Genomic DNA, 72,089 nt, shown 5'->3' with positions numbered 1-72,089 from the left:
TACTTTCTAAATAAGAATCCTTCCAAATAAATATTTTGAATATAATTCTTTCAATTAAAAAGTCACCATGTGACACCTCATTTCATAATTATAAAAAATACGGGTCTCGGCCCATTTTCATATTTCTACGGCCCTTCGTACCCATAATTAAATCATCATATTTTCCCGGCATCTAGTGCCCACTTTTCATATTACAGTTGCACGGACAGTTCATGTGCCAATATTATTATCATTTAATCACAGCACCTCGTGCCCACATTTCATATCACAACTGTACAGACAATTCACGTGCCAATAATATCAATGTATGTAAGATCCACATGATCAATTTATTCCCAATAAAGTAAGTTTAAAATTTTTAAATCAAGTAGGAAATCAACAAAGAAATGAATTTATTTTAGAAATCATTTGGGTGCAGACAATAACATTTCAATTAAAATGAAACACCTGATAGTTGCTGATTTGGATGTAAAACTTATAAGAATTAAAGCATACAATAATTTCTTTTATTCAAAACAACTTAGCCTTAAAAATTAATAAAAACTAGAAACACAAATCCTCAGAGTCTCGTACAAGAGCCAAAGCCAACACATTATAACAAGAAATACAAACACATAATAAAATCAAATAATACATCACGGAAGAACACAAGAATTTACATATCACAGAAAAACAAAATAACCAAAGGCAAGTGCAACCATAGAAAAATATCAACAAAGGGCACTCCCGAGGTACTACCTCGTAGTCCCAAAATTAAATAAGCAACAACAACAATGTCCCAGGCCATCACAAATCAATCTCCGGCATAGCCCACCTTGTCTCACCACGTGTGCAATAGTAAAGTGAATGCCCGCCTTGTCTCGCCACACGCGCACAATAATGTTCTCACCTTGTCTTGCCACATGCGCAAGCCCATATATATATATATATATATATAGCCCGCCTTGTCACGCCGCATGTGCATAAATCAATAGTAATAATAGCACGGCAGAAACCTCGTGCAAACACCCGAACATAACTCCCACGATATAACGTGCCAAAATCACATCTCATAAACTGCACCTCAAGTGCTCTGATATTACAACATATCACAGATTTCACATCAAATGCTCAATTATTACAACTTATCACATATTGCACATCAAGTGCTCAAATATTACAAATTATCGCAGATTGCACATCAAGTGCTCAAATATCACAACTTGCCACAAAAATCAACAATACCTTATTTTTCCACAATAAGGAGCCCATGGCTCGACCATAATGTGCACAAAATCTTAACAAAATATCCGAAAGTCAACAACTCAACAAAATAATATTTCACATAAAAATCAAGGTGGCAACCACAATAAATCATCATGTAAAAATAATTTCAACAAACAAGGATCTAGGCATGACAAATAAATGATTTAATAAGTGTCAATAATTTCCAATTTAATACATAAGGGCGTCTAAGGATTTTTAATCAATAAAATTTGCACATATAAACCAAGTACATACTCGTCACCTCACGTACATGGTTTTCAATTACACATAAAACTCAATGTCTAAGGGAAATTTCCCCCACTCGAGGTTAAGCAAGACACTTACCTTAGGCTGATATTCCAAAATAGCTTTTCTCACGTGAATTGACCTCTGGATGACTCCAATTTTTCTTGAGCCTTCCTTACATTACTACGATGTTCCGAAAATCCTAGCAACTTAAATCTAGTTAGAAACATAACAAAAGTGAACCATAAATAGGAAGATTTTCATGGTTTCAGCTCATTTGAGCATTTTATAAATCACTAGGTATGCAAATTTGGCTAAAAGGTTCTTCTACAAAATTTTCTTCACTCCTCAACCCAATCTTTACTTATTTTAGCCCAACATTCTTCCCACAAATCTTATTGATACATACATATATAAATAATACTCTCATACCCAAGAATCATACTCCTAATCAACCATCTTCTACCTAAATTCGAAATTCAAAAACTAGGGTATGGAATCTTACCTCTTAGATGAAGAACTTGTGAGATTTCCTTGTTGGATTTCAAAGTTTAGACAAGATCTTGATGAACAAAACACTTCATCTACTTCCTCTATCTAGAACACTCTCACTTCTCTCTAAAAAACCTCAGATAATTGCCCCAAAATAAACCCCAAAGCATATTTATCAAAATGGGGTCGGGTTATGAAAATAGGAAAATTAACCCTCTGAACTCAGTTATGCGGTCGCACAATGGACCGTACAATGGGTATGTGGGTCGCACAATGGACCGCAAAATCGATGCCGAAAATTGGGCCGCACTGGACAGTTCTGCGACCCATTTTACGGTTGCACAATGTGTTTTGCGATCGCATAATGATTCTACGGTCGCACATCCAATCGCAGAATCGCATTTTTCCAGCCTTTGGTAATTTGGTCATAACTTCTTGTAGGAATGTCCAAATGACGAACGGTTTGAAGCGTTGGAAACTAGACACATACACCTTTTCTTTTTATAGGTAACACATCTTATAACTATTCATATCAAGATAGGTATGCTCATTTGAAGTTAGGTCTTGTGCGAACTCACGTGAAACTTTAGTCTATTATGAAATTTCCAACTTCTACATTCGATGTCGAAACCTATCGAATCAAGTCTGATTAACCACAAATTTTGCACACAAGTTATAAGTAACATAAAGGACCTATTCAAATTTCCAAAATCGTATTCCGACCTCGTTATAAAAAAATTCAACCTTCGATCGAACTTTTCAAAAATCGTCTATTTTCCAACTTTCGCCAAAATGCGTCGAATTGTCCTACGGACTTCCAAATCCAAATCCGAACACACGCCTAAGTCCAAAATCACCATACAAATCTATTGACATCATCAAAATTCTATTCTGATGCCATTTGCTCAAAAGTCAACTCTCTAGTCAACTCTTTCCATTTAAGCTTCAAAAATGAGAATTTCTCTTTCAATTAAATTCTAAATCTTCCGAAAATCAAACTCGACCACACCCGCGGGTCATAATACATATTACGAAGTTGCTCGGGACCTTAAGTCACTGAACGGGGCGTTAATTCTTAAAATGACAAGTCGGGTCGTTATATTCTCCACCTCTTAAACAAATGTTCGTCCTCGAATGTGCTAAGAATTATTCTGAGGTTACCAAAGTGATGATTTTACTTTTACACATATACTCACAGTTGATCCCCCGTTACCGCATTTGAGATAAGCCCGACAACACCATATCATTTGAGATAATTTCTTTTATCCATATTTGTAAACTTTAAGATTAATTACTTACACTCCAATATTTTCAAAAGGCCTGATTTTTCACAACAACGCACGGTATTAGTCTCAACTGGCTATAGCAACTCGTGCCTACGCACACATCAACTTTCTTGATAGTGTTGAAGTACTTCAAAAAAAATCTGGGGTGTTATATTCTTCCCCGCTTAGGATCATTCGCCCTCAAACACATAACATAATATATCTCTTCTTTCGCACATATCATCAATCTCCCAAATTTTTCAGAAATTTCGGCAGAGTCTCCCCTGTAATTGGGCCTAACCACCTGCCAGAGTAACACCAAAACAACTCCTAACAACACATCTACAATGTATATATCAATAACACTAATCTCAGCATTACAAGCACTGCATTATCACAATGATATTAGGACATGAAGCACATCATATGTATGCTCATCACCACATCTCTGGTCTTAAAAGTTGTTCATAATTAATTCCAGCATCATCAATTAATCTCATATTAACCACCACCTCGTTTCAAATTTTCACAACATTGACAACAGAATGTGAGGCATTAAGACCTCATGATTACTTACTCAGATTAATGAGTCACATTTAACGCCAATTGGGCACTCATCTCATAGGTTAAAACTCAATGTTTATAGCACGAAAATGGCTGAATGTGAACAAAAAATATACAAGAATTATCAAATAAGCCTAACATGCATGACTCCCTATTAATATTATTGTACAAATTAAATTTCACAAAGGGAGAATTTTAAACTCATAAATATTTTACCACAAGGACCTCGTCCTTATATAACTTCCACCGTAGCTCGCAGCCCGGTTTATATATTTCACATCATATAACATGTGAGGATCTCGTCCTCAACTCCGAATCACAAGTATTTTTCACATTGTGCCAACTGAAATTTTTAATTTCCTTTCTTTCTTCTTTTCAACATATTTCATAACAGTTTTCACAACACATAATGAACCCTCATACCAGTAGGGCATATAATTCATAAAAATTGGAATCAATCATTCCGAAACACATTAAACCCACTATGATGAATAATAAAAATTACTTTTGGACTTATAGCCTTCAATGGTGTACAAAAATAAAAATGACAGACACGAGCTCACATCCTCAATTCTCCCACAGGGATAACATATAAGTGGGTCACAAAATTACGAAGCTTACCCATAAGTGGAGCATAATAGGAGGGTTCACCTCAATATTCGGATCCGAATCAAACTAAGGGAAAATATTCTTTTATAACCAATCGGGGTCATACCTGTAACGACACCATCTAGTGTATTGGCCTCAGCCAAAACATATCGATTATATCAACGGGTCGGGCCTCCACCTCTTAGGCACCCACTACCCGCCTGTCCTCCACCACTAGCTGACTGTGCACGTGGAGTATTAACTGGAATAAAGCTTGTAGCTGGAGTGCTCTGATGAAATCCACTCATCCAAAGTCTGGGACAATCTCTCATAATGTGCCTAGTGTCACCACACTCGTAACAACCCCTCTGCGGGTTCGACTGCTCACACTGAGTATGTGCCGAATAACTGGAATAACCATCACAGGAATCCCGTGCTGGTGGTGCATTGTAAGAACTTACTGTAGCACCCCGAATATTCTAAAATTGTTTTTGTGACCCCGATGGTACTAACATGTAGAATTATTAAGGACGCGGAAATACCGCAAGCCCCAGCATCATCCCATACAAATCTCACCTCTTAATCATATACAAGTTTCGGAGAACCTTTCAATACCACATAAATACATCTCAGGTCCCAACTGATATAGCACATGACCCCGCAATTTGATCGTTGATAGTGGACTCCCCTCACTTGGCGCGAATCCACAGGACATATTCCGATGATCCACAATACTAACCTTCATCACTCGTAGGACACCGGTCATAAGACGCCTCAAGCCATTTATTTGGCGCATGTCATCCTCGTGACAGTTAAACTCGCTTCCTCCAATGCCTTGGCTGCATATGTACCCTTCGCTAAATAAAAATCCCATACAAACTACATAGTCTTTAATACCACCAACTATTTTAGATCTACATCTACCTTGTGACCCTACCACAATTATGATGATTAGGCAATTAATTAAACCTTCTTAATATCATACTTATCAATCAGATGTCAGAACCTGTTGCACCCTAATGTGCACAACTGAATGATCTCTCAATACTTCTGCATCCTCGATCTGGATGACACATTGTAATAATGGTTGAGCAACCTTGGCTCCCTTATAACCCCTCAGTAGTATCACGAACCGTTGGCGCATAGTTGATACCGAGTGCACAATTTCATATATGAGCAGATGCAAAAGAACATAAGACATATGCTTCAAGCTGAATAAATGCCGCATAATGAGGAATGAAAGAAGTGAAAAATTTTCCTACTAGCTCTGTAGCCTCTCGAAGATAAGTACAGACGTCTCTGTACCAATCCGCAAGACTACTAAACTCATTCATGACTCGTAGAACCTATGAACCTAGAGCACTGATACCACTTGTGACGACCCAAAATCCCACCACATGCGTCGTGATGGCACTTAGTCTCTAAGACTAAGTAAGCCGATTTAAAAATTACATTTTGAAGCCATTGTTTTTTTATTAAATAAGTAATCAAATTAACAGCGGAATAAATAAAAATATACAACCTCCCAAGACTGGTAGTACTGAGTCACGAACTCTAACTGAATACGTGGAATGATCACGAGGACCGAATATACAATACCCTTTGATTAGAAATTAACAGTACAATGAAATGAAAAGACTCCAGGGACTGCGAAGGCCAAGCAGCTCTACCTTGAATCCTTACGATCGCGCTTTAACTCTGCTCAAGTCTGATATCTCCAATACCTGGATCTGCACAAAAATGTGCAGAAGTGTAGTATGAGTACACCACGGTCGGTACCCAGTAAGTATCAAGACTAACCTCAGTGGAGTAGAGACGAGGTACAGTCAAGACACTCACTAGTCTAATAGCATGTGCAATATAATATACAAAATAATAGGAAACGGATAAAAATAAGGGCAACATAAAATAACCAGTGATATGCACAGCAAGACAACAAGAACACCATTAATAAATACAATTAATCCCAATTAAATCAAGTCCTTCAAATAAATATCATTCACATATAATTCTTCCAAATACCTCTCTTTCAAATATAATTTTCTCAAATAATTATCTATCAAATATAATTCTTTCATATAATACTTTCTAAATAAGAATCCTTCCAAATAAATATTTTGAATATAATTCTTTCAATTAAAAAGTCACCATGCAACAACAACAATGCCCCCGGGCCATCACAAATGAATCCCCGGCATAGCCCACCTTGTCTCGCCACGTGTGCAATAGTAAAGTGAATGCCCGCCTTGTCTCGCCATACGCGCACAATAATGTTCCCACCTTGTCTCGCCACATGTGCAAACCCATATATATATATATTGCCACATGCGCAAGCCCATATATATATATATATATATATAGCCCGCCTTGTCACGCCGCATGTGCATAAATCAATAGTAATAATAGCACGGCAGAAACCTCGTGCAAACACCCGAACATAACTCCCACGATATAACGTGCCAAAATCACATCTCATAAACTGCACCTCAAGTGCTCTGATATTACAACATATCACAGATTGCACATCAAATGCTCAATTATTACAACTTATCACATATTGCACATCAAGTGCTCAAATATTACAAATTATCGCAGATTGCACATCAAGTGCTCAAATATTATAAATTATCATAGATTCCACATCAAGTGCTCAAATATCACAACTTGCCACAAAAATTAACAATACCTTTATTTTCCACAATAAGGAGCTCATGGCTCGACCATAATGTGCACAAAAATCTTAACAAAATATCCGGAAGTGAACAACTCAACAAAAAAATATTTCACATAAAAATCAAGGTGGAAATCACACAAAATCATCATGTAAAAATAATTTCAACAAACAAGGATCTAGGCATGACAAATAAAGGATTTAACAAGTGTCAATAATTTCTAATTTAATACATAAGGGCGTCAAAGGATTTTTAATCAATAAAATTTGCACATATAAACCAAGTACGTACTCGTCACCTCACGTACATGATTTTTAATTACACATAAGACATAATGCCTAAGGAACAATTCCCCCACTCGAGGTTAAGCAAGATACTCACCTTAGGTCGATATTCCAAAATAGTTTTTCTCACGTGAATTGACCTCCGGACGACTCCAATCTTTCTTGATCCTTCCTTACATTACTACGAGGTTCCGAAAATCCTAGCAACTTAAATCTATTTAGAAACATAACAAAAGTGAACCATAATTAGAAAGATTTTCATGATTTCAGCTCATTTGAGCATTTTATAAATCACTAGGTGTGCAAATTTGGCTACAAGGTTCTTCTACAAGATATTTTTCACTCCTCAACCCAATCTTTACTTATTTTAGCCCAACATTCTTCCCACAAATATTATTAGTACATACATATATAAATAATACTCTCATACCCAAGAATCATACTCCTAATCAACCATCTTCTACCTAAATTCAAAATTGAAAACTAGGGTATGGAACCTTACCTCTTAGATGAAGAACTTGTGAGATTTTCTTGTTGGATTTCAAAGTTTAGACAAGATCTTGATGAACAAAACACTTCATCTACTTCCTCTCTCTAGAACACTCTCACTTCTCTCTAAAAAAAATCTCAGATAATTGCCCCAAAATAAACCCCAAAGTCTATTTATCAAAATGGGGTTGGGTTATGAAAATAGGAAAATTAACCCTCCGAACCCAGTTATGCGGTCGCATAATAGACCGCACAATGGGTATGCGGGTCACACAATAGACCGCAAAATCGATGCTGAAAACGGGGCTGCGCTGGATAGGTCTGCGACCCATTTTGCGGTCGCACAATGTGTTTTGCGATCGCAAAATGCGACCCACAGAATCACATTTTTCCAGCCTTTGGTAATGTTGTCGTAACTTCTTGTAGGAATGTCCAAATGACGAACGGTTTGAAGCGTTGGAAACTAGACACATACACCATTTATTATGATAGGTAACAAATCTTATAACACTTCATATCAAGATAGGTATTCTCATTTGAAGTTAGGTCTTGTGCGAACTCACTTGAAACTTTAGTCTATTATGAAATTTCCAACTTCTATATTCGATGCCGAAACCTATCGAATCAAGTCCCATTGACCTCAAATTTTGTACACAAGTCATAAGTGACATAACGGACCTATTAAAATTTCCAGAATCAGATTCCGACCTCGGTATAAAAAAATTCAACCTTTGATCGAACTTTCCAAAAATCGTCTATTTTCCAACTTTGGCCAAAATACGTCGAATTGTCCTACGAACTTCCAAATACGAATCCGAACATGCGCCTAAGTTTGAAATCACCATACGAATCTATTGATATCATCAAAATTCTATTCTGATGTCGTTTGCTCAAAAGTCAACTCTCTGGTCAACTCTTTCCATTTAAGCTTCAAAAATGAGAATTTCTCTTTCAATTAAATTCTAAATCTTTCGAAAAGCAAACTCGACTACACCCGTAGGTCATAATACATATTACAAAGTTGCTCGGGACCTTTAGTCTCTGAACAGGGTGTTAATTCTTAAATGACAAGTCGGGTTGTTACAGTTTGACATTTGAGTAAATGACCTAGGAATCGGTATTTGAAGGTTCCAATAGGTTTGTATGATGATTTCGTACTTGGGTATTTGTTCGGGTTGAGTATCAGGTGGCCCGGGAGCATGTTTGGCACTTATTATGAAAGTTGGCATTTTGAAGGTTTTACAATTTCCTAAGTTTGGTTTGAGGTGAACTTTGGTGTTATCGATGTCCGTTTGGGATTCAAAGCCATAGAATAGGTTCGTGTCAAAATATGTGACTTGTACTTAAAGTTTGGCATCATTCCGGAGCGTTTTGATATGATTCAGACGCGTTCGTCGAAGTTTGGAAGCTTGAAAGTTGAAAGAAAGATTTTTATTGTCGATTCATGATTTTGATATTATTTGTGGTATTTCAAGCCTTTGGATAAGTTTGTATAAGGTATTGGGACTATTTGGTGTGATTGGACGGGGTCCCGATGGCCCAGGGTGCGAATCGGATTGAAAACGGATTGAGTTTGGGCTTGGGAGAAGTGTTGAGGGATGGGATATGGTGCAATCGCACCTGCGTGGAAAGGGCCGCAGGTGCGAGCCCACAGGCGCGGCATTGTAGTCGCAGAAGAGACATCTGGACTGAGCTAGGATGGCCACAGATGCTAGGATATTTTTCATCTTCGAGCCCGCAGATACGGAGAATGCTCCACAGAAGCGGAAAGTGAGCTAGGCAGCTGGGGTCGCAGAAGCGGAAGGTCTCCGCATGTGCGAGAGCGTAGGAGCGTGAGGTGGACCGCAGAAGCGGTCGCGCTGGAGCGGGATTTGGTCTGGAGAAGCGGATTCTCCTGGCTTGGAGAGAACCACACGTGCAATGGATTTTCCACATGAGTAGAGCCGCAGGTGCAACTAGTGGTCCGCTGGTGCGAAAGTCGCTGGTAGTGGTGCTTTTAAATCGAGACTTAGCTCTCATTTCTCTCATATTCTCTTGGGTTGGCCGAAGTTGAGGAGCTATTTTGAAGGGGGTTTCACCGAGCAAGACGAGGTAAGTGATTCCCTCCTATTACAAGTTAAATACTTGAATTATATACAGATTTTTACGTGGAAATTTATGGATATTCATGGAAATTATGGTATTTTAAGAGAAAACCTAGAAATTGGTATTTTTGAATTTTTACCACGAAATTGGACATGGAATTTGGAATAAATCATATATTTGAGTTCGTAATGCTATGGGTAAAGTTTATCTTCAAAACATTATGGAATTTGGGCACGTGGGCCCGAGGGTTGACTTTATTGACTTTTATAGCGAAGTTGGAAATTATTATAAATTGATTAATTATAAGCATTGAAGTATATTTTGATTGAATTGCACATTGTTTGACTAGTTTCAGATCGTTTGGCTTCAATTGAAGTGTTAGAGAGGCGTTGGAGCCGGTTATGGAACTTCGGAGCAAGGTAAGTCTCATGTCTAACCTTGTGAGGGGGAAACTACCCCCTAGGTGATGTAATTGTTATATGATACTAGTTGTGGTTGCTACGTACGCACAAGGTGACGAGAGTCTGTACGTAGCTAAAGCATATTTATGTCCGGGTAGACTTAGGACCTTATCATGTAATATTTGAATTATTTGAACTCATTATGTTGGCTTAATTAATTAAAATTATAATTGAAATTGATTTAGAAATAAATATATGTATACTAGGTCGAGCCTCATCACCTTGAGTTGTTGGCTAGTTATTTGAGAAACGGTAAAAATTATATTCACTTTGTGCTCGTATACTATATTGTAAGCACGTGTCTCGTAATTCGGTAACTTCCTTTCTTTCTTGTGCAACGGGCCGAATGCCTCGGCAGTATAATAGATGCATCTATGGTTCGTGTCGCTCGACCCTCGGCAGTGTACACATTATTCTAGATCTGGTCGAATGACCTTGGCATAATCGTGCGTTATATAGCTGGTAGTCCGAACATTTACGAGATTATCTTTCCACTGATGCCCGGTATTTTATGTGGTACTTCTGATCTGTTTGTTACTGGTACCTGATACATATGAGTTGTTGAGGTAGAATACAAGACTAAGAAATTCATACTTTGAAAGAAATATTTGGAAGGTTATGTAACTTACAAATTTACCCCATTATTGTTGTGTGCTTCACATCTACTTATGATTTATTATATTGCTTTGTTGGACCTCTAGTATGTGTCGATGTCGACCCCTCGTTACTACTTCTCCACGGTTAGGCTAGATACTTACTGGGTACGCGTTGATTTACGTTCTCATGCTACACTTCTATACTAAATGTGCAGGATCTGGCAGGTTCAATTGGTGGTCATTTTGGCGTGCAGGCACAACTGCTAAGGAGACTTTATGGTGAGATGCATTCCAAGCTACGTATAGCAGCCCATAGAGTCTCTGTCATACCATTTACTTTATCCTGTCTTATTTACATTCCGGACAGAGGTTGTATTATTTTTCTACTCTTTAGTAAAAGCTCATGCACTTGTGACACCGGGTTTTGGGGGTGTTCTAGAATTTGTTATTGGATTGTTTTACACTGACTCACTTTCACTTATTATTGTAACGAAACTGTACGTAACTACGGTTTATTTTAATGCACTAACCTTGTTATCCAAGAAAGATTTATGATTTTAATAATGATAAATTGAATGATTAAGTGTTCGCTTGCCTAACGGCGATGTTGGACGCCATCATGGCCTATAGTGGATTTTGGGTCGTGACAATTTGGTATTAGAGCTCTTGGTTCACTTGGGTCTCACGAGTTATGAGCAAGTCTAAAAGAGTCATGTGGATCGGTACGGAGTCTTCGAGAGGCTATATTGTTGGTAAAAGCACTTCCCTTCTTGATTCCTCATCGTGCGATTTAATTCCTTTGAGGCTTATGCCTTTATTTCCTTCCTACTCAATCTTATGCAACATGGAGCACTTGTTATCAATAGGTCATCAAGGAGTTGTAGTGGTACTGTAGATGTGGTGCATGATGTTTCTCCCTACGTATTCGAGCGAGCTATTGTCGTCATTATGTGGATGGGCGTTCTGTCATTTCAGCCATATATTAGTATTGCATATGGCTTTGCACGGATTGTTATGATGTTCATGAGTGGTTATCGCGCAATGTAGATGTAAATGGTAGGGTGCTTATTTATGGATTGCGGTAGTGAATGACTCGAAAGGAGGATTTCTCAGTTCATGCTTTAGAGGTTCGGCTTTTAGAATCCAGTGGAGGAAAGGCATCAGACTATGGACGTTCATGCTTTAGGTAATGGAGTAACAAGACTTAATATTTTCGAGCGAGGTGGAATTCGCATTTGTGAGGTGGTGTCGTCATCCTTGTTTGAACACATTAAGGTACGTCGGTGTTATGGTCTTCCTCGATTTGCCTTTGGGGCAGGGTGTTTTGAAATGGTGCTTGAGAAGCAGTTGTTAGAGACAGCGGAGTGTAGCAGTTTAGGAATCGAATTGGTGTTTCTAATGTTGATGGATTGAGAAAGATAATCTTCTAGGAGGTTTAGAGTTGGTAGCAATTTATTAGTTTAGGTGCTACAGGTATGGATTTGATTTGAGGCAACATTTGGGCACCGAAGGATGAGAAAGGACATGTCGGGAGGTGTCTCGCGGTGGTATAATTACTAGCAGGTCAAGTATGAAAAAGCAGAGGTCGAGAAGTTGCTTAAAGGAGATAGTTTAACCGAAATGAGAGTGGCAGATTAGCATATGGATTATGTGGTAGGATAGCCACATGCCTTGAAAAGAAATAGAGCAATTTGGGAATCGTTGTGGAAAGTGACTAGGTCTACGGATTTTATTTGGGATGGAGGCTACGACATTGCGAAAGATTGAATATGGCAAAGAGGAGTTTTCTTGAAGAGGGGTGTGAAAACTTGATTATCATTTTTGGATGCAATGTGACTTCGAGTTTGGAAAATATTGTCGTACTTTCAGTCGATGTCAATGGGGAATGAACCGACTTGTACAGTTAGTGGGAGAGTATGGGCTCAGGAGGGTTTATCGATTTCGTGGTGGTTGTACCCAATGCAGCTTCGTTGGAAGATGTCGGAATGGAATTTCATAGGTGGGTTATCTCATGTGGACAGGTTAGCAGTTGTGTGATTTTGATAAATTTTCGACTAAAAGCTCTACTTACTACCAAACAGGAGATCGAGTGTGCGATTATGGATGATAATTCATAATGTTTTATAAAAAGCTTAATAGAAGATTTCGAGCAATTTGGCGGGCTAAAGGTACGAGATCATGGTAATGGAGAAGGAGGAATCTTTGTGGCCCTAGATTTGTGTGATTGTGGCTCAAAGCTAAGTGGGGGAACCCACTACCTACGAGGGGATCGCGTGGTTTTCTGCTAGTGCGATCTCCAGTTATCGGTGCATTGGTGGATTATTTATGACTGAGAAAAGAAAACATCAGGGGTAATTTGAGCAAAGAACTTGATGAATGTATGCTATATTTCGCCTTATCGATTCATGTGCATGTTATGGGAAGACTCAGAGTTTGTGCTTTTTATGGATATGATGTACAGGGAAAATAATTTATCTAGTTGCTTCTTTGAGAGCATGTTCATGTGCTAGAAAAGCATTGGAGTTTAGTTATATTCGGGACCAGGTCAGAGTAGGTGACTCTCAATAATGGTTCTAATAGATTCAAGAATTTAAGGTGTAGCATCTAAGGATTTTGGGGTTCGTTATGGGACTGAAGACCGGGATTTTGTAGCACAATGTGAGGAATACTTGGGGAAATTTCTATGTTATCATCGGATCTGCGGGGAAATATTGGAGAAATGGGAGAAACTACTTCGGATTCGTAGAAGATCTTTCAGAACGGGTGTACCAGTTATAGATATTATTATGCATATAATGAGGGTATGAGATGGTTAATGGGTATTGAGATGATGTGGTCTCGTGATTCGGGTCACTCGGGATGACTGCTTATTGAGTTTGTTATGTTTTTGAATGGAGCTATTATTATTTCTAAGGCAAGTGAAGAGTAAATAGGAAGGAGTTGGATCAGTTAGTAATGGTTTGAATCAGAGCGATTGTGGCAATGATCAGTATTTTGGTATGTTAAGCTATACAGGTGATTCATGGATCTACGTGTGGGCTTGACAGCCACCGTAATTTGATTGATTTGGAGGAATTTGATTATAATGTCTTGTTATGTGTAGATGAAACTCGGAAGAGTTATGGTGGTTTAGACCACGACTTGAGGTTTGTATTTTCTACGGTCGTGGGAATTCAGTTGCGTGTTGCAACGGTTCTTCTGAAACGAGTTAAGCGAAAGGTTTCTAGCCAATGAAGTGTTTATTCTACTGATGGTTCAGGGGTTATGATGAATTCTTGTACTCTCGTGTAGCAGCGTGATAGGTGCAGTGAGCGGCATGGAAATTAAAAGTTGATGATCAAGGTTGCGGCCCAGTATGGAAAAGAAAGTCACGAGCTCGGATGAGCCGGGAGGAATTTAGATGTTCAGAGTTAGCTGACATTATCCTAGTGTCACCTGGGAATGGTGTTCTGTGGAACGAGCATTGTGTATTGATTTGCGGGTTCGTGAATTACTTTACAGAATTAGTACAGTTGGTGGTATGGAGGTGCAGATTTTTCTACCTAGTGCGGAAGGTCATGAGAGCGTACCTCACGTGGGAATTTTATAAGCGTGGCATGTTAGTCACTTTATGATTATAATTAGAACCAAGTATGAGATTCTGGTACTAGCGCTAATATGAGAGTTTATGCCTGAGAGGCATTTTGTTCCTTGGGTTGTGGACCATGTGAGTTTGTTCCAGATTTGACGGTTGTTCTTATGTGGCATGGATAGGGTTATTGTGGATCTTTGAAAGGTTAATAGCCCAGTATGGTATGACCAGAATCGGATTGAGGTCCGTTGATAGGTCTAATGTGAATGTGTGCTCTACATCAGGTCGGATGTGTTCATGCAGTATGGCGTTGCTTATGGAGGAGTCTTCGAGCATTGGATGTTATTCTCGTCGTCATCTATTCCATGTAATACTCTATTGTGCTCTTTGGGTTGTGAAACGGCTTGATTATTCGCACATGTGTTGTGACCACGTGTGGCTTATGGGGTTATACGAGCAAGATGGCTCTCGAGATGCAGGTCATTTATTGCACCTTGGTCGTGCTTGGGTTTTGTAGCGTATAGCGCTATTTGTCTCCCCGGGGTTGTATTATGCACTTGGCATGCTTGTGGTCGCTATTCGGGCATTTCGTAGGTATAAGCATTATGTCTTGATGGGTATTTCCTTATTTGTTGTCATGTGTGGATCGGATGGCTCGTCGCCACGTGTATGTTGTTTGGATAAGGTTGCACACTTCAACAGTGCCATGCTTGGATCGGGTTGTGTGCCGCAACGGTATCATGTGTGGATCGTGTTGTACGCTGCAACAGTGAGATGATGAGTACGGTTCCATATACTTATTTCTATGTATTTTGTTTCTCATTTTCTGAAGGGTTCATAGCATCTATTCGATCATTTTGTTCGTTACGCGGGCTGGGTAGTTCTTTTCCAGAGTTTGTTCTTCCTTACGTATCATATTCGAGTTGTAACTTGTTGGTGAATGGATGGCGTCATGAGATATTTTAATTAATGTCTGAAGTGGCATATTGCCCAAGCAGCTTGTACTGGCGATACGATATTATTGGACCTGAGATCGGTGCGATCGAATTTAAGTAGGGTGTATTAAAGACAAAATATCATTATTCAGTTCTGAATAAGGTAATAGTTCTTGTCAGGAGGAGAGACTCCATGAATTATTGATTCGGCAGGTGGTAATGAGTTTCTACGTATTTCTTTCGTCATGGCGGTATTGCGAGAGTTGGAACATGGCCTATATGTGTTATGAGGTATATTGCGGGCATCAGATTCGTGAAATTGCTGCTATTGTGGTCAGAGGATGTTATTATGGCTAGACGACTTATGCGGTGCATGGTGTGATTTTAGCATAGGTACATGATCATGTTTTGGTACAGTGTGTAGGGATTTATACAGTGTCAGTATGTTAGAATCAGGCAATTTCGGATGTTAGAATGTGGTTCCAAGGCTTGTGGACTAAGGTACCAGGAAGGATTTTCAGTCGGGCTCGAGCAAGTATGTTCATATGGGTTGTGGTGGCACGGTGTAGGTGCACGAGGTGTTAAACAGTGATTTTGGACAACTCCGGAACCGTTCTTGGCACATTTGAGGACGAACATATATTTAAGTAGGGGAAAATGTAATGACCCAACCGGTCATTTTGATCTCTAGCGCGTCAATCAACGGTTTAAGGCCTTGAGTAGCTTCACTTCAGGTATTATGACTTGTACATGTGGTCGGAATTGAATTTCGGGAAGTTTGGAAAGAAATTTTCAATTTCGGAAGCTTTAAGTTGGAGGAATTGACTAAGGTTTGACCTTTGAGTAAATGACCTTGAAATCAGGATTTGAAGGTTCCAATAAGTTCGTATGATGATTACGGACATCGGCGTACGTTCGGGTTGAATATCGGGTGGCCCGGGAGCATTTCGACGCTTATTGTGGAAGTTGGTATTTTGAATGTTTTAGAATTTTCTAAGTTTGGTTTGAGGTGGACTTTGGTGTTATCGATATCTGTTTGGGATTCCGAGCCTTGGAATAGGTTCGTGTTGTGATTTGTGACTTGTACGTAATGTTTGGCGTAATTCCGGAGCGTTTTGATATGATTCGGACGTGTTCGTCCAAGTTTGGAAGTTTGAAAGTTGAAAGAAATATTTTTATCGTCAATTAATGATTTTGATGTTATTGTGGCGTTTCGATCCTTTGGATAAGTTTGTATAAGGTATTGGGACTTGTTGGTGTGATTATACGGGGTCTCGAGGGCCCCGAGTGTGAATCGGATTGAAAACGGATCAAGTTTAGGCTTGGGAGAAGTGTTGAGGGCTGGGATCTGGTGCAATCGCACCTACGTGGAAAGGGCCGCATATGCGGCGTTGTGGTCGCAGAAGCGACATTTGGACTGATCTAGGATGGCCGCATATGCAAGGATATTTTTGCATCTATGAGCGCGTAGATGCAGATAATGCTCCGCAGAAGCGGAAAGCGAGCTAGGCAGTTGGTGTCGTAGAAGCGGAAGGTCTCCGCATGTGCGAGAGCGCAGGAGCGTGAGGTGGACCGCAGAAGCGGTCGCGCTGGAGCGGGAGTTGGTCTGGAGAAGCGGATTCTCCTGGCTTGGAGAGAGCCACACGTGCGATGGATTTTCCGCATGAGCAGAGCCGCAGGTGCAGCTATTGGTCCGCTGGTGCGAAAGTCGCTGGCAGTGGTGCTTTTAAATCGAGACTTAGCTCTCATTTCTCTCATATTCTCTTGGGTTGGCCGAAGTTGAGGAGCTATTTTGAGGGGGGTTTCACCGAGCAAGACGAGGTAAGTGATTCCCTCCTATTACAAGTTAAATACTTGAATTATATACAGATTTTTACGTGGAAATTTATGGATATTCATGGAAATTATGGTATTTTAAGAGAAAACCTAGACATTGGTATTTTTGGATTTTTACCACGAAATTGGACATGGAATTTGGAATAAATCATATATTTGAGTTCGTAATGCTATGGGTAAAGTTTATCTTCAAACAATTATGGAATTCGGACACGTGGGCCCAAGGGTTGACTTTATTGACTTTTAGAGCGGAGTTGAGAATTATTATAAAATGATTAATTATAAGCATTGAAGTATATTTTGATTGAATTACACATTGTTTGACTAGTTTCGGATCGTTTGGCTTCAATTGAAGAGTTAGAGAGGTGTTCGAGCCGGTTATGGAACTTCGGAGCAAGGTAAGTCTCCTGTCTAACCTTGTGAGGGGGAAACTACCCCCTAGGTGATGTAATTGTTATATGATACTACTTGTGGTTGCTACGTATGCACAGGGTGACGAGAGTCCGTATGTAGCTAAAGTATGTTTATGTCTGGTAGACTTAGGACTTTATCATGTAATATTTGAATTATTTGAACTATTTCTGCTGGCTTAATTAATTGAACTTATAATTGAAGTTGATTTAGAAATAAATATATGTATACTAGGCGAGGCCTTATCACCTTGAGTTGTTGGCTAGTTATTTGAGAAACTGTAAAGATTATAATCACTTTGTGCTCTTGTACTATATTGTAAGCATGTGTCTCGTAATTCGGTAACTTTCTTCCTTTCTTGTGGAGCGGGGCGAACGCCTCGACAGTATAATAGATGCATCTATGGTCCATGTCGCTCGACCCTCGGCAGTGTACACATTATTCTTGATCGGACCGAATGACCTAACCCAACCCACTAGGTAAGACAATAGATAATAAACCAATTCCAATGAAATTTAATGAGACAAATAAATAAAAGAAAATATATGAATCTTATACATTTTCCAAGGACTAATAGTACAAATCATGAGTTTCTAAGATTTAGATTTCACAAAGCTAGTGTAAAATAAATATATCATCTGTCCGAATTATACATAAACCGATTTTTCATAAGTCTAGAGCTACCATGAACAAGAGGCAGCCATTATCGGAATGCATGTACATCTTCAATGCTAGCTCCCGTCATACACAACAGCGTCAGCATCCAAGTTTGCATGCAAGGTGCAGAAGTGAAGTATGAGTACAACCGACCCCATGTACTCAATAAGTAACAAACCTAACCTTAGGTTGAAAGTAGTGATGAGTTGGGACAAGGGTCAGAGTCCAACTCTAATAACCAGCAATAATGCATAACAATATAGTAAAAAATGATACACGAAGTAACTCAGAGATATGATGCTCGGCTTATTCACTGTTACGGAAAAATAGGCATGTTTTTCATGTATAACAGTAAATCCCAAATCTTTCACCGAATACACCAAAAGTATGAGTAAGTTTGGAAACTGTAATTTTTCTGAAAGCTTTCAACAAGTAAATGTTACATTTTCAAATGGCATGAGAAAAATACATCTCTATGCCTACATGTCAATATGTATAAGAAGTCATGAATGACGTGATACCGTACAACATGAGGAAAATGCATATCTATGATTGTATGTCAAAGGTGCATGTCGAATACGATGCAACTCAGTGATAAAACTACATGCATACTCTCAGAGTATAAATTCACTCAGTCTTCTCAGTCACTCGGTCCTCACAGTCACTCAATCCTCCCAATCACTCGGCACTCGCACTCAGCAGGTACGTGTGCTCACTGGGGTGGTGTACAGACTTCGGAGGGGCTCCTTCAGCCCAAGCTCTATAATAAGCCAATCATGGCATAAATCAAAATAACATGCTATGGGGTGCAGCCCGCTCCCAAATAAATATCACTCACAAACAGGCATGAGGCCTCAATCAATCATCAATCTCTCGAGTCTCTCGGGATCACAATGTCATGAAAGATCAGCCCAAAAATATTGATGTGATGTATCAATAAATGGTAATAGAGACTGAGATATGATATATAGATGAATGCATACGACTGAGTATGTAATTTCAACAAAAAGAGGTAACTCAACAGTAGAAATGACCCCAGTGGTCCCAACAGGATAAGCATATAGCCTTGACATGGGTTCTAACATGGATCACAGCTCAATTATTCTTGCACGTAGAGATTTCATGGATACAAATAAGATTAGGTGACTACACAGTACCACAGAAATAACCGAGTCACAATTCACACGGTTCACGCCCACACACCCATCACCTAACATGTGCGTCACCTCAACACAAAACATATATCATGTATATTCGGGGTTCATACCCTCAGCACTAAGTTTAGAAGTGTTACTTACCTCGAACAAGCCAAATCCCACATCGAGCAAGCCAAACGATGCTCCAAAAATGACATCACGTGCGTACCGACCTCCGAACGGCTCGAAACTAGCCAAAATAACCTCAAATACGTCAAATAAAGCCTAAGGAAACAATTTCAATTGATAAAGGTCAAATCTTTACTCAAAAGCCCAAAATCAACCAAAACGTCCAACTCGGGCCCGTGCCTCGGAACTTGACGAAACTTATAAAATCTGACAACTCATTCAATTATGAATCCAAACATACTAGTTTTACTCAAATTCGACTCTAATCGATATTCAAAACTCAAAAATTCACTTTATAAAATTTTACACAAAACCCCCCAACTTTCACTTTTGAAATCATCAACCAATTGCCAAAAATGAAGATAGATTTATGAAATAAAATCAAAACCAAATGTGGAATACTTAACCCAATCCTTGTGATGAAAAATCACTTCAAAAATCGTCTAAATTCGAGCTTCCCATCTCAAAATATGACCAAATAAACAAACCCTTGATTTATATGCTTCCGCCCAGCTGTTCTGCCTTGTTTCTCTTTCCAAACGATCCCTAAACTCACTTTTGATGCCTCCAATGGATGCCTTGTGAAATTCCAGTCAAGTTAGGCTTTTGAATCACTCCATTTGACCTTATAATGAAGGATATATGTTGGTTTCAATATTTGCAAATAGTGCAGATTTTTAAATACGAATTCAATGGCAATTACGTAATTAATCTGCAAAAATCTAGCAACCCAATTCTTAGTAAAATGATCATAAATTCTTCATACGATGTCGAAACTTGATGATTGCAGTTGCTATACTTCCAAAATTACGATACGGATCTAATGCTTCAATCAAAACAAAAATTGAAGCTCATTTGCTTAATGTGGTACCATTTATGCTTGAATAAACGACGTCGAAACATAAAAAAACGAGTGCAACACAACCCAAACATATCTGAAACTCACCCGAGTACCTGAGGACCCCGTACGAACATACCAACAAGTCCCATAATATAACATGGACTTACTCGAGGCCTCAAATCACATATAACAACATCGAAATGACGAATCGCACCTCAATTCGAACTTAATTGAACTTTGGACTTTCAACTTCCAAAACTCTCACTGAAACATATCAAATCAACCCCGAATGAACCCAAATTTTGCATACAAATCCCAAATTGAATAACGAATCTATTTCAATTCCCGAAACCACAATTCGAATCTGATATCATCAAAGTCAACTCTCGCTCAAACTTATGAACTTTCCAAACCTTCAAATTTCCAACTTTCGCCAATTTGCGCTGAAACCTTCTAGAAACATCCAAATAGAAATCCGGGCATATGCCCGAGTCCAAAATTACCATACGGACCTAACTGAACCATCAAAACTCCAATCCAAGGTCAAATATTATGAAAGTCAAAAACTTGGTCAACTCTTCTAACTTAAAACTTCAATCATGAAGTTTATTCTTCCAAACAATTCCGAATAACCTGAAAATCAAAACCGACAATTCATACAAGTCATAATACATCATACGTAGCAAGTCATGCCCGAGAGCTGACGATCAAAGTGAAAAGCTCAAAACGACTGATCGGGTCATTACATCCTCCCCCACTTAAACATATGTTCGTCCTCGAACGTGCTAGGAATTGCTCCGAAGCTGTCCAAAATCACTGTTTAACACCTTGTGCACCTACCCGTGGTGATTCTATGTCACCCTATTCCATATAGGCCCGACAACACAACATAACTGAAGATCATTACTTCAACCTCAGCCCGTAAACCACAAAATCCAATTTCCAACACCTGGAATTTCCTACAAGACCCGAATCTCGCTTCCACACACTATATAAGTCCGAACAAGTTGTATCAAGCCATAACCATAACCGAAGATGTAATACCATGACATACCATACGACTCACATACTCGTAGCAAAATTTTCGATCACATTAGCTGCTCAAAATAACCCAATGCCGGTAATAAACCTCATATCAAACAAAACCTCATTTTAGAATCTTCGTACACTGTCGATGATAAAAGAAACATGCAGAAACTCATAACCACTCATCAGATCAACAAGCCATGGAGATCCCTCTCCTTCGACAAGAACTATAGCCAATTTATAAGTCAATCAGAGACATTGTCCTTTCAAATATACCGCAATCAAATCTGATAGCACCCATTCTAGGTCCGACGATGTTATCTTATGAAATACAAGCTACTCTACTGACACGCCATACCAATACTTCACAGAGCCACAAACTGTGCAATCCCTGCACCAATACGCAACAATTCAAATGTACTCAAACATGAAAAATAACTCAAATGAGAGAACGGTCTCGCAAGTTCAATAAATACCACCACAACCACAATGCCATGAGTCCATCATACACAGTAGAACCACGACACACGAATCTACCAAAAAGGATCATATCTCCACATAACTCCGTTGCAATGAGTGACCCCATCCAAACACTATCCATATGGAATACCTCAAGCCACCATGCCCAAAATTAACAACCACGCACAATATAACCTCAAGTACCCAAGGTGCATGACCATAACCACAAAGGAACCAATAACACAATACCACAGTCCGGAAAGAACATAACCAAATGCAAAATCAATCATTCAACACCCTAATATCCATCTCGCCCAAATTTCGCTATAAGGCCCAAATAGGACCACACCATGTGTGCCTATAACCAACGGATCCCAACCCCTTGTAGAATAGAAGGGTAACTCATAAAATATCTTAGAACACGAATAAGCTCAACTCTAACAGAATGGCACATCCCTCAACAACAGTAGTACGAAGTCAACCAATCTGACCCGGTGTAGAATACACATACTCATTGGACCTGCAAGTGGACCCCAAATCCATTCTGGTCACCCACAAATAGATACATAACCCTCCGAAAGTCTACAACGACTAAACCATAACACATACTATCATCTGGCTAGCTTTTTCCACATCTTCACATTCCACAACTACGAAACGATCTGTTTCTGAGAACTTCTGGTCTCCAAGTCCATAGAACACATGAATCACCATATCTGATCCCAACTCCACCGCCTGAATGTCTAACACATCTCTCATACACGATCATCCCACGAGGAATACTTCTATAATTCTTTTGTGCCATATAGCAAAATCTGAATATCAGCAGGTCATCAACCATGCGAAAACCGTAATACCAATGAAGCATCCTCAAATCTGAACACAGTACCTTTTGAAATGCGCACCCTTCTCAGGAATTACTAAATAGTTATAGCATTCATCTAAACTTTGGAAACTATTCATATTGTCTAAGAATTTATGATCTTCCCTTTGAAACGAACCAATGACCTTGCACATGCAAATCTCAATCCCACATAACACGCCATATCTATCATACCATCATAGGAAAAGTACGAGAATCTCATAATCAACTCTGAGTCGCAAGAAAACTACATACTTAATTGGCCAGGAACCTTTCATTTGATCTCATCTAGGAGAAAATCACAATACGCAACATGTTCCTCACGCCGATAGGAAATATACAACTCTAACCGTGGTAGAAATCCTCGAGAGCAATTTGAAATCCATTTGCATACAATCAAGCCATCATAACTGAATCTCTCTAACTTAATCAAGCCACATGAGTCACCAAATCGAAGAGTACTGCTACAAAACACCTGTAGAGACTCACCTCATCATGAGAACCAAAAGAATCAAGCATACCATTAATCTATTGATCCAATCTACTACCAGGCTGCCCTATTTCTCCGAGTTCCTTCTGAATTACCCTCAAGTTGACACTCCTCCTCGCCATAATACCATGATACTCAACCAAGACTCACCCCAAAAGATCCTAGAATAAAACCACACTGCCCTAAGACCCATACGCCACTGTATTCCCTCTTAAACATCGCAAAAGTACCATAACCGAGACAACCACTCTAAAGAGACCTTCTGTGAATCTAAAGTCATTTTCCTTCACCCTCCTGATGTCGAAATGTAGAATCCATAATGATATATAAATGCCATAAGTCTCGACACCATCCAATGAAAAATCTCAGATCCTAGCCATTTACAAATCCGAAAAAATTCACAATTGCTACATAAAAATCTTGAATCCATTAGAACTTTCTTGAGAGTCAACCACTCTGCTCATATATCAATTGCACCGCCCCAAACAGGCTGAACGACTTGTGCCCCATTAGCACAACAACACCTATAGAAGTAACCCTGTCTTAATGCAACCGAGCAAATTTCTACTCCATGTGCACTACATCCTTCACGAATGACACCTCAATCATTCCATGATTTCCATATACCCATAAAGTGTAACATAACCCATATCCAAAAATTCCTTTACTTGAGCCATCCTCGATCTTAATCTCTGCAAGTCATAACCGATTCACAAGTATGTGTCAAGCCAAAACCAGTATAACACACAACCACGCTATCAAATCGCCGATAGTAGACTCCCCCACTTGTCTCAAAGCCATAGGACAAAACACTGGATAACTTATAATACCCATGCTCTATTACTACCATTATCCCGCACCAAAATTCAACTCAATCCCTCATAAGCTCATGTAACACAAACCCTCGAGTACCTAAAATCATCTGCAAACCTCGCATTCATTCTCGTGACGGTCAGGTCAGCTATTACCACTGATCCAAACTCAAATCACACAAGTATAACCCACTTGGTAGAAAAGAAAGCCTTCACACAATATCATAAAAATCACACATCCGTAGATTACCTCGCAGGTTATAACTCACATGTTTAGCCCCAAACTGACATCTCTCTATAACCTTTCAGATCCACGACTAGTATGCAATCACTTAATCTTCCTGAGTCTGACCTCGCCAACAAGGCATGAGAACCTAATTCGTTCCACAGTTAAACAACATGAAAGATCCTCCAATACACTTATAACTTGAGACTATACGTCACATCAAGACAGAAATCAAGCACCCAATAGTCCTTTTCATATTTCAAGCAAACTCTTCTTGTCATATTCAATCCATCTGAAAACATCCTGCAATCACATTATACTCATCATATAGCTATCTAACCACTCATCGAGCCACAAATTCCACTCATAGGGACACTACCGGACATATAAGTTCTAAATCACGTGCTCATACAACCGAAATCCTCGTGCTTAAGCTACAGCCAAAACCCGACCTCAAGTCCTCCAAACTGGCCCATCATCAGCATACATGAATCACATCTCGCACCTCATCCATGGAAATCACAAGACATCGATGCACAGGTGATACTGAGTGCTCACATGCACATACGAATGTGTGTAAGTAATACAAAGAGTTATGTTTCAAGCTGAATTAATTTTGCATGATAAGGAAAGAAAGATGGAAAATTATCCTAGATGCCCTGTAGCCTCTCGTAAATAGGTATGGACGTCATCATACCGATCCACAAGACACTACTAGACACTTGCTCATGACTCGTAGAACCTATGAACCTAGAGCTTTGATACCCACTTTTCACGACCCAAAATACAACTAGTCGTAATGGCACCTAACCCAACCCGCTACGTTAGCCAATTGACAATAAACCAATTCCAATGAAATTTAATAAGACAAATAAATAAAAGAAAATATCTCAATCTTATACATTTCCCAAGGACTGGTAGTACAAATCATGAGCTTCTAAGATTTAGAGTTTATAAAGCTAGTGTAAAATAAATACAGCATCTGTCTGAATTATACATAAATAGATTTTTCATAAGTCTAGAGCTACCATGAACAAGAGGCAGCTATTACCGGAATGCAGGTACGTCTTCAATGTTAGCTCCCATTATACACAGCAAGATCAGCATCCAAGTCTGCACGCAAGGTGCAGAAGTGTAGTATGAGTACAACCGACCCCATGTACTCAATAGGTAACAAACCTAACCTTAGGTTGAAAGTAGTGACGAGCCGGGACAAGGGTCAGAGTCCAACTCTAATAACCAACAACAGTGCATAACAATATAGTAAAAAATGGTACATGAAGTAACTCAGAGATATGATGCTCGGCTCATTCACTGTTACGAAAAAATAGGCATGCTTTTCAAGTATAACTGTAAATCTCAAATCTTTCATCGAAAACACCAAAAGTATGAGTAAGTTTCAAAACTGTAATTTTTTCCAAAGCTTTCAGCAGGTAAATGTTTCATTTTCAAATGGCATAAGGAAAATACATCTTTATGCCTACATGTCAATATGTATGAGAAGTCATGAATGACGTGAATATCGTACAACATGAGAAAAATGCATATTTATGCTTGTATGTCAAGTGTGCATGTCAAATGTGATGCAACTCAGTGATTAAACCACATGCATACTCTCAGAGTATCAATTCACTCAGTCCTCCTAGACACTCAGTCATCACAGCCACTTAGTCCTCACAGTCACTCAATCCTTCCAACCACTCGGCACTCGCACTTAGTAGGTACCTGCGTTCACTTGGGGTATGTACAGACTCCGGAGGGGCTCCTTTAGCCCAAGCGGTATAATAAGACAATCATGGCATAAATAAAAATAACATATTGCGGCGTGCAGCACGCTCCCATAAATATCACTCACAAACGGGCCCTCGACATCCCTCAGTCATTAATCTCTCTAGTCTCTCAGGCTCACAATGTCATGAACGATCAACCCAAAAATAATGATGTGATGTATCATAAAGGGTAACAGAGACTGACATATGATATGTAGATGAATGTGTATGACTAAGTATGTAATTTTAATAAATAAATAAAAAGGTAACTCAACAGCAGAAATGACCCCAATGGGTCCCGATAGGATAAACATATAGCCTTGACATGATTTCTAACATGGATCACAGCTCAATTACTCTAGCACGTAGATATTCCATGGATATAAATAATATTAGGTGACTACATAATACCACAGAAATAACCGAGTCACAATTCACTCGGTGCATGCCCACACGCCCGTCACCTAACATGTGCGTCAGCTCAACATCAAACACATATCATGTATATTCGGGGTTCATACCCTCAGCACCAAGTTTAGAAGTGTTACTTACCTCGAACAAGCCAAATCCAACACTGATCAAGCCAAACGATGTTCCAAAAATGCCATCCTGAGCGTACCGACCTCTGAACGGCTCAAAACTAACCAAAAGCAACTCAAATACGTCAAATAAAGTATAAGGAAACAATTCTAATTGATAAAGGTCGAATCTTTACTCAAAAGCCCATTTGACCTTATAATGAAGGAGATATGTTGGTTTCAATATTACAAATAGTGCAGATTTTTAAATACGAATTTCGTGGCAATTTCGTAATTAATCTGCAAACATCTAGCAACCCTATTCTTAGTAAAATGACCATAAATTTCTCATACGATGTCGAAACATGATGATTCTAGTTGCTATAGTTCCAAAATTACGATACGGATCTAATGCTTCAATCAAAACAAAAATTGGAGCTCATTTGCTTAATGTGGTTCCATTTATGCTTGAAGAAACGACGTCGAAATATAATAAACGAGCGCAACAAAACCCAAACATATACGAAACTCACTCGTGCCCCTCGGGACCCTGTCCGAACATTCCGACAAGTCCCATAATATAACATGGACTTACTCGAGGCCTCAAATCACACATAACAATATTGAAATAATAAATCGCACCTCAATTCGAACTTAACTGAACTTTGGACTTTCAACTTCCAAAACTCGCGCCGAAACATATTAAATCAACCCCGAATGAACCCAAATTTTGTATACAAGTCCCAAATGACATAACAAAGTTATTCCAATTCTCAGAATCACAACTCGAATCCGATATAATCAAAGTCAACTCTCGGTCAAACTTATGAACTTTCCAACCCTTCAAATTTCCAACATTCGCCAATTTGCGCCGAAACCTTCTAGAAACATCAAAATGCAAATTTGGGCATATGCCCGAGTCCAAAATCACCATCTGAACCATCAAAACTCTAATCCAAGGTTAAATATTTAAAAAGTCAAACTTGGTAAACTCTTCTAACTTAAAGCTTCAATCATGAAATTCATTCTACCAAATTGATTCCGAATAACCTGAAAACCAAAACTGAAGATTCACACAAGTTATAATACATCACACGGAGCTAATTATGCCCTCAAACTATCAAGCAAAGTGCAAATGCTCAAAATGACCGATCGAGTCGTTACAATAGTCCAAACATTTACGAGATTATCTTTCCACTGATGCCCGACATTTTATATGGTACTTCTGATCTGTTTGTTATTGGTAATTGATGCATCTGACCTGTTGAGGTAGAATACAAGACTGCGAAATTCATACTTTAAAAGAAATATTTGGAAGGTTGGGTAACTTACAAATTTACCCCATTATTGATGTGTGCTTCATATCTGCTTATGATTTATCATATTGCTTTGTTGGCCCTCTAGTAAGTGTCGATGTCGACCCTACGTCACTACTTCTCCGGAGTTAGTCTAGATACTTACTGGGTACGCATTGATTTACATACTCATGCTACACTTCTGCACTAAATGTGCAGGATCTGACAGGTTCAATTAGTGGTCATTTTGGCGCGCAGGCGCAGCTGCTGAGGAGACTTTATGTTGAGCTGCATTCCAGGCTATGTATCGCAACCCACAAAGTCTCTATCATACCTTTTACTTTATCCTACTTTATTTACATTCCGTACAGAGGTTGTATTATTTTTGTAGTCCTTAGTAAAAGCTCATACACTTGTGACGTCGGGTTTTAGGGATGTTCTAGAATTTGTTATGGATTGTTTTACACTGATTCACTTTTACTTATTATTTTAATGAAATTGTACGTAACTACAATTTATTTTAATGCACTAACCTAGTTATCCAAGAAAGATTTATTATTTTAAAAATCATAAAATGAATAATTAAGTATTTGCTTGCCTAACGGCGATGTCTGGCTCCATCACGACCTATAGTGGATTTTGGGTCGTGACATTCCATTATTGGTTATGAATTTTAGAATTGTAGTTTTCATACTTTTATGAGTAGCTAATTCTGTTATCTAGGGTTTTGATTGAACCTTTTGTAGGATAAATTCTTGATATGTTTTGATATAATTGAGTCTTTGAATTTTTATGTTTGTTCAACTACATGCTTATTTTAGTTAATTGAAGAGATCTCAATTAACGGTGCCTATTTATTATGTATTACTCGAAAAAGAGCACATATTTAGCTGGTTGTTGAACAACGTCACTCCTAACGTATATGAGAGATCAATACGACAGGTTTAAAAGCACGATTAGAGATAATAAAGTTTTGACATGATCATAGTGAATGGTGAAAAAGTGTGAGCTAGCGTAATTCGAGAGAATTTGACTAGTACATTATTGTAGTTGCTCGAGAGAGAATTACGATAAGTCGAGTGCTCACGACAGTAGAGAATAATTAGGCAAATTTATAGAAGACATAGCGGGAATGATTCCAACAATTGGGGAAATCATAACTCTAGACCTCCTTAATCTTGTCTCCAACCCTTATTATCTCTAGTTGTTAATCTAATTTTTTTTTATTTATTAGTTAATTAGTTAGACATAAGAATCTTGATATTTATAGCTTAAAAATTGTTCGAGCTTGTCTTCTTAGTGATAGTGAACAGTTGTAGTTAAACCTTAATTCTCTGTGGGACTCGACTCCAGACTCTTAGACCCGATTATATCTATAGCGACCGCTTATCCTTTTTAAGACTAGAGTTGGACGTGATCAAATTTTGGCGTCACTGTCGGGGGACTAACGGTGTAGGTGTAGTTGTTTATGTTACCAGGTTTCAAGTTTGGTTTTTTATTTTATTTTTATTTTTTAATTTATTTTATTCTACTTTTTTATTTGAGATACATGACAACTTGGAATTCTGGGAGTTTAGGTGTTGGTCATTGTACTTTTGATCCTTATACATATTGCGAAGGAAACCACCCGTGGCAAAATTATCAAAATATTTATGAGAGCGAGTTATGTGCACTAACTCAATCTTATTTGTGGAATGTGTGTGATGTGTATGGTGATCAAGATGGACACTTTCATGGTTGTGCCTATAATTCTTATCCTCTACAAAACCCTTACTATGATGGTTCTGCTTTTTCTTGTGAAGTTAATAGGAACAAAGAACCCGGGGATGATAACCTGAAAGAGATCAATGATATGTTAAAGTGTCTTGTGGAACAAAATGATGAAAGACAGATGCAAATAGAAAGGCAAGAGGCAACTTTCATCTCATAACTTGTGTGGTTGCGGGAGGTTACATGAGTTTTTGTAGTGAATCGTGCTCATTACGTATATTCTTATATGTAGGAGAAAGTTGTTGAAGCTTTTAATGCTCAAAAAGTTAATATTATGGATAGTAGCCAGGATCAATGTACATTAGAGACAAAAATTAAGGTGCCAATAGAGGGGTCCAGAGTAGAACATCAATACTCTAACCAGCTAGAATTTGATGATGTCAATGATGAAGAAATGATACTAGAGTCGGACAAGGACATTGAGGATACAAATTTAATTGACTCTAGTATAATTTGTGTCGGGGAGGCTGAAAAACTTAAAGTTTAGGTATTTGAGCATGTCGGACCTCATTCCAAAAACTTCTCTACAGTATGTTCGGATAGTGAAATGAGAATTGATCCTTATGATCATAAAAAGAAGTCAAAGGAAGAGGTAGATGAGCCTTATATTTTGAAATATGCAAGATCGTCTAGGCAAGGTGACCTCGGTCGAGAACCAAAAAGTGCATGAGAATTTACTTAAATTTCAACTCTCAAGAAATTGTGCCGCCCCAGGAGCATAATCATAAGCTTGAATCAAAACTTGCGGTTTAATTCATAAGTTCGAGGTGGAGGCAGAATGTGGTTCACGTCGTGTCGCGACGTTAAATCAGGCGCTTGTTGGGAGGCAACCCAACTTTACTTGTTTTCATTGATTTTTAGTTTTTTTTCAATTATTTTAATTGTGTTAATTTTTTAGTATAGTTTATGATTTTCTAGGAGCATGAGAAGCAAAGCCGTTGGAAGGAAGCAAAGAAAGCAAGATGGTTGGAACTAAGTGTGGGGTGCTCGCATAAAGGACTAATGTCCACAGAGAAGTTTGAGTACCCCATGAGTTGCTAATGCTTCGGCCTTTGGCCTACCGGGGAGTTTCTTTTACCCTCTTATTATTTATAGTGTGCATTAGGGATAATGCACAATTTTAAGTGTGGGGTAGGAGAAGATTGTTTGGGTGATTTCTTGTGATATGTTATGTATGTTAAAACAATATACAAAAATAATTAGGTAGAAATAATCCCTCTTGTTTTTTCTTATGGCCACAGTTCTTTTCCAAGGGATGACACTTTTAACCGGGTAGTAGTTTATTTAGGTAGAATTTTCAAAAAAATTGAACTTTTTTTGACAATTTCTTAGACCGTTTTCTTGTGGGAGTAAGGTCTAAAGAAAAAAATACAAAAAGATTTTCCTTTTATTTTTAGAAACGTTAACGGAATGAGAAGAACTTGAGTATCTATGCTTTTTGACATATTTTATGCTGGGACTTAGAGTTGTAATATTTGAGCTGATTATCTTCCTTGTGTTCTATGTGGCCACATGCCTTGAGAATATATGTGACTTTCTTTTGACGCTTAAGTTCATTTGTTGACTCCTGTAATTACTTTCCATGTGTTGAATTAATACGATGATTGTGCTTAGTTGTTTAACTTGAGTGTCAGGTTTGAGCCGTCTGGAGTGAATCATATGCATTGTATGATGTGAGGTCTTGATTACATTTTGTGATATCATGTATTAGTCTAGAACTTATCCCGTGTGTTAATCGAAGCGAAATAAGTAAGCTTTGTGAGTCTAAGAGATGATGTAGGCATTTCTTTGATTGTCCATTGAGCTAGTATGCCACTATAAAATTATCTTTAGATAGCCCATTTGAGCCTATAAATCTTTTCTTTGGTACCCACATTACAAGTCGATTCCTTTTTTGTTCTTAATTATATCTTTTTGAATCTTTACCTCCAAGAGAACTTAAGTCGCTAGAAGAGTAAGGTAAGAATTGAAGTAGCTTTTAAGTGGAACCACAGGAAGGCCAAATGGTGCACGTGTATTTTGAAAGATCATTAATCGGGCAACCCAAGTTTGGAGAGTGTTGAAAAAAAAAGAGAAAAATATCGAAGAAAATACAAAAAGAAAAAAATAGAAAACAATTATTCCTCTTAATTCGGGCTAGTGAATGCATAGTTATGCCTAAAGAAGAATGGCCAAATTATATATGATTTCGTGGCATTGCGTGCGTTGGTCATGAAAAGTGTGAATTTGAAAGTTAAGCGTAGTGTATTAAAATGCTTAGGAGGGTCAATCACTATATCCAAATATATCCTACTCATCTCATAGCCTACATTACAACCTGGAAAGATCTAATTGATCCTGAACTTCGCAAGCTTACATTAGTAGAGATATACACTATGGGCAAACCTATGGTACGACCTCGGGATGCACATGATTCTTTTTCCTGAGAGCGAGTGAATTCTTTCGATTTGTAAGTCCTTAAATTATACTTGAATGCTTATTTGAGTGTGTGGACTAATTTCTCCCTTTGATCGTGGTGAGCGCACATGATTTACAAAGGATTGGTAAAGTCCGGGCATATTGAGTTGACACAAGAAGTGAGTCATAGTAGGACATATATTGGAGTCACCTTTTGAGGTTATGATGTTAGAAGAAGTCGCACAAATATTTAAATAGACTTGGTATGAGTCTAATTTTGAAGAAAGATGTCAATAGTTCTTATATTGAGTTCTAAGTGTTGGTGTAAACCATTGTCATTGGTGTGATGCTCGAGTAATTTTTATTGGAAAGTGTTTCTTGCCATTGTACTTAATTTTGAAGGTTGCTAGAGGACAAGCAAGAGTTCAAGTGTCGGGTGTTGATAAACGGCTAAAAATGCATATTTTTCGGTGTATTTTCATCTCATAACTTGTGTGGTTGCATGAGGTTACATGAGTTTTTGTAGTGAATTATGCTCATTATGTGCATTCTTATGTGTAAGAGCAAGTTGGACGAAAGGTGAGCAAAAAAAGTTAATTCGGCACCAAAATACAAAAGAAGAACTTTGCTCGTCCACTCTCGTGTTCACACGAGAGAGTGAACGAGCTAGCTGAGGAAAACTTGAAAAAACAAACAGCAAAAGGCATGGAAGTGCACAAGAGATTTAGGAGTAAAAGAAAAAGAGAAGTACTTCGCTCGTTCACTCTCGCGTGCATACAAAAGAGTGAACGAGCTAACCTGAAAGTCTGTTCCAAAGTTGGCTTGTATTATTTCTCCCCATCCTAACTGTATCCCATATAAATAGTCTTTAAACTCGCTTTTGAAGGGGGAAAATTCAACCTAAGTAGGCAAAAACACGCAAGGAGCAAGACGGAGAATTCTTCTACGAGTTTTTCACTTTCTTTGTCCTACTTCCATTATTGGTTATGAATTTTAGAATTGTAGTTCTACATACTTTATGAGTAGCTAATTATGTTATCTAGGGTTTTGATTGAACCTTTTGTAGGATGAATTCTTGATACGTTTTGATATAACTGAGTCTTTAAATTTTTCTATTTGTTAAACTACGTGCTTATTTTAGTTATTTGAAGAGCTCTCAATTAACAGTGCCTATTTATTATGTATTGCTCGAATAAGAGTACATATTTAGGTGGTTGTTGAATTTCGTCACTCCTAACGTATATGAGAGATCAATACGACGGGTTTTAAAGCGGGATTAGAGATAACAAAGCTTTGTGATCCAAGTGAACAGTGAAAAAGTGCGAGCTAGCGTAATTCGAGAGAATATGACTAGTATATTATTATAGTTGTTCGAGAGAGAATTACGATAAGTCGAGTACTCACGATCAGTAGAGAATAATTAGGCAAATTTATAGAAGACGTAGCGGGAAGGATTCCGACAATTGGAAAAATCATACTCTAGACCTGCTTAATCTTGTCTTTAACCCTTAGTATTTCTATTTGTTAATTTAGTTTTTTTAATTTATTAGTTAATTAGTTAGACATAAGAATTTTGATATTTATAGGTTAGAAATTGTTCGAGTTTGTCTTCTTAGTGATAGTGAGCAGTTGTAGCTAAACCTTATTTCTCTGTGAGATTTGATTCCGGACTCTTAGACCGGATTATATTTGTAGCGACCGCTTATCTTTTTTAGTACTAGAGTTGGGCGTGATCAACGTAGAATAGAGTAGTGGGTAAATTGAACTAAGTAATTGTTCTGGATTTTCTAAAACAACAAGTATTCTGGAACAACTACTTATAGTAAAAACGAAAGTAGAAAACATAGGATCAGAGGAAATACTAATTAATACTTATTTTATATATATTATCTTTTATATGTCTTTTACACAGTGAAGGGCTGTCTGGTCAAGAATAAGGAATTACAATATTGGAATCAATTGTGACATTAGTTTATAGTTTATACCACTCTATGTGAAAACAATCCAGAGATTACTAATCTGGTGATTAAAGATAAAATGATATATTTTCTCTTCTGCAAAACTTTTGTTCTCAAGTCTTCTATGAAAATCAAGGTTAAAATTTAAAATAAAAATTTATTCAGGTTTATGTAGAATTTGTTTTAAATATGTTAAATTATCCCTCATATTACCCATTTTTAGTCAAGTAAACAGATGTTTAATATTAATTAGAAATATTCAGTGTTATAGCTTTAGAACAGAATATCGTTCGCCTTTACTTTGACTTAAATATTTACAAATAAAAATACATCTACTAAATAATCCCCTCATTAATTAATTTCTATATTATAATTTCATATTATAATCCAAGTATAGCTGTTCATAAGCACTTTAAAGCACCAGAAAATCTGATAATCACCCGAAATATGGCGCCCGTCAAAATTTTGTGGCTAATTGCATAAATATTTTGGCAACCATCAGAATTTTGTGACGATTAGCATAACTTGCAAATTTATAACAAACCATTATATTTTTTATAATGATCACTTTAACTTGCAAATTTATGGCAACTGTCAAAATTTTGTGACAATCACCATAAATGAAAATCTTCGACTGCAAGAATATTTTCCCCAAAATCTTTCTAAATGGGGTCAAAATTTAAACCGTGGCACTAAATGATCCTATTTGTGCAACTCTACCTTTTTACACTTTTGACCCGTAATCTAACCCAAGGCCCACAACCCGAATTAGACCTATACCCCTTTCGAAATTCATAAAACTGTTTCAATACTCCGAAGCGAGAGACAGTGACGATTCTCTTTTCAATTCACAGCTCAAAATCTCTCTTTTTACCTTCGTTTTCGATCTTCTCTGTCATTCTAATCAGCCATGGGTTCTGGTAATTTACTCTCATTTACCTCAATAATTTTTTTGTTAATTTTCTGTTTAAACAAAAATACTTTATTTAATCCGATTTTGTGAATATAAATGTGTGTGTGTATGTGTGTTTTTGAAGATGCGGATATGGAGGATTATGGATTCGAGTACTCGGATGAGGAGCCCGAAGAGCAGGATGTTGATATTGAGAACCAATACTACAACTCCAAAGGTTTTTTTTTTTTCAAGTTTAAATTTTTTGTAGAGAACATGTGTTATAATTTTGAAATTTCAATGTCATAGATATGCTGATAATTCTTTTTTGCTTTATGTACATGGGCTATGCAAAATTGTGGTTTTATGTTATTTTCTTTTATATCCTTGGTGTTTGGGCCAAGTTTGCATGCACCTCGACTAATTCAGTGGGTACCTGCTACCTCCCACTCTATCCACCGAGGCTTGGACAAATGGAAAGAAACCTTCTACTGTTTTTGCCCCGGGATTTAGACTTCATGATCTCAAACAATGTGGTACTGTGCTATTATCTTATTAGTTGTCTTAGGAGAGGAAAATGGGGTGTGGACTCTCAAAGAGGCATTTGATTTGGCCAATGTATTAATTCAGAATTCTAATTTGATTGTTAGGTTTTACCATTGAACGCATTATACTTAAGAAATTATGGTTCAAAATCAACAACTAACAACAACAAACCCAGTGTAATCCCACAAGTGGGGTTTGGGGAGGATAGTGTGTACGCAGGCTTTACCCCTACCTTGTGAGGGTAGAGAGGTTGTTTCCGATAGACCATCGGCTTAAGAAACACAAACAGGAAGCAACCAACAATAACAATACAAGAAAAAGCAAAGACGCTATGTGTAATAACAAAGATCTAGGAACACGAAAATGTAAGAATAGTACTAATATTACTGGTACGATTAGGAGAAACTCTTAACTACCTATCAACCTACAATCCTAATTCTCGACCTTCATACCTTTCTACCGAGGATCATGTCCTTGGTAAGCTGAAACAATGCCATGTCCTGCCTAATCACCTCTCCCCAATACTTCTTTGGCCTACCTCTACCCTTCCTCAGACCCGCCATGGTCAACCTCTCACACCTCCTAACTGGGGTATCGATGTCTCTCCTCATCACGTGCTCGAACCATCGCAGCCTCGATTCCCGTAATTTGTCTTCCACATGGGCCACTCCTACCTTATCCCTAATAACTTCATTCCTAATCTTATCTTTCCTGGTATGCTCACACATCTATCTCAACATCCTCATTTCTGTTACTCTCATCTTTTGGACATTTCTTGACTGGCCAACACTCAGCACCATACAACATGGTCGGTCTAACTATCGCTGTGTAGAACTTGCCCTTAAATCTTGGTGGCACATTCTTATCACACAAAACACCAGATGCGAGCCTCCATTTCATCCACCCCGCTCCGATACGATGTGTAACATCCTCGTCAATCTCCCCGTTGCCTTGGATAGCAGACCCAAGATAGTTGAAACTATCTCTCTTGGGAATGACTTGTGTAACAAGCTTCACGTCCACTTTTGCTTCGTGCATCCCCTCACCGAACTTGCACTTCCAAGTATTCTGTTTTCGTCTACTCAACTTGAAACCTTTGGACTCCAGGGTCTGTCTCCAAACTTCCAGCCTAGCGTTAACCCCGCAGCGTGTCTCGTCAATCAGCATTATATCATCTGCAAATAACATACACCATAGCACCTCCCTTTGGATGTGTCGCGTCAACACATCCATTGACATAACAAATAAAAATGGTTCAAAATGTAATATTTAAAAAAAAATTAGGGATCTTTACACAAATAGCAAAGATTCAGTATTTACTTTTCCTAGCTGGTATGAATATATATAGTTATCCATATGTTATACATTTATTATATATATTATACATGTACGGGCTATTTTTAGGTTAAGCGGTTGGGTGGATGACTATTTAGGTTAACTAGTATAGCACCTGTGCTATGCGCGGAGAATATAAATCTTGTTGTGTGATCTAATTTGTTTGACCATATTATATCATATTGCTTGAATTAAATTTTAATTTTCTTTTTCTTATCCAATGAAATATGACCAATAAGAAAATCGGATGAAATTAGAAAAAGATTCATAATAGTCATCGAATAACTTTTCGGTTCCTCACTTTTCTTTATTACATAATCTACTATATTTATTATTATTTTATTTTTTATTATGATGTTTTATTAGCTTGTTACTTGTCTTAATATTTTTGTTAATTATCTCTTTTTAATATAATTATATTATATATATGAAAAAAAATTTCTTACTCCTAAAACTTTTTTTTGAAACATTTTTTCCATTGTACATTTTCATTTGAATTCGTCAAAAATATAAATTAATTTTTTCTTTATTAGTTATAATCTACCAATTTTTTAAATAGTTGGCATTTTTCTATTGGGGCGGGATGGATGAAATGGAGACTCGCTTCCGGTGTTTTGGGTGACAAGAAGGTGCCACCGAAACTTAAGGGTAAGTTCTACAGAGTGGTAGTCATACCAACGATGTTGTATGGGGCTGAGTGTTGGCCAGTCAAGATCGCTCGTGTCTAGAAGATGAAGGTAGCAGAGATGGGGATGTTGAGATGGATGTGCGGGCACACCAGGTTAGATAGGATCAGAAATGAGGTTATTCATGACAAGGTGGGTGTGGCCCCTATTGAGGATGAGATGCGGGAAGCGCGACTTAGGTGGTTTGGTCATGTGAGAAGGAGGAGCACAGACGCCCCGGTGAGGAGGTGTGAGAGGTTGACATTGGAGGGCCTACGGAGAGGTAGAGTTAAGCCAAAAGAAGAGGTGGGGAGAGGTGATTAGGCAAGACATGGCGCAACTTCAGCTGACCGAGGACATGACCCTTGATAGGAAGGTATGAAGATCGAGGATTAGGGTAGTATAGTAGGTAGTCTAGAGTGTTCATAACAATAATATTGGCACGCAGTCTCGCTTTCTGTTGGTAGTAGGTTTTTATGACTAACCGTTCTTTCTTTCATTGTTGATCACATTACTATCTAGTTGTTTTTATTCCGTTTTTATATGGCTTCTTGATACTGTCCCTTCTTGTCTATATTTTCATTAATGTGGTGTTTATGTTTTCCTAAGTCGAGAGTATTGGAAACAACCACTCTATCCTCACAAGGTAGGGGTAAGGTCTGCGTACACACTACCCTTCCCAGACCCCACTGTGTGGGATATTACTGGGTATGTTGTTGTTGTTGTTGTTGTAGTATTATATGCCTAGAAATTAAGTTTTACTTTTCATTTGATGTCTTAGTAAAATTTTAATTTTTAAGATTTAATTATTAAATTTAATTATCTTTTAAAACTATGCTTTATTGCTTGATATTCTTTCATTACCTAATATTTTTGAATTTTGACTTTATCTATTAAGATTTAAGTTATGTGATATTTTAGATATGTACGATTTTTGTCATTATAACTCAAAAACGCTTTCTGATTTGAAATTCTAATACATATTATCATTTTATATTTTATACCATTTTTTCTTCTTTTGTTTCTTTATTGTTATTGATTTATTTGTTGCATTATCATGTGAATTTTTATTAGTTTGTTTTTAGATTTAATGTCCTTGCTTATTACCTCATTTAATTTTAATATAATATAGATTTCCTATAACATAGATAATATAGATTTCCTACTCCTAACAAAGCTGATTATTAATTTAATACTCTTTTACTTGAAATTCATTCAGTGTTCTATATCTTTTTTTATTTTTGACTTTATCTATATACAAAATCTCGAAATGATATAATGTAATAAGAATATTAAAGATTATGTATTTTAACTTTTAAGTTTTTTTAGCATGCCAAATTATCTATACAAATCTATAATATAGATATAGATTAAATTTTGTAATAGAATCTAGTTAAATGTAGCCTTTAAAGTGCGAAGTAGTATTTTCTCTATATGATACTTGACTTGACTTCATGCTTCACTATCACCATATTAGGAAAAAACTACTCCTCAATTTGAATTGACAGTTTTTTTCTTCTTATTATTTTCGTTTTTATTTTAGAATAATTTTAAAACTCCAAATTTATTGACTCAAAGAGAGTAGCTAATTATTAACAACACATAATGCATAGTTTAAATTTTTTAAAATTTAAATTTAAAAAAAACTAATTATTACCTAACTTAACTGACTTTGTCCTAAGTTTCCAAGTGGCCTATTGTGAGGTTGCGACTTAGCTTAATGTGGAGGCTTTTTTCTCTCCTTTTAATAATAATATAGATAGATATAGATTTTTTTATTTTATATTTTATTCTATTATTTTCAATAATATTTTCTGAATAAATAAACTTTTTATTTTTAGAAAAAAACAAAAATTATTAAATCGGTCCATGGATTTTCCTTCCTTTTCTTTTGTCGCATTTCGCTCAAAGGGTTGAAGGGAGATAGTGCATGTTCATAAGGGCCAACTCGATCTTCTTCCCCAGAGATCTCAGATGAGGGAACCCTGGGAGAGCCGCCGACTCCAACTACCGTCCATGTACGATCCATATTAGATCTTACCAACTGCCCATCCTACCTCCTCTTCGTTCTTGACAACCCATCTTTGTCTCAATAGAGTCTTTCAGTGGCACGTTTCGGTCCTCTTCCCCATTACTTAGAAAAAGTGAGCCATTTTAAATTGGCAATTTTTTATTTTTTATAATTTTAGTTTTTTATTTTAAAATAATTTTAAAACTCCAACTTGAAACTACTCTCCAATTTGAATGGACAGTTTTTTTAAAATTTTTTTGTTTTTTATTATAAAATATTTTATTTTATTATTTTATAGATATTTAAATTCAAAAACAATAACCAATAACTAATTATTAATTAAATAACTAATAATTAACTACGTATGCCATGAGGCTTTTTTCTAGACTGTCACTTGGTTTAAGGAGAGGGCTTTTTCCTCTCTTTTTACTAATATATAGATTCTTAAAAAATGTAGTGATTTTTTAACATATATATCTATATCTTTGCATAAAAATATTGAGTTCAGTTGAACTCGTTGTTTACATGCTACATCCGTCTTTGTGTATTATGTCTGGACATTGGAACAAAGGACATGTGTTGTAAGTAGTTTGTAGAGTTAGTGAAAACTAATCGGGCACTTGAGTTTATTAAGGAAAAAGGCGGAGTAATAGACAGGCGTTCATGGTTAGTTCAAGTGGCAAAGATTGAGGGACTTGTGACTTAAGTTATAAAATCGAGTTCGCCCCCTGCAAACTAAGACCGATATATAAGTGGATAAGGGTAGAGGGACGGATCCATTATACCCGAGTTTCGAAGACTACGATTGATCCTAAGAGTCAGCCCCATACCTAGGCCATCACCGAAAAAAAATCGCCCCAGACTGCAATTGATCCTAATGGTGTGGTCTAATGGTCAATGAAGTGGGTTGAGAACCATGAGTTCTCACGTTAGAATCTCAGGGGATGTCAAAATTGATCACATCAACAATAACGTCACCAATATGAGCATATCGACGATTGCTAGCTCCTATGATTCGAATACACATCAATTTTTGAGCCCCGCTGTTATCGCTACTTTTAAATGCGTCTGAGGTTGAATCATTTTTTTAATCCGTTCTTTGAATGCAAAGGGCGAAGAAAAGAAAAAAGAAATATTTTTGTCCAAAAAAAAAAGAAACATGCGGTTTTGTTTCATATCAAAGATCTTATTCAAAGAGAAAGATCTCAAATATTTGGAATTTCTTTTTGTATATTATATGGATGATCCGATGCGCAAGGACCATAATTGGGAATTGTTTGATCGTCTTTCTCTGATGAAGAGTCGAAATAGAATCAACTTGAATTCAGGACCGCTATTCGAAGTCTTAGTGAGACATTGGATTTCTTATCTCATGTCTGCTTTTCGTGAAAAAATACCAATTGAAGTGGAGGGTTTCTTCAAACAACAAGGGGATGGGTCAACTATTCAATCAAATGATATTGAGCATGTTTCTCATCTCTTCTCGAGAAACAATTGGGCTATTTGGGTTGTAAACCATGAGGTCTCAGGTTAGAAACTTAGGGGAGGTAAAAAACTAGGTGATTTCTTCCCATTTGTCAAAACCTTAGTAGATAGAGTTACCGGTACTTTTGCCGGTGGGAGGTAGCAGGTATCGCTTGGATAGTCAAGGTGCGCACAAGCTGCTCCGGACACCACAGTTATCATTAAAAAAGAAGATGAAAAGTTCACTGATTATGTTTATTGGTAAAAGGGCACTTGGAGGGGACTTGGAAGGAAGCTTAGCTCGGTAGTCTCTCTTGAGATTTCTGGGTCATTATATTGATTTTGCTTTGCTTTAGTTTCTGTTACTGGGGTTTTATTGCTCACTTGTATCATTAGGTTAAGACGTTAAGTACAGGAGTAGTACTTTATTTATAGAAAATTGGAGTATGGTAACAGTGCTGTTTTGCTCACTTGCATCCCATCTCTTTCTATATGAGGGCACCTATGAAGTGGGAGTTCTATGTGAAGAATTTGGTGCACTCTGTTCTGTCTTATTGTGGAAGTTTGTGCATTGCCCTATGTGAAAGAGATCTTTGTTTAGTACAATTTCTTTTCCCAAAGGTTCCATTTGAATGTGATGACATACGATGGTGGAACTTGCCAGTAAGTTGCTTAGAGATTAAATAACCTTAAAAAAGAAACATACTGTAGCAGTAGTAGCAACAGCAAAAAACCAACAGCTGAACCCTGTAAAGTACTCCGTGGTTGTTAGCTGGTATAGTCATGCTATACCCCATGTAGTGGTGTTGATTTTATCAACTGTGTGCATACTCTATATATGCATCTTGACTACTTATCTTGGGCTAATAGCTCTTTTCCTTGTTCCTCTGTCTTCTCACCTGGTTACAAACTGATATCTGTGATTATAGGCTTGGTTGAAACAGAACCGGAGGCAGCACTTGAGGGTTTTGCTGAAGTAGTTCGTATGGAACCTGAGAAGGCTGAGTGGTAAGGAGTTGAAAGTTATATGCTTTTTGTGCAGTGTTGTAGCTGGTAAATTGTTCAGCTAACTCCCTTGCATGTTTGCTTTACCTATATAAAGAGAATAGACGAGCTGTGTATTTGTGAGATTTGTGATGCTGGAGATTGATGTGATGGATCTGTTCCATGTGAACCTCACGGTCCTTAGCAACTGCACTTTCTCATTGAGTTAATAATTAATTTTCTATCTCAAGCAAACTACTACTCCACAGTTTTGTTTTATTAACAGGCAGCCTAAGACACAAGCAGAGGATGAACTAAGAGAAACAGTCTTATATGGCATATGTAGGAAAAAATGCCTGCTATTTTATTAACCTTATCTTTCTCTCACAAAACCTGTGGGGAAAAAAAGGTACAATATATGACATGCGTAGATGTTTGTGTGACAGAAACTGGAAAGACTATCAAGTTTCTCCTTTTCAATCTCTCACTCCTGTTTAGTTTACGCGTATGACTTAATAACTTTTCAGAAATTGTTGGTATGAGCACTTAAAGGTGAGACTTCTCTAGTTGATTGTCAGATCTGATAGTGCGTAGACACACTTTGTCATTGTAGGCCAAAAGGTGTGGTACTGTTAAGACATTTGCTTCTCGTTCATGTGATTTGATACTTCTTAGAGACACTGTAATGTGATTTGATGCTATTTCACACATTAGCTTCTTGTTTCATGTGATTTGATACTTTTTAAGCAAAGGTCTCCCACAAGTTTTAAGATTCTCTAGAATATGCTTTTGTATGAAACTAATCAACTGTTCTTATTGTTTTTCAGGGGATTCAAAGCTTTAAAGCAAACTGTTAAGCTTTACTATAAGCTTGGGAAGTACAAGGAAATGATGGATGCTTACAGAGAGATGCTAACCTACATTAAATCAGCAGTGACAAGAAATTATAGTGAGAAGTGTATTAACAATATCATGGATTTCGTCTCTGGATCAGCTAGTCAGAACTTCAGCCTCCTACAAGAGTTCTACGAGACAACATTGAAAGCCCTTGAAGAGGCAAAGAATGAGGTCAGAACAATATTCCTTCCCGCCGGTGTAGTAGGCTGGATTTTAAGGTTCATACTTGAGTTTATGTCTGTTTTGTCAAGGGTCTCATAGTGTCCTTCTTTTGCAGAGGTTGTGGTTCAAGACAAACCTAAAGCTTTGCAAAATTTGGTTTGACATTGGGGAATATGGGCGAATGAGTAAGGTAGCATTCTTTTTCAGATTAGTATCTGCAGTTATAGTGACACTCGATAAATTTTCCTACCAATAACTTTAGTATTCAATTAGATTTTGAAAGAACTCCACAAGTCTTGTCAAAAAGAAGATGGCACTGATGATCAGAAGAAAGGTACGCAGTTGTTGGAGGTGTATGCAATTGAGATCCAAATGTATACGGAGACGAAAAATAACAAAAAACTGAAGGTATGTTATAACCTTTTTATGATACTGGGTTTTTTGCACCTTTAGTGACAATCCTCTTAGTTGATATGGCCTAAATATCCATCTCTCTATTTAATGTCAGGTTCATATGTAGTTCTTTGTTCTAAGTTACTCTCTGGTTTTATTTTGTGCTTTTACCACCTTTTTTAAAAAAAAATCTTTTCCCACTGCGAAACCAGTTGTTATACTTCATCTAGAAGGTAGTGAAAGACGTCTCCAAAAGAGAAAAAAAAAATGATCAAACTTTCACAGAAGATGAGAGACTTTCTACATCTATATATTTGTATAGAGGGTAATTAAATGCCCATTTAACTGCCTTCAAGAGGTGCAGCAAAAATTCAAAGATGAACTCCCCTCTTTAATTCTATGCTACTAAAGAATCTGTCGACATGGAATTCCAACTCTGTTAAATTGGAGATTCAGTGCTTCCAAATTTTATCTCGGAGGCTTCAGGCTTCTCTCCTCTATCTTTTAATATGCCTTGTTCATTATTTTGTCATTTTCTTATTTTGATTCTGGATATGTCATAAAGATCTAATTTATTCATTAAAGAGGATGCATGAATGCTGGAAGACATACTGAAACATGTCCGTGAATAGCTCAATTGCTTTTCTTTTTATCACTAATTGTTGCCTACTGAGATTCTCAAACAAATGTATATAATTTCAGGAGCTATACAACAAAGCACTTTCAGTCAAGTCGGCGATTCCTCACCCAAGAATAATGGGAATAATTCGTGAATGTGGAGGAAAAATGCATATGGCAGAGCGGCAGTGGGCAGAGGCAGCTACAGACTTCTTTGAAGCTTTCAAGAACTATGATGAAGCCGGGAATCAGAGGCGCATCCAGTGTCTAAAGTATGTATGCTGTTTATCATTGTGCTTGTTATACTCCTTGTTTATTCTGGCATTTTCTTCTGGGTTAGGACATATGGGAAGAGTATATTTGGAAAAAAATGAATCTCTCATAGACTACAAAAGTTAACATCTTCAACTATGTGATATTTTTTTTTTACTAAGAATCATCTAATGATACTTGAGAAAAAAGATTTAAGGTCATCGTCTGGGTTTGTTTTGTTGTTGTTACCTATGCTTCTTCTGACACATGCACTTTAATGCATTTCTGAATACAGCTTCATTATGTGATTTCTTTGACATTTTTTCATTCAAGGGAGGATGTGTCAGAACTTTCTTAATTGCATTATAACATAGAATTTATCTCTTCACCTCAGTTGTTATGTGGACCCAGAAAATTATTTTGCAGATTTCACCTTCATTTCTCTCCTGCGCTCCGGCAAAGAAACATTGCCCTTCCTAATATTTGTAGTCATTTTGTTTCATCTTACAGGTACTTGGTTCTGGCAAATATGCTGATGGAGTCTGAGGTAAACCCTTTCGATGGCCAAGAAGCAAAACCGTGAGTAGTCAAAGAGTTTTCTCTTCCCTTTTTTTTTTGTATAAAGAGATTGACCTGTATTCTATGAGTTTTGTTATTGGAGTCACTCGAGGAAGTACTGCACCTTAACTAAATTGCATTGCTATTGGTGCTTGACTGTATTTATACTTTTCAGCTACAAAAATGACCCTGAAATACTTGCAATGACAAATCTTATAGCAGCATATCAACGAAATGAGATCTTGGAGTTTGAGAAAATTCTGAAGGTGCGGCTATTAGAATATTGCTTCTATAAGTCCTTCAATTTGTAGTTATTATCATTCTGATTGTGCTTTTCATGGAATCCTTCAGAGTAACAGAAGAACAATAATGGATGACCCCTTCATTAGAAATTACATTGAAGATCTTTTAAGAAATGTCAGAACCCAAGTGTTGCTGAAGATCATCAAGCCTTACACAAGAATCCGGATTCCCTTCATTTCCAAGGTGATAATAGATTTTTCTTTCTTGCTAGAGAATATTACAGGGAGATCTTCCCCTATTAGCTCTCGTAGCTTCTCAACTTTGACGTTCCTATTTATCAATTAAATTTTCTGTTTTATTCTTTGGGTGGGTTGGGGGGGGGGGGGGGTTGGCAGGGGGGGGGGGGGTTGAACAAGGTGTTAGTTTATCAACAAACTATCTTCAAGATGGGATAATGGTGGTGTACCACTTAGGGCTGGCAAAAATGGCCCAAGGCCGCCCAACCCGCCCAATATTTCATGGGTTGGGCATGATATAATTTTCTGATGGGCTGACTTTGGGCATAGCCCAAGTGCAACCCGTGAAATCAGATGGCCCAAGTGCAACCCGTGAAGGAACCCAAAGCTAACCCGTGCCCAGGTTTTAATGACAAAGAAGAAGATGATGAACTCACAAATGAAATTCTCTTTGCTCCATTTCCCAATATCAGTTAGTCTTTCTCTATTTCGTTAATAATAATACATTCACTATTTGACTAACTCACACTTAATTACTGAATTTGTATTCAAGAAAGAACTGAAAAATATTGTTTTCATGTTTTTTTTTGTTTCAGAAAACAATGCATAATGTTAAGTCTAATAAAATATGTAAACAAATAGACCTAGAAGTATTAGCTATTTTTTTTTCATTCTTTAGAAAATTATTAGACTAGAAAATAATAGCAAAATATAAAGAATTTTCTGATTGGTTTTGATTAAATTATTTCTTTTTTTGATAAGGTCAAATTAAATTATTTAGATAATCACTAAATATCGGTGTTACATTAATTAATTTTATTAGAGAAATATGTGAGTACTAGTAAAACTTATGACTAACAAAATCTAAAACGTCAACAACTCAACATAATTAGTTATGTGATGTCAAATTCTGAAATGTTTGCACTATTATAAAAATTTGCAATGGATTGTTTTGCTGCTGCAATTTCACGAGAATAAGTACATACTAGTTAAACTATGCTTTGAAAATTTGTAATGAGAAGATTGAAATTGTATTGTTGATTTACATTGGACAAATGTAAAAGTTGATAACATTGTAAAATTTTGGATCAAACTGGACGGGTTGGGTATTGACCCATTTATTGGTTCAACCCATCCTAACCAGCCCAAACATAACCCATTTGCCACCCCTAGTACCACTTTACCAGATAACGTATCCGAATTTGGGATATTCGTATATTAGCCAGGCATATTCTCGTTGGTTCTTATAAGTATCCATCGTCTTGTGCTTTATCATGAACTATTGTTACTAAGCTGTGCGTGTAATAGAATTCCTAATTGGCTGCTATTACCTAACATGCAGGAGCTTAATGTGCCAGAAAAAGACGTTGAGGAGTTGTTGGTATCACTGATCTTGGACAACCGTATCCATGGGCACATTGATCAAGTGAACCGGTTGCTAGAGTGTGGAGACAGGTGAAACACTGAACTCGATGTTGTGATAATTTGGTTGTTTTTGGCTGACATTACATCTAATTTGTTTTTCATGCTTTTACGCGTGCAGATCGAAAGGAATGAAAAAATACGCTGCCATTGACAAATGGAACACACAACTAAAGTCACTATACCAAACCGTTGGCAACAGAGTATGCTGAGAGTACCCTGACATGAAAAGAGTAGAGTGATTATATTATAGACTCTTAATTGTTTTTTTTTGGGTTATTTCTGAACTGAACGGGATTCATGTTCTGAAATATTACAATGTTTAGCTGCTCTTTTTGACATGTAGGTTTTATGTACAAAATTCGATATTTCTTCCCCCTTGTTCGAAGAAAAATTTTGTTCATTGGATTGGTGTAAACATGGGACGCTGGCCGCTGTTTAAAAACCGAAGAGAAACCAACGGAGTATTGAGCCGCGCATGTCAAAGCAGTGAACTATTAAATAGCAAGAGCTTTTATCTGATTTGTGTTACTTTCTGCTTCTACTCTGTGACGACCAAGCAGCGATGAATTGCTGCCAACGCAAACGAAACAATTTAATTTTCTACTCCCATCTCATTTTTTTTTTTTTTTGAATTATACTAGCTATCTGGAGAATTCTTTTTTTTTTTAATCTTTTTTGGTGAACATGGAATATTTATTCATTACTAAGTAGCGGAATTACGTAGTATTGACATCCATTGGAAATTTGGAATCGTCAATAGATTTGAGTAACATCCCTACTGAGATAACTAAACTAAGACCACTCAATTTTCCAAGCATAGACAAATTATTACAAACAGAACTAGAAACATTTCTAGTAATAGCTACTCCATTGCTATCTGCGAGGACGAGAAGAATGATATTTAATGATAAATTTATTCACGTATAATCTTTTTTCCATGAAAAAGTTGAGCATTCATGGTATGCTTGATTGGAGAAAGAAAATGTTTTTCAATTTCCATTGGTTAAAGATGTTTTTTTTTTCCTCTCGAAAATCAAGTTCCTTAAAAATCAGAAAAATGACTTTCTTGATAGGAGTAGGTAAAACAAGTTCCATAAATGAGTATTCTACGTAGGGGTGTTCATAAAAACCCGAAAAAACGAAACATACCGACCAAAAAAATCGATATTTTTTAGGTTTGGTTTGGTTTTGGTTTTGAATTTTATAAACCGATCAAATTTGGTTTGGTTTTGGTTTTAATCAAAAAATAACCAAACCAAACCGACTATAGAAGTAGCTATTTAAATTTATTATTATACCTATATATATATATATATATATATATATATATATATATATATATATATATATATATATATATATTTATATAAAGTTTCTAAAATTTTATGGTACATATTAGTCATTTATATTTTTAGTCTAGTTTTTTGCTATTATAATAATCTAATTCTTTGCCTTTAGATTCTAGTTTGGTTGGTAGTTTTCTTTTGCTAAGTACAAGAATTTATTTCATGTTAAAATTAATCAATTTTTAATTGAATACTTAAATTATTCATCACTATTTGATTCAATTATCATCATTATATCTTGGTAAATGATAGATTTCTCAATGAGCAATTGGTTTGATAGTGTTACGTCGAAAATGTAGTCTTCGAAATATGTGTTTGGTAGTGTATGTCTCATATTTTGAGAAAAAAATCGATAAATAACCGAAAAACAGACCAAAACCGAATCGATAGAAAACCGATTTAATTGGTTTAGTTTGGTTCTAATATTTGAACAACCGAGTTACTTGGTTTGGTTTCTTTTTAGGGAAAAACCGATCCAAATCGAACCATGAACACCCCTAATTCTACATTCCGCCCCCCAATCCCCATCCTAACTGCGGATCCCCACCCCCTCACACCCAACCCAACAATCCTACCTAGGGGTGTCAATGGTTCGGTTCGGACGGTTATTTTCTAAAATTTGTACCATACCAATTTTTCGGTTATTCTATTATGCATAACCAAAATTAGACTTTTCGAAACCGTCATGTCGGTTTCTCTTCGGTATCGGTATGGTTCGGTTAATTTTCGGTATTTTTTTAAATGTCATGTAAAAATCACTAGTAGAAGTAGAATGCAATAACATACGTACTTTTATAGGACTTATCAAACTCTCAAGATATTTTTACTCTTTAAAGGGTGATGAATTAAGAAAATATTAAAGATGGTCAGAGTATATATTCATCAACTATTCTACAGCAGCGTAAAAGAAACTAAACAAAGATATTAAACGAGTAAAAATATATTAACCAAGTTGGAACTCAAGAATAAACTCTATAAAAGATTAAATATTCAAACAGATAAATCTAAATCAAATCAAAGAAAACATATTCAATACATTGTAGTTTGCTACGAATCGCTAGAATAACTTGTGTCTTGCTAGTGAATATGTTGGAAATAATTTAGTTTCAATAGGAGTAGCATTATAGGTTTGAGAATTAATATTTTGAGTTTAATTACTTATTTGCTTGTAACCGTTTTCACAATTCCAAAGCTCAAGGAAAATTTTAATACACTATTATTCTTAAACTTAATATATAAATATATTTTTCACATGTAAATTTATTCGGTACAATTCAGTATTTTTCAGTTTATATTTATAAAATAAAAAACCTACCCTAATTATCGGTACGGTTATAGATTTATATAAAAACCTACGGTTTTATTAAAAGAAACCTAAAAATCGGTTCGATACGTTACGATTCGGTCGGTTTACTCAGTTTTTAAATATCCATTGACACCCCTAATCCTACCATCCAGGAGCGAATCTAGTGCAATAGGTATGATTTTACGTGAACCCAGTAACTTTTGCTTATATCTTATTTTTTTATATAAAAGTTCATTAATTTTGTAAGAATATTTAGCTTAGAACACAGTTCACTAATCTGATTTTTAGTGTATAATAATTTGAGATCATGTGAAATCCATAAGCTTAAAATCCTTATCCGCCTTTGCTATCGTCTTGCCCTCCATTCTATAGTTATTTGTCTATATTATTACATGTATGTTATAAGAAAAATCAAATTATGGTGGATGTCTACTCTTCCTCCATGATCTTCTCAAATGCTTAATGACATATTCAATGACATATTTCTATGCTTAATGACATATTCAATGACATATTTTTCTTCACTTTTCATGCTTATATAAAGGCCTTGTAATAGATAGAAAAATATACACAATTGAAGAAGAAAATCTCTTCTTTCTCTCTATCTCCATTTCTTGTTCATGTTTTACTAAATTGCTTTTATTTTATAACAACATATCTTGTTCATATTTTACTAAGTTGCTTTTATTTTATAACACGTTATCAGCACGAATTGCTCATTTCATGATCTTCTACGTCAAGACTATGTAAATTATAAGCAGGCAATGAGATCAAGTACAATGAAAAATGTCTTGGATGATAATACAAAGATAAGTTTTACATCCATCTAAACCCATTCATACTTTCATATCTTTGCATTAACTTTATGTGCAGTGTTTAGTAAAAATATTTTTTTTTCAATTGTATCCAGTGAAATAAAGAACTGGAAAGGTATGTCTTTATTTACTATATCTCTTATAGGACAAATATAATATTCCAGCGTATATATATTTTTATGACCTTTTACATACTATGATAGATAATTATTAAGGTAATTTAGTAATAATATTTTTACCATAACATGATTATTTCATTGAAAGCAAAATTGGCATATATCCTTATGAAATACATCATGTTATGCCAACGCATTATGGCCTAGCATGCCTTTATATGGGTAAGGCATTGGGTTTGAGTCCTAATGCACCATATTGATAATAATAATAATAATAATAATAATAATAATAATAATAATAATAATAATAATAATAATAATAATAATAATAATAAAATAATAATAATTTTCATGAAAAAGCATGAAGCTTGTCCCACTTGATTTGCTCCATTCTTAAAGTGAATGTGATAGCAGTGCATGATAAGTCTAAATAAAGACAAGTGGTTGACCAATGAATGCGGGCGTGCGAAAGGCCAAACTAATAATAGTTATCACTATGGTAATTATAAAAAGGGAGAAATTCTTTGAAAAGAATGTGACTTGTGATAAACATTGAGATTGCATACTCATTCCTGAAAGCGAATGTGGAAATATATATATGATAAAGATTATGCATAATAATGTACTTGTGCATAGTTGAATAAATACTACAACTCACCTCTAAGGGAGGTTTGAGACAAAGAAAGATAATGAATATTATTGTGTAGTTACATGAATATATCATTGATCGCATGCATGTGATACGCCAAAAAATATTTTGTCATGCCTTATGAAAGTTATTAAAAGCAAAATTAAAGCAAGAAATTATTTTGCTTGTAATGATTTTGAACATGACAATTATTATGATATGATTATCTTTGTGAAAGAAGCATTCATTATATGGATGGTGTGACAAAAGATCTTGTAGTACAAAAGCAGTTAAGAGTTCTGAAAGAACTAATTTGTTACTACCCGGATGAATGAAATTATTCATGACATTAATATTGTAGTAAGTATCAAAAAAAATATTTTGATTTACAAATATATTAGCCAAAGTGGTTGGCATATTGAGATTATAAATGAAAAGAAGATTGAATATCTTTATATTACTATAATCATACTAGGTAAATATGAAATGTTACCTGACTTTTCTTCTATTTATACTACACAAGTATAAGCATGATGATGCAATCACAAGCCACAAGTAAACTAGAGGTTTACTGAAATAAATATTAGTTGGCATGACCGGTTGACCATCTCGGTTCAATTATGATGCGAAAAAAATTAATTGAGAATTACATTGGCATATATTGAAAAAATATAAGATTCTTCAAGAATTCTCTTGTGCTGCTTATTCTCATGATATACCAGTTAAGGTTGGGATTAAATCCTTTGATTTCTGGAACGAATAAAAGGTGATAAATATATGGGTCCAGTCACCTTCATATGGACCGTTTACTATTATATGATTTTAATAGATGCATCTATTATATGGTCATATGTGCATTTGTTATCAACTTGTAGTTTGGCTTTTGCAAGATTGATTGCTCAAATTATTAGAGCACAGTTCCAGAATATAAATTATGATGATTTATCTTGATAATACTGGTTTAAATCCAAGTTGGTTTAGCAGAAATTGTATGCCTCCAATTATATCTAAACCATTGGTTATGAGAACAAAATTGCCAAAATAAAATTTGGTATGTGATGTATTATTTAATATATAACAGCACTTGTATGCATCTCGCCAAGATATGATAAGTTCTCCCTATCACAATCGGTTCAGGGTCAGGAACCAAATAATTTCCATCTAGAAATATGAATGTGCTATATGATTTAATTATTCCACCACAATACACAAAGATGGATCCCCAAATAAGGCTAGGGATATGTGTTGGTGATCTCAACAATAGGGGGAGAAAATGGAAAACTGAAAAAGTAATGCATGTAATGAATTATTATGAGTACATCGAGATCCTCGTAAGAGAAAATGTGAACTTGAAGTTCAAGTGATAATTCATTTGTAAAATATTACCAGGCGTATTTGCTGACCCAAAACTAAATATCATATTCAGCTGCTAATGCTCCAAATAAAATAAAGTTCATAATGAATAGAGTCCATGGCATGCATAAAGCATAATAGACTAATCGGTTCCAAAGATAAAACTCCTTGAAGAAGGAGAGGAGCAAATGTTCAAGATGGTCATAATAAGGAGGCAAGTGCTCTAGAAGAGCACCACGACATAACACTTCATAAGACCTCATGGGAGAGGCTCAGGTACCTGAAAATAATAAGATAAAGAGATCTCAATAAGTTATGTCTTTATTGGGTAATAGTAGAACCGATATAAAATGATCATCGACGATATTGTTAATATAATGTAGCGCTCAATATTATTAATATTGGCGAGGATCTTGAGCTCAAACCTGTCATGAAATTTGGACAGATAAATGATTGGCCAAATAAAAAATACGCAATGAAAATTGATTTCACCTGAAAAATATGAAGTTGGACGGATAGTCCCAACACCTGAAAGTATAAAGTCACTGGAGGTATAAATGTATTCTTGTGAGGAAAAAAAAGGTCAAGTCGATAGACATAAAGACGACTTGTGTCACAAGAAGATTTGTAAATATTCTGGCATTAATTATATAGAGACATGTTCTCTTGTGGTGGATGTCGCCATTTCAGGTTTTAATCTGGCAATACAAGAAAAATGTGATATGTGTATAATGAAAATCATTGAAGGATTTAAATTGTTCTGAAGCATATTAAGGTTTTCAAAAAATTTATTAAATAAAGCTTCAAAAATCCTTATACGGATTGAAACAATCAGGGCGCATGTGGTATAATCGCTTGAGTGAGTACCTGTTGAAAGAAGAGTACAAGAATGATTCAATTTGTCCTTGTGTCTTTATAAAAAGATTTAGATCTAAATTTGTTATAATCACCGTGTATGTTGATGATTTAAATATCATTAGAACTCCTAGGGAGCTTCCTAAAGCAGTAGAGCTTCCTAAAGTAGTAGACTATTTAAAGAAAGAATTTGAAATGAAAGATCTTGAAAAAATAAAATCTTGTCTTGGTCTACAAATTAAGTATATGAAAGATGGAATTTTTGTCCATCAATCAACATACACTAAAATAATTTTAAAGTGATTTTATATGGATAAAGTACATCCATTCCGACCTCATAAAAATAATGAAGAGCTTCTTGGTTCCGACGCACCATATCTTAGTGCAATTGGTGCACTAATGTATCTTTCTAACATTACAAGGTCTGACATAACTTTTTCAGTTAATGTCTTAACAAGATATAGCTCTGCTCCTACAAGGGGATATTGGAATGGAATCAAACACATATTGCGGTATCTAAAAGTGACTACCGATATGGGATTATTTTATGGCAATGACTGCAGTCTTGATCTTGTTGGTTATGCCGATACTGGGTATTTATATGACCCACAAAAGGTTCAATCTCAAACAGGCTATATGTTTACATATGGAGGCACTGCCATATCTTGGCGATCGACTAAGCAATCAATCGTGGCTACTTCATCTAATCATGCTGAGATAATTGCTATTCATGAAGCAAGTCGAGAATGTGTATGGTTGAGGTCTATAATACACCTTATTCGAGACAAATGTGGTTTGAAGTGTAACAAACTACCCACAATTTTGTATGAAGACAATGCAGCATGCATAGCCCAGTTGAAGAGAGGATTCATAAAAGGGGATATGACAAAACACATTTCACCAAAGTTATTTTTCACACATGATCTTCAAAAAAATGGTGATATCAATATGCAACAGATCCGTTCAAGTGATAATATGGCTGATTTGTTCACCAAATCTCTACCGACGTCAACCTTCAAGAAACTAGTGTACAAGATTGGGATACGAAGGTTCAAGGGTGTGAATTGATGCTCTCATAGGGGGAGTTAATACGCGTTGTACTCTTTTTTCCTTATAAGGATTTGTCCCACTGGGTTTTTCTTGCAAGGTTTTTAACGAGGCAACCAAAAGGCGTATTTCTAAATATGTGTACTCTTTTTCCTTCACTAAGATTTTTTTGCCATAGAGTTTTTTCCTAATAAGGTCTTAACGAGGCACATTATCTATGGACATCCAAGGGGGAGTGTTATAAGAAAAATCAAATTATGGTGGATGTCTACTCTTCCTCCATGATCTTCTCAAATGTTAATGACATATTCAATGACATATTTCTATGCTTAATGACATATTCAATGACATATTTTTCTTCACTTTTCATGCCTATATAAAGGCCTTGTAATAGATAGGAAAATATACACAATTGAAGAAGAAAATCTCTTCTTTCTCTCTATCTCCATTTCTTGTTCATGTTTTACTAAATTGCTTTTATTTCATAACAACATATCTTGTTCATGTTTTACTAAATTGCTTTTATTTTATAACAATGTAAACATTGTTGAAATATAATTCTTTTTTACTTAAGAGAATTATTTATTTTCCGGTAAAAAAAATTTTCCTACCAAATACAACTACTAAGAAGGCAAATGAAAATAAAAATAAAAATAAAGAAGGCAAATATTTTGGGAGGATAGATATTTCATCAAATCTAAGCCCTAATTGCTATTTTGGGGAAGAAAGTAACTTCAGAAGACCTATTATGGGTATTACCTCGCATGTTCCGTGGCCACTCTCAAACAAAATAGTGTACTAACATTCACAAAAGCCACTGTTCTCAGCGTATCTCTCATCGCTCAAAGGCAAAGAAGTATTGCTGCAAAATTTTCATTTTTTGGTGAGTGTTTTCTTTTCTTTCACTTTCAGAAAAATTATAGGCGATTTTCTCATAGAATAACTTTGGTATTTACATCTTTGCTTCTTCATCTTGTACTGTTGTCTAGTTAATTTTTGCTTCTTTTTTGGCAATTGGGTTTTGAGTATTTTCTGTAAACTTTTATGGGTATATACACTTTTGCTATTTCTTTGCTTTTTCATGCTCAAAAATGTTTTTTTTTAAAAACTTGGGGTCTTTATTGTGAGTTATTGAGCCTAAAGTTTTGATTTTTTCTAATTTTCTAATTTTTCTAATGAAACCAATTTCATTGTTAGTTACTTTAGTTTCATTCTGGATATTTTGGAAAGTAAGGTATCATCTGTGAAATGGGTCAGTAAGGATTCATATAGCTGAGTAAATATTATTTTATTGAATTGAGTGAAACAAATCTATGTTGCACGGACTCTCCAAAATGCTGCCGCACCTGTGTCGGATCCTCCTAATATACACTACATTTGAAGGATCCGACAAGCACATTTTCGGAGAGTCCGAGCAACATAGAAACAAATGAAACATTGTGATGTGATGAGAGAAGGTATCTCCTATCTAGGAGTGATAAGTGGAAGCTATCATTTTGGTTCTTTTTTCTTTGCCTCACTTCAGATTCTGGTTGTATTTACTTAGTATATTTGTTATTCATTTATATCAAGTCTCTTTTAAGGTAAAATGGCATCCTTAGCTTGTCTATGGAAAGTAACCACTAGCGACTAATAGAGTATGGTCAGCTTCAAGCATTTGAAATAGCCATTTTTTCATCATTTTCAAGCCTCTTTTTAGGGTAAATCCATCCTAAAGCTAGTTTATTTAATGAAATTTCGCCAGTTTGGTCCCGAATTAGTAAATACCACTTTTGAACTACCAAAACTGTCATAGTGCGTTATTAAGTCGGGGGATGCCCTATAGATGGAATTGGTATTTTGGGGGCTGGGGCAGAAAACTTACATAAACTAGAAAGCAAATGATGAATGAGGAAAGGGACAAATATGAAGGACAAAAAACTGAGATTTGATAGAAAAATGAGTAGGAATCCATTTTCAAGGAATTAAGACGTTAGGGGTGACAGAGCAGGTGGCATGTAGTTTATGGCGGAATAGATGGTTTGGTTGGTTACCACAGTGTTATTAAGTCATTGAAATTAGTTCGAAATGAGTATTTATTGCTTCATGAATGAAGTCATGAGCTTCAAAGAAGAGTACACTTCAAACTATGACGTACAATTCTAACAAGAAGCGGTCGGTTCTTCGAATCTCAACGTTGAGAAGTTGGATTATATCTGCGCTATAGATACTGGATTTAGTTATTTAATTACATCTTGATTATTATAGTACTAAATCCATATATGTTTGATACTTTTAGCTTTTTCATTAATTATGCGCTTCACTTTAAAGAAGCGTGCTTTTAATTTCTCGTTTATTCGCTTCAAACCCCATATACCTTGTGGCTTTTCTGCACTTTTAAATTATAAAAACACTAGGTCATCAGTGGATTCAAGATGATCAACGTGAGAATACTAGATTTTATGGGGTAAAGATTAAAGAAGAGTTAATTCTGAAGGAGGATATGTTTTTAACACAAGCTTTATCATGCCACTTCATACATTTGGATAAGGATTTTGAATGGGAAGTTTATAGCTATGGGAGATGTGAACATTCACTCACCCTAGGAAGAGTGGTATGTAGTAAGCAGAGAGTGTAACTACCGTGGATAATTGCAAGGAATTTCAACGTTGTGAAATTTGCCCATCTGTTAAGATTGTGTTGGAAAGAAGGAAGAAATTTTGGAATATGCTAATAACTGTTGGAAACTTATTTTCATTTATCTATTGCACCTCACCTTTGCTCAACTGTTTGAAACGTTAGTTTTTTGGTGTACTTGGTGGCAACTTGTCACAAAACTCGAAGTGTTTAGTACATGGATTTTGATCTTCGTGAGAAGATGAACAGCACTGAAAATTGAAGAATGGAAGTCTTTTTGTTATATAATTGTGCTCGAAGAGATAGTCAAACACTTAATTTTTGGCTAGCTGAAGTGTTATTACCGATCATTCCATCACCCATTTCTGGTAAATAGTAATTTTGCTGCTTCATACCCTGTATATACCCTGATGTTTCAAAATAAAAGAGAACTTGATTTATTGGATACATATCCAGGTGTAGATATTCCCTGATATCTCGATTTTCTGGTTAATTCAGCAATACCTTCAAATAGTAGTGGACAGGTTGATGGACTAATGTTATTATAGTAATAATACTACTACTGATAATAATATTAATAATTTTTTTTTGTTGTTGTTGTTGTTGTTGTTCGTGTTGTCCTTTCCTTCATTATTATTGATTACTAAGATCTTGCCGTCTATATTGGGATGCTTATTTGTTGTCCATATTGTTTCAGGGTTTTTGAAATGGAGGATACACCTAAAGTAGAAGACCTATTGCCTGAGGGGCCCGCAGAAAGTGCGTCTGAGAAGATACCAGAAACCCTTGAGGAGATGCTTTCTAGGCATAGGTACTTCATAAAGCTCTTTTGGGACTTGTTGCCTTGGTTTTTGCTCTCCTCTCTTTGTATTATTGATATTCTCTGTATAACTTTCGACATGATTATTACATTGTTCTGCTTGTAAGACCAGTCATACTCTGCTCGCATCCCATCGTATTTATCCGAAAATGTTTTCAACTTTGTCAGCAATTGCTCGTATTGCTCAAATATGAGCTTATGGGAGGATTACTAACCTTTTAAAATGCTGATCTGCAGAGAAAGAACTGAGAAGTTTTTCTAATTGCAGAAATGAAAATTACAAGCTCTCCTCCCTTCATTCTTATTTAGTTGTCATGTTTACTAACAATAGTTTATCCAAAATACTTCTCATTTTAGACAACCAAGAAAGATTTAATTAATTTTTTCACCTTCACCCTTTAATAAATGTGGTGAGAGATTAATATAGTGAAAGCAAGAACAGTAATATTAAGATCTAAGAATTAATAAGGGCCATTTAGTCAAATTATCCTTTTAATTAATGTTTTCAGGGGGCATGCAAAAGCCAAACATGACAACTTGACAAGTAAAAGAGATAGGAGGGTAATTCAGTTATTGAATGTATGAGCGTTGATTGTGAAGCACTTGCTTAATTTATCACTTCAAAGTAATTATTTGGGAGCTTAAGTTTTTGTTGACACATATCACATCATATCGTTGTATGCAGGAAAGAAATCTCTCAGCTACAGGACAAAGAAATTGCGATGAAAAAGGCAGCGGCTAAAGGCAGCAAAGCTGAACAGAAAGCTAAGAAGAAACAAGTGGATGAAGAAGTAGCTAAACTTTCCGCGAATCTCAAAGAAAGGCATGCTGGGGAGCTTTCTTCTTTGGGCTACAGTGGTGGTAGTAATAATGGGAAGGAAAAAGGGAATCTTGACACGTTGGTGAAGGCTATTGCTGGGGTTTCCGTCGGTGGAACTGACCATTCAAAACCCAGCAAGAGTGTCAAGAGGCGTGAGAAAAGAGCTCAACAAGAAGCAGCCCGAGAGCAGAGAATACAAGAAGAGCAGAGCAATATCGTAAGTGATCGAGTTATTGAGAATGAAAAGTTAGAAAGTAAACTTGAGCCCCTTGGATTGACAGTTAACGAAATAAAGCCTGATGGACACTGTCTCTACCGAGCTGTTGAGAATCAGTTAGCCGTCCACTCTGGTGGTTCATCTCCTTATACATATCTTGAACTGCGACTGATGGTTGCAGCTTACATGAGGAAACATGCAACCGATTTTCTCCCTTTTTTCCTCTCTGAGAACGCGGAAGGAGGAGGAGAATCAGATGATTCTCTTGTGGAAAGATTCGAGAACTACTGTAGAGAAGTGGAGTCAACCGCTGCATGGGGAGGACAACTTGAGCTTGGTGCTCTAACTCACATCTTAAAGAAACATATAATGATATTCTCTGGTTCATTTCCTGATGTGGAGATGGGAAAGGACTACAAATCTGACAACAGCTCTGGCTCTTCGACTTCCAGTATAATGCTATCGTACCACATGCATGCTTTTGGGCTTGGAGAGCACTATAACTCCGTTGTTCCCAGTTCAGCCTAACAGGTTTGATTTCTATTATGTGCAACAAAGTGTTTACATCGACATGATAATAGCTCAACTGATGTCATGGTTTACAACAAACCTATCTACAGTTGATATACTTTTTTCTCAAAGCCCTCCGTTTTGGTTCAAGACTGATGGTGGCTGTTTATGCTAAGCGACAGTTTCTTTTATGTCATTTTGAGTCGAATGCGTTTTGTCATTCACAATGCTATTGGAGGACTAAAATCCTAACTTATGGGTTTGGTTTTCTGTTTTGTGATTTTACTCATACTTCCTTTTGTATTCCAAATTTAGAGCTTCTTTGGTTTGTTGTCAGTACGCGCATGCATTGTAATTTTTTCTTGTTTTTCTTTCTTTTTGGCGGGCTGTTATCATGCTACTCGAGTCATCCTCAAAATCAACCTCTTCAATTCGTAACCGATCCACAAGTATGCCTCAGTCCAAAACTAATTTGACACATGACCAGGTTGCAGCCGCACTTGCTAGACTGCTATTCTCATATCTCATCCTACATATACATGATGTGATAGAATACCAGGAAATATCTACGGGTTCTTTAAAATTTGTGGAGTTGTGGTATTTGTATTTTCTCACATCGTAGACCAGAGAGTCCATCTGAAGCAACCTCTCTATCTCACACAATGTAGGGTTAAGGTTTGCTTACGCTCTACCTTCCTCAGACCTTACATGTGGGACCACACTAGGTATGTTGTTCGCATCTTAGACCGCTTTAAAAAAAGAGAGAAGTTTGCCAATATGATCAGAATATCGCTTATTGTTAGGGGTTATTTGGTTGGGAAACAAGTTATTACATGATTAATTATCTCGGGATTAGTTATCCCGTCCTCCCATGGTGATAAAAAGACACTACATTCCTGGAATTAGTTATACCGTGATTTTATCTCAACCTAAAGCGGGATAAATTTATCTCAAATTTAATTCAGAGATTAATTATTCCTTGAGCCCTTATAGATCAACTTGTACCTTTTAAATCATGAACTGGGTGACACTTCAATCCAGTAATAAAAAATGGGTGGCTGCTATCTTAATAATTCGAATACACATTAATCGAAACTCTACATTAGATTAAAAACTTATTAGTTTGGCTTCTTTTTTTCCCATTAAACACTTACAAATAACATAATTCAAGTGTAGTAATCTTCTTTCTCATTTGTATATATACTCTAAAGTCTTAAAGATGGAGAGAGTTAAATATATTTACATAATATTGTGGGAGAGAATGTGGTTTGCACCCTTATGTCAATATTGAACTTTCTCGCTCTAAAGTTAAATTGAAAAGGAGGAAGCATAAGTAATAAGAGCGTTAAAAACATGCATTTTACGGACAATTGTAATTAAGGACGATCCCTCGTGTTAAATTAAACATATATTGCATGTTTTAATTTTACATGAGCATTAATTAAGAGCTACTTTCTTCTTAATTTGTTGTCATGATATCATAGAACGAGAAGCCATGTAAAATACATATTATATTGGTATAATAATAGTAAATGTAACAAAATATTATTGTCATATGTTTATATTAAATGATCGCATGAGAAAGTGACACGTGGAGTCGAACACAGAAGATAGTTGAATCCGAGGGCAACGATCTCATCTGTTACCAGAGAGAATGATACTTATAAAGATGAAGTAAATGCCTGCCACCCGGTAGCATTTAATGAGGAATATTCTACAGTATTAAGTATACATATCGTTACAAGGGATATAGCATTCACTGCATGTCGTTACACATTCTTTAATGACCCTCATAATTGACATTAAAGAGAAGCTTGACCCTGTTCCCTAGGTGCAACTGTGGTATGTTGATTTGCCATTTCCCCCTCGTTATAGTTGATACATTAGCATCATGTTTGATTAAAGAAGCTATTGTTTGAATTCATTAAAAGGAAGGCATTTGGTTTTTCTCCTCCTCTCTCAATGTCTCCCTCTTTTGTGTGTTTTTGTATGGTTGTCCGTTCTTTTTTTGTATTTGGGGAGACAGGGGTTTAGTAAGTGAGGGAGGTGAACGGGGACAAAGAGTGGGGGACATGTGTGGGGGACAAGGAGTGGGAGACATGAGTGGGAAAGTGGAGCGAGGTAAGTGGGAAGTTAGGTATTGGGAAGAGTGGAAAAAAATTCAAGCACAATCAAAAATTAGGTGCTCACAACAACTATAAATAGTGAGCTCTATTTTCATTAGAAAGGAGGATGAATTTTTTGGCAAATACACGCTACACTCTATTCAAAGCTCAATATAATTTTTATCTTCTTGTTTATTAATACCGTTGCTATTGTCCCCGGAAGCCCTGCTCCCCGAATTACCATTTCTGCTATTTTATCTCCATCTCAAGGCCAAGTATTATATTTTTGTCTAATTCATTTGTTATTTCAGGATCAAATTAATTCTTTTGTTGTAACGACCCGACCGATCGTTTTGAGAGTAATAGCCCTGATCCCCTATTTACTGCTTTCCCCGTATCTGTTTCAACTTATGTGACTTGCCAGGAGGTTTTGTTTTGGTTTTTGGGGTGTTTTGGGACATTTAGTCCCTAAACGGAAGCTTAAGCCTTAGGATTTTGACCGTACTCGGAACTGTGTGAAGACGACTCCGGAATGGAGTTCCATCGGTTCCGTTAGCTCCGTTGGGTGATTTTGGACTTAGGGGCGTGTCCGGATTGTGTTTTGGAGATGTGCAACTCATTTAGGCTTGAAATGACGAAAGTCGAATTTTTGGAGATTTTGACCGGTAGTGAACTCTTTGATATCGGGGTCGGATTCTAATTCCGCAAGTTGGAGTAGGTCCGTAATGTCGAATATAACTTGTGTGCAAAATTTGAGGTCAATCGGACGCGATTTGATAGGTTTAGGCAACGTTTGTGGAAGTTCGAAACTTTGAAGTTTATTAAGTTTGAATTTGAGGGTGATTCATGTTTTAGCGTTGTTTGATGTGATTTGAGGGATCTACTAAGTCCGTATGGTGATTTAGAACTAGTGGGTATGCTTGATTGAGGTCACGGGGGCCTCGGGTTGATTTCGGATGGTTAACAGATCAAATTTGGTTTTGGAAGAATAGCTGAAGCTGTTGCACCTGGTGTAATCGCACTTGCGCAACATTGACCGCAGGTGCGAGCCCGCAGAAGCGAGCCAATGGACGCAGGTGCGGTTTGGAAGGAAGAGGCCAGAGGTCGCCGTTGCGGAGGTATAACCGCATCTGTGCATCCGCAGATGCGGAAGATGGAGCGCAGAAGCGGAAGGGGCCAGGGCGTGAGGGATCGCAGAAGCGAAAGAATTTCTGCAGGAGGGGGCGTAGCAGGTGCAACTATGGGCCGCATGTGCGAAATTTCTAGACAGAACACTTAAATGCAAGGGTTCGCGATTTTTGCTCATTTTTAACATTTTGAGCTCGGGTTTGGCGATTTCTTGAGAGCAGTTTTTAGGGATTTCTTGAGGTAAGTCCCTTGTGCTTATTTTTTATCAATAATCTTGCTTCCCCATTTATTTTTCCACCTAGTTAGTGTGTATTGAAGGTGAAATATGGGAGTTGAGACTAGAGATTTGGAGAGTTTGATTTGAGGATTTGAAGGACCATTTGGTGTCGGATTTTAGTAAATTTGATATGGTTAGACTCGTGAGTGAATGAGTGTTCATATTTTATGACTTTTACCCGATTCCGAGACGTGGGCTCGAGTCGACTTTTTAGGGCGAATTTCGAAATTTTTGTTAAAGTATTGATTTCATTAATTAGATGAGCATATTATAGTTGTATATATGATATGCAATTGTGTTTGGCTAGATTTGGGCCATTCAGAGTCGGATAATCGAGGAAAGGGCATTCTTACGGATTGATTGAGTTTGGTTCGAGGTAAGTGACTTGCCTAACCTTGTGTGGGGGAAACCCCCTTAGGATTTGGTATTGTTATGATATGTGAGCGCCGTGTACGCGAGGTGACGAGTGCGTACACGGGCTATTTGTGGAAAAACCTTATTTTAATTAAGTAATAGCATGTTTTTCATCTTATCTGAGTATACTAGCATGTGTAGTTATCCTGTTAGCCTAGAATAACATGTCTACATGTCCTAATTGCCTATTTGAACTCTTTGCAGCATGTTTAGTAAGACCTGTTACTTTCTTGACTTGTACTTGGCCTAAATTGTAGGTTTTCTTGTTGTAACTGTTATATTCATTTGCTTGAGTTGCGTATTTATTTTGGGACTACGGGACGGTATCCCGGGAGATTCTCCTGTACTGCATATTTACTTTGGGACTACGAGGCGTTTACTCGGGAGATCCCCATGCATTGCATATTTACTTTGAGACTACGAGGCGGTTCCTCGGGAGTTCTCCCTGCACATTTACTTTTGAGACTATGAGGCGGTTCCTCGGGAGTTCTCCCTACACATTTACTTTTGAGACTACGAGGCGGTTCCTCGGGAGTTCGCCCTGCATATTTACTTTTGAGACTACGAGGCGGTACCTCGGGAGTTCTCCCTGTATATTTACTTTTGGGACTATGAGACGGTATCTCGGGAGCGCCCCTGTTGTTATATCATTGTGCGGTGTTGTTATTGCTTTATGAATACTTGTTGTTGTCTTCTCCGTTTTTACTTCATGTTTATCATAACATCTGTCTTATTATTATATACCAGTAGAGCCCAGACCTGACCTCGTCACTACTTTACCGAGGTTAGGCTTGACACTTACTGGGTACCGTTGTGGTGTACTCATACTACTCTTCTGCATATGTTTTGTGTGCAGATCCAGGTACTTCTTATCAGCCCCGCTACTAGCTGAGAGTGCTTGTTGCTGTACAGAGACTTCAAGGTATATCTACCGCATCCGCAGACCTCGGAGTCCCCTTCTATTCCCCCTATGTCATTTACCTTCTTTACTTCTTTTATTAGACTCTGGTGTATAGAGATACTAGTTTCCTCCTGTAGCTTGTGACTTATGATGTTCCGGGTTTTGGGAATACTATGTATTATTAGAGTGTTGGTTATTGTAAATGCCAACCAGCATTGTTATCAGTTATTTAGTTATCTGTTACAGTTAGATGTTAAGTTTTGTTTCCCTTTTTGTTATTTTCGCATTTTTATTAGGCTTACCTAGTTGTAGAGATTAGGTGTCGTCACGACATCTTACAGAGGGAGAATTGGATCGTGGCAAGTTGGTATCAGAGCTCTAAGTTCATAGATGTCGTGAGTCATAAGCAAGTTTAGTAGAGTCTCGCAGATTGGTATAGAGACGTCTGTATTTATCTTCGGGAGGCTATATAACTGTTAGGAAAAATTACACTTCGTTGATTCCTTGTCGTGCGAAATTGTTGACTTCGAAATTCTAAACTTTTGTATTCTATTCTCTCACATATGGTGAGGACACATACAAACGGATTTGATGACTAGACACACACGCCCCCTGCTAGAGCCGCGAGAGGCCGGGGTCGAGGTAGAGGCCGAGGACGTCCACACGATGCAACCAGAGCACCCGCACGAGCTGCTACAGAGGAGCCCCTATTAGCTCCGGCTGGAGGGCAGACACCTGAGATACCTGTTGCCGCACCAGCCCTCCAGGAGACTCTAGCCCAGTTTCTGAGCATGTTCGGCACCTTAGCTCAGGATGGATTGATTCTACTTACTCCTGCCACATCTCAGGCCGGGGGAAGAGCACAGACTCCCGTCGCCGGTACTCCAGAGCAACGGGTTCAGGTCGACCAGGTTCCAGATATTATACCGATGCAGCTGGTAGCTCCGGTTCAGCACGAGACTAGGACAACCGCTTCTGAGGTGGAGCAACTCAGACTTGAGAGGTACAAGAAGTACCACCCACCTACCTTTAGAGGATTGGCTACAGATGATGCTCAAGGTTTTCTGGAGGAGTGTCATCGTATTCTCCGTACTATGGGCGTAGCGGAGACAAGTGGGGTTTCTTTTACCACCTTCCAGCTTAGAGGAGCAGCCTATCAGTAGTGGTGTGCTTATGAGTTGGAAAGTCCGGCTAAGGTAGCTTCACTTACATGGACTTAGTTCTCGGATATGTTTTTGAGAGAGTATGTCCCTCAGAGCCTCATGGACTCATGACGCGCGGAGTTTGAGCAATTACGCCAGATATTATGCTCTTCCTGTTCGTACAGAGGCAGTTGCTTCTGACTCTGTCATTACATATATTATTCCGGTTTGTCATAGAGACGCGTCAGTCTTATTTGATCCAGGCTTTACATATTCCTATGTGTCCTCTTATTTTGCCCCGTATTTGGGCGTATGTCGGGATTCCTTGAGTTCCCTTGTTTATGTGTCTATTCCTGTGGGAGATTCTCTTGTTGTGGACCGCGTGTATTGGTCGTGTTTGATTGCTCTTAGTGGTTTTCAGACCAGAGCCGATTTGTTATTGCTCAGCATGGTAGACTTTGATATTATTTTGGGCATGGACTGGTTGTCGCCCCATTATGCTATTCTTGATTGTCATGCCAAAACCGTGACGCTGTCTATGCCAGGATTAACGCGATTAGAGTGGAGAGATACCTTAGAGTATACTCCCAGCAGAGTTATTTCATTTCTTAAAGCTCAACGAATGGTTAAGAAGGGGTGTGAAGCGTATCTAGCTTATGTGAGAGATGTCAGTATTGATACCCATACAGTTGAGTCAGTCCCAGTAGTGAGGGATTTTTCAGATGTATTTCCAGCTGATCTTCCGGGCATACCGTCCGACAGGGATATTGATTTTGGCATTGATTTGTTGCCGGATACTCAACCCATCTCTATTCCTCCATATCGTATGGCTCCTCCTGAATTTAAGGAGCAGTTACAAGAGTTGCTTGATAAGGGCTTCACTCGGCCTAGTGTGTCGCCTTGGGGTGCTCCTGTCTTATTTGTGAAGAAGAAGAAGGATCATTCTATGCGGATGTGTATTGAATACCGCCAGTTGAACAAAGTCACAGTGAAGAACAGGTATCCATTGCCTCGTATTGATGACTTATTTGATCAGTTACAGGGTGCCAGAGTGTTTTCCAAGATTGACTTGCATTCAGGCTATCATCAGTTGAAGATTCGGGAGCCAGATATCCCGAAGACTACTTTCAGGACTCGGTATGGTCACTATGAGTTTCTTGTGATTTCATTTGCGCTGACCAATGCCCCAGCAGCATTTATGCACTTGATGCACATTGTGTTCCAGCCCTATCTTGACTCATTCGTCACTGTGTTTATTGACGACATTCTGGTATATTCCCGGACTCGGGAGGATCATGAGCATCACCTGATGAATGTGCTTCAGACCCTGAGAGAAAAGAAGTTATATGCAAAATTCTCAAAGTGTAAGTTTTAGCTAGACTCAGTGGCATTCTTGGGTCATGTAGTATCGAGTGATGGGATCCAGGTGTATCCGAAGAAGATTGAAGCAGTGCAGAGTTGGCCTAGACCATCCTTAGCTACGGAGATCCGGAGTTTTCTTGGTTTGGCGGGGTATTACTGCCGATTTGTAGAGGGTTTCTCATCTATTGCAATACCTATGACCAGGCTGACCCAGAAGGGTGCTCCGTTCAGGTGGACAGAGGAGTGTGAGGAGAACTTTCAAAAGCTCAAGACAACTTTGACTACAACCCTAGTACTGATATTGCCTTCAAGTTCAGGGTCTTATACAGTATATTGTGATGCGTCGCAGATTGGTCTCATTGCGGTGTTGATGCAGGACAGTAGGGTGATTGCCTACGCGTCCAGACAACTGAAGGTACATGAAAAGAACTATCATGTCCACGACCTTGAGTTAGTAGTTATTGTTCATGCCTTGAAGATTTGGCGACACTATTTATACGGTGTTCCTTGTGAGATCTACACCGATCACTGGAGTTTGCAGCATCTGTTCAAGCAGAAGGATCTTAATTTGCGTCAGAGGAGGTGGTTAGAGCTGCTTAAGGATTATGATATCACCATTTTGTATCATCCCGGGAAGGCCAATGTGGTGGCCGATGCTTTGAGTCGTCGGTCAGAGAGTTTGGGGAGTTTGGCATATCTGCTAGGAGCAGAGAGGCCATTGGCATTGGATGTTCAGGCCTTAGCCAGCCAATTTGTGAGATTGGATAGTTCTGAGCCGAGTCGAGTATTGGCTTGTGTGGTCTCTCGGTATTCTCTTTATGATCGTATCAGGGAGCGTCAGTATGATGACCCTCATCTACTTGTCCTTAAGGACACGGTTCAGCACGGTGATGCTAAAGAGGTCACTATTGGGGATAATGGTGCATTGAGGATGCAAGGCAGGTTATGTGTGCCCAATATAGATGGTTTGCGAGAGTTGATTCTTCAGGAGGCTCACAGTTCGCGGTACTCCATTCATCCGGGTGCCGCAAAGATGTATCAGGACTTGAGGCAACATTACTGGTGGAGGAGGATGAAGAAAGACATAGTGGAGTATGTGGCTCGCTGTCTAAATTGCCATAAGGTTAAGTATGAGCATCAACGGCCAGGTGGATTGCTTCAGAAGATAGAGATTCTGGAGTGGAAATGGGAGCGGATCACTATGGATTTCGTTGTTGTGCTCCCACGGACTCAGCATAAGTTTGACGCAGTTTGGGTGATAGTGGATAGGCTACCCAAGTCAGCTCATTTCATTCCTGTGATGACTACCTGTTCTTCCGAGCAGTTGGCTCGAATTTATATCCACGAGATTGTAAGGCTTCATGGAGTACCGGTATCCATCATCTCTGACTGGGGTACGCAGTTTACATCACTGTTCTGGAGGGCTGTGCAACAGGAGTTGGGTACTCGGGCTGAGCTGAGCACAACATTTTACCCTCAGACGGACGGACAATCCGAGCGCACTATTCAGATACTAGAGGATATGCTCCGCTCTTGCGTGATAGATTTTGGGGGTGCTTGAGATTAGTACTTGCCACTTGCGGAGTTTGCCTACAACAACAGTTATCAGCCAAGCATTCAGATGGCACCGTATGAGGCTCTGTATGGTAGGCGTTGTCGGCCTCCAGTGGGTTGGTTTGAGCCGAGTGAGGCTAGATTATTGGGTACAGAGTTGGTTCAGGATGCCCTGGATAAGGTGAAGGTAATTTAGGATCGACTTTGCACAACCCAGTCCAGACAGAAGAGTTATGCGGATCGGAAGGTTCACGACATTGCATTCATGAGCGGGTCTTGCTCCAAGTTTCGCCTATGAAGGGCGTCATGAGGTTCGGGAAGAAGGGAAAGCTGAGTCCAAGGTCCATTGGTCCATTTGAGGTGTTACGGCGAATTGGGGAGGTTGACTTACCTCTTAGTCTAGCAGGAGTTTATCCGGTGTTCCATGTTTCTATGCTTCGGAAGTATCACGGTGACCCGGCTCATGTGTTGGATTTCGGCTTAGTCTAGTTGAGCAAAGATCTATCTTATATTGAGGAGCCAGTGGCTATTTTGGACAGGCAGGTTCGAAAGCTGAGGTCAAAGAACATTGCTTCCGTGAAGGTTCAGTGGAGGGGTCAGCCGGTCGAGGAGGCGACTTGGGAGACGGAGCATGATATGCGCAACCGTTATCCTCATCTTTTTACCACTTCAGGTATGTCTTTATGCTCATTCGAGGACGGACGATTGTTTTAAGAGGGGAAGGATGTTACGACCCGGGCGGTCGTTTTGAGAGTAATAACCCCGACCCCCTATTTACTGCTTTTCCCGTATCTGTTTCAGCTTATGTGACTTGTCGGGAGGTTTTGTTTTAGTTTTTAGGGTGTTTTGGGACACTTAGTCCCTAAACAGAAGCTTAAGCCTTAGGATTTTGACCGTAGTCGGAACTGTGTGAAGACGACTCCAGAATAGAGTTCCGTCATTTCCTTTAGCTCCATTGGGTGATTTTGGACTTCGGGGCGCGTCTAGATTGTGTTTTGGAGATCCGTAACTCATTTAGGCTTGAAATAGCAAAAGTCGAATTTTTGGAGATTTTGACCAGTAGTGAACTTTTTGATATCAGGGTCGGATTCCGATTCCGGAAGTTGGACTAGGTCTGTAATATCGAATATGACTTGTGTGCAAAATTTGAGGTCAACTGGACGTGGTTTGATAGGTTTAGGCATTGGTTGTGGAAGTTCGAAACTTTGAAGTTCATTAAGTTTGAATTGGAGGGTGATTCGTGTTTTTAGCGTTGTTTGATGTGATTTGAGGGCTAGACTAAGTCCATATGGTGATTTAGGACTAGTGGGTATGTTTGGTTGAGGTCTCGGGGGCCTCGGGTTGATTTCAGATGGTTATCGAATCAAATTTGGTTTTGGAAGAATAATTGAAGTTGTTGCACCTGGTGTAATCGCACCTGCACAACATTGACCGCAGGTGCGAGCCAATGGACGCATGTGCGGCTTGGAAGGAAGAGGCCACAGGTCTCAGGTGCAGAGGTATAACCGTATCTGCGCATCCGCAGATGCGGAAGAGGCCAGGGCGTGAGGGATCGCAGAAGCGGAAGCATTTCCGCAAGAGTGGGCGTCGCAGGTGCGACTATTGGAGAGTTTGGAAGTTGAGACTAGGGATTTGGAGAGTTTGATTCAAGGATTTGAAGGATCATTTGGTGTCGGATTTTAGTAAATTTGATATGGTTAGACTCGTGAGTGAATGTGTGTTCATATTTTGTGACTTTTACCCAATTTCGAGATATGGGCCCGGGTCGACTTTTTAGGGTGAAATTCAGAATTTTTGTTAAAGTATTTATTTCATTAATTAGATGAGCCTATTGTAGTTGTATTTATGATATGCAATTGTGTTTGGCTAGATTTGGGCCATTCTGAGTCGGATAATCGAGGAAAGGGCATTCATACGGATTGCTTGAGCTTGGTTCGAGGTAAGTGGCTTGCCTAACCTTGTGTGGGGGGAAATCCCCTTAGGATTTGGAGTTATGATATGTGAGTCCTGTGTACGCGAGGTGACGAATGCGTACACGGGCTATTTGTGGAAAAAACCTGATTTTTATTGAGTAATAGCCTGTTTTTCATCTTATCTGAGTATACTAGCATGTGTAGTTATCCTGTTAGCCTAGAATAGCATGTCTACGTGTCCTAATTGCCTATTTGAACTCTTTGCAGCATGTTTAGTAAGTCATGTTACTTTCTTGACTTGTAACGACGCATTGGTAATCTTTTTAAATGTATTAGATTTTAAAATCAAACAAGTTCTGGTGGATCCAGGGAATTCGGCCAATATTATACAATGGAGGGTATTTGAGCAAGCCAAGCTCACCAGAAACATCATTCCGGCCACAAGACTCCTCACCGGGTTTAATCTAGCAAGCCTGACAACCCGAGGAGAGATCTTGCTGCCCACGAATGTTGAATGGGTGATGAAGACGACCCTTTTCCATGTGCTGGATGGTGATATGGGCTACAATATTATCCTGGGAAGACTATGGTTTCACGAGATGAAGTTCGTGCCATCGACATATCACCAATTGCTGAAATTCCCAACTCCTAAGAGAATTAAACAAATAAGAGGTGACCAACCGGCGGCAAGGGAGATGAATGCAATTTTGGTCTCCAGTAGCAAAGGGAAAGAGCATGCGACATAGCAATTATAGGAAATGGTGCTTGCTCCCAAGTCAACTGAAGTCAACCAGATGGAAAAGGCATCAGAATCTTATCAGGTGCCAAGGTATTTCCAGGTACCAGAAGAGTCGGATGCAACAAAATTCACAACGGAACAACTTGAGCAAGTCGCATTATTCAAAAAATTCTTGGAGTGGAATTTCACTTGGGGACAGGACTGTATCGCTAACTAAGGTATGGATTTATTGAATTTCTTAAATTTAACGTCGATTGTTTTGCGTGATCGCATGCGGATATGATAGGTATCCCGACGGAAGTGGCCGTACACAAGCTGAGCTTGGATCCCAACACTCCTCCGGTAAGACAGAAAAAAGTCCTATTGTTGAGGCCAGAAACAAATTCATCAAAGAATAAGCAACTCGCCTACTTGATATCGGTTCAATACGATAGGTAAAGTATCCAGACTGGTTAGCTAACGTAGTAGTAGCTCCAAAGAAGAACAATAAATTTCGCATGTGCGTAGACTATAAGGACTTTAATAAGGCGTTCCCAAAGGACTCGTTCCCATTGCCGAACATTGATCAGATGATTGATGCACCGGTCGGGCATGAGTTAATGAGTTTCCTTGATTCTTTCTCCGGGTACAACCAAATTAAAATGAACCCGGAGGATTAGGAAAAAAAACTTCGTTCATAACGAATTTCAGCACATATTGCTATAATGTGATGCCCTTCAGCCTAAAGAACGCCGGAGTCACTTATCAGCGGCTCATAAACAAAATGTTTGAAAAACAAATAGGAAAAATCATGGAAGTTTATATAGATGATATGCTTGTTAAGTCTTTGAACGCAGGTGATCATCTCAAACATTTACAAGAACTTTTGACATCCTAAGGAAGCATAACATGAAGCTTCACCCCGAGAAGTGTGTGTTCGGGGTCAGCTCCGGCAAGTTCTTGGGATTCCTGGTGTCACAGAGGGGGATTGAGGTTAACCCCGATAAAATCAAAGCCATTGAGGACATCTCAGACCAGTTATCAAGCGTAAAAGAGGTTCAAAGGCTCACGAGGAGATTGGCCGCGTTGAGTAGATTCATTTTCCGGTCTTCAGAGAAATGCCATCATTTCTTCTCGTTACTAAAAAAGAACAACTTCGAATGGACCCCGGCATGTCAGCGGGCTTTGAGGGATCTGAAAAGGTACTTGTCAAGTCCTCCGCTATTATTGAAGCCTGAGGAAGGCGAAAAACTTTTAATCTACCTAGCAGTCTCAGAGGTAGCAGTAAGCGTCGTTTTAG

General features: G+C 37.6%; 2 protein-coding genes across 4 annotated transcripts; both read left to right on the top strand.

Moving 5' to 3' along the window:
* The first annotated feature begins 34,926 nt into the window (after positions 1-34,926).
* Positions 34,927-47,429, top strand: LOC107784887 (COP9 signalosome complex subunit 2). Of its 2 annotated transcripts, none has more exons than XM_075222187.1 (13): positions 34,927-35,065; positions 35,183-35,275; positions 41,988-42,066; positions 42,870-43,110; positions 43,217-43,291; positions 43,375-43,509; positions 44,197-44,384; positions 44,875-44,943; positions 45,098-45,188; positions 45,274-45,408; positions 46,744-46,856; positions 46,945-47,026; positions 47,170-47,429. In XM_075222187.1, the coding sequence occupies exons 1-13, from the start codon at positions 35,056-35,058 to the stop codon at positions 47,263-47,265; spliced, it is 1,407 nt and encodes a 468-aa protein (XP_075078288.1). In that variant the 5' UTR covers positions 34,927-35,055; the 3' UTR covers positions 47,266-47,429. The 2 variants fall into 2 exon arrangements, with proteins under 2 accessions (XP_075078288.1, XP_075078289.1); XM_075222188.1 differs by having other exon boundaries at positions 46,945-47,056; positions 47,170-47,243.
* A 7,531-nt stretch (positions 47,430-54,960) lies between these two features.
* Positions 54,961-64,332, top strand: LOC107784889 (OVARIAN TUMOR DOMAIN-containing deubiquitinating enzyme 5). Of its 2 annotated transcripts, XM_016606081.2 has the most exons (4): positions 54,961-55,175; positions 57,606-57,719; positions 58,414-59,296; positions 64,056-64,332. In XM_016606081.2, the coding sequence occupies exons 2-3, from the start codon at positions 57,616-57,618 to the stop codon at positions 59,291-59,293; spliced, it is 984 nt and encodes a 327-aa protein (XP_016461567.1). In that variant the 5' UTR covers positions 54,961-55,175; positions 57,606-57,615; the 3' UTR covers positions 59,294-59,296; positions 64,056-64,332. The 2 variants fall into 2 exon arrangements, with proteins under 2 accessions (XP_016461567.1, XP_016461566.1); XM_016606080.2 differs by lacking the exon at positions 64,056-64,332 and having other exon boundaries at positions 54,962-55,175; positions 58,414-59,611.
* Positions 64,333-72,089: the final 7,757 nt, after the last annotated feature.

The sequence above is a fragment of the Nicotiana tabacum genome, chromosome 9, assembly GCF_000715075.1.
Source record: "Nicotiana tabacum cultivar K326 chromosome 9, ASM71507v2, whole genome shotgun sequence".
Lineage (NCBI taxonomy): Eukaryota > Viridiplantae > Streptophyta > Magnoliopsida > Solanales > Solanaceae > Nicotiana > Nicotiana tabacum.
Note: the sequence above shows the minus strand (reverse complement) of the source record. Positions and strands in the feature narration are given on the sequence as shown.

Excerpts from the sequence above, each read along its gene's own strand:
- LOC107784889 (XM_016606081.2), top strand. The coding sequence starts at position 57,616 with ATGGAGGATACACCTAAAGTAGAAGACCTATTGCCTGAGGGGCCCGCA. Across the intron at positions 57,720-58,413 it reads GAGATGCTTTCTAGGCATAG|GAAAGAAATCTCTCAGCTAC; the intron begins GTACTTCATAAA and ends CGTTGTATGCAG.
- LOC107784887 (XM_075222187.1), top strand. Across the intron at positions 42,067-42,869 it reads GAACCTGAGAAGGCTGAGTG|GGGATTCAAAGCTTTAAAGC; the intron begins GTAAGGAGTTGA and ends ATTGTTTTTCAG. Across the intron at positions 45,189-45,273 it reads AGTTTGAGAAAATTCTGAAG|AGTAACAGAAGAACAATAAT; the intron begins GTGCGGCTATTA and ends GGAATCCTTCAG.